The sequence below is a fragment of the Aegilops tauschii genome, chromosome 6 (assembly GCF_002575655.3).
Source record: "Aegilops tauschii subsp. strangulata cultivar AL8/78 chromosome 6, Aet v6.0, whole genome shotgun sequence".
NCBI classification, from domain to species: Eukaryota; Viridiplantae; Streptophyta; class Magnoliopsida; order Poales; family Poaceae; genus Aegilops; species Aegilops tauschii.
In genome coordinates this window covers 38501578-38573666 of record NC_053040.3, presented here as the reverse complement: position 1 = coordinate 38573666, position 72089 = coordinate 38501578, and the positions used below count along the sequence as shown (strand labels likewise).

The following is a 72089-nucleotide window of genomic DNA, read 5'->3' as shown; positions in this document are numbered from 1 at the left end:
GTCTACCTCCAACTAGCCTGACCTAAATGTACGCCATGTCGCATCACGATGGTCTGCCCTTAGTGTTCCAGTTTCCTGAGGAAGACACCCAGCCGGAGTCTCAAGAACATAAGGCGCTTTGGGACGAGCTTGAACTGGCCTTGCGGGAAGACGCCGCGCCTGTCCCCGCTCCCGTTCCGGCTCCCGTCGCCCCGACTGCGCCAGCGCCCATCCCCGTGGCATTGATTGGCTGGGAGCCGCACATTGTCGCCGAGCTTGATCCCACGGGGTTCCACGAGGTCCCCGCCAGCGCATGCGCCTGCGCGTGCACTGACGCGCACACCCGTGCTGGTGCCCGTGCACCTGCCAGCGCATGCGCCTGCGCGTGCACTGACGTGCGCGCCCGTGTCGGTGCCCGTGCACACGAATGTCTCCGCCGCGCCGTTGACAGCGCATGTCCCTGCGCGGGTGCCAGTGCCCCCCTCAGCGGCATGGATGGCCGCCGTCGACCGCTTCCTTGCAGCAACGCCAGTCGCCTCCTCCCGCCAATTGACTCGCTCCGAAGTCCAGAACATTTTGGCCTTCCTTGAAGCTAGGCCAACGTCCAGGAGTACGCCAACAACGGCGCAAGACGCCGCCGTCGCCGTCGGTCAGTGGCCCGACGACACACAGAGCACGGCAGAGGAGCCGCTTCCCACCGCGAGACGCCCCCGCCGCCGCCGCGTAATCTAAATTTGCCATGAATAACGTTCGGATTGCCATGCCTAAAATCCGAACGTTTATCATTTCCGTTTATTTTATATCGATCATCGTATAATTTAAAGTCGGAGTCAGACTGAACGAAATGTATGGTTTGATCGATTGAATGTTCTGCTAGAGCCGTATCAAATTAAATATAAAACGTCATCAAGCCACATGTATTCCTTGTCATCCAACGACCTAGACTGCTTCAATGTCGAGCGCTCAACATGTTTAGCGTGCAGTTAATTTCATGCCAAAAATAGTGCTAATCACATGACAACACACAAATGATATCCTAGTAGTTAATATCTGCATGCACTTAATATACTTCCAAATTAACATGCATTGCACGTACACACTGACTAGTGCTGCTAGTACGTGAAACTGGTGCCATGACTTGTGAACGCGTCCAGATATGGTCAACGGCAACATCGCCCGCGAGTTCTTTCTGTTTGCCCGTGCGTCTAAACGCAGAAGGGGAGGAGAGAGAGAGCACACATGGAACCCACCAGTAAGTGAAGGCGAATAGTACTAAAAATAATATTACATGTTATCCATTATTAGGCTGTGGTAATATAAAAACATTATGTGAACAAAGGGGGTACAACAAACATTGCTAATCTACGTATGTTGCCTATTGACGTGCGGCTTGAAGGCCCGGTCGCATGTTCGATCCTCGTCCTTTATTTTTTAATTTGTATATGGGTCCAAATTTGTTTCATGACATGTGGGCCCCTCGGTGTGTAGTTTGTAGCACTTTAATTTGTGGGTCGAAATTTGTTCCATTCCAAGTGGACTATCGGTGTGTAGTTTTGTAGCTTATTTATAATAATTAAAGAGAACAACATAGTTTTTTCAATAATACCATGGTGCGACGTTGAAGGCGAGAAAGGACGTGCGAGAGAGCGATGACCGAGCCAGAGGGAAATCAACTAGGGGAGTTGCGTGGGTTGCAACGGTGTTTGGAGTAGTTGTGGGCCGAATGCTACGAAAATATAATCTAAACCGACCGGAATAAATGCCTACACAAATTAATCCAAGGTTGGAGTGCCCCTCGCAATGTAAATAGCTCCGGCTTTGCAAGGGATTGAGAGGTAGTAGCTTCAACGTGTGGAAGATACGGTGTGAGAAAGCGAGGTCAATCGAGAGACATATAGATAGAGAGACAAAGTGAGTGTGGTCCGACATTCATTGAACAAATATATATGCTCTGGAGAGATATTGTCCGATTGAGCTTTTTGGCAAGGGTGAGGGTTGTAAGATAGAGCTTGAGAGATGATCCAGTCACAGACGTGTAGATATATTTTGTGCGTGGGAGGAAGCAAGGTCAACCGATCACATAGGGTCGCCGTGCGATCGAAAGAGTGAGACGGGTTGGAGAGAGTGACCTAGATAGACGATGTGCGTGAGAGAGTATACAATGTGAATAGGTCGAATTGGGCTCAAACATGGTGATATATCGTTTTTGTCCGAGAAAGAGCGAGGTCAATCGAGACATACGGAGAGAGAGAGAGAGATTGAGTGAGCGTGGCCCACCATGAGGTCGAAAGAGTGGCGGCGGCTTGGATGGACTGACCTAGATAGACAATCTGCGTGAGAGAGTATAGAGTGTGTCGATCGAGGCCCGAACAGGGAGATATATCATTTGTGTGTGAAAGAAAACGAGGTTAAACAAGACTTAGATAAAGAGAGAGAGATTGAGCGAGTGTGGCCCGCCGTGCGGAAGAAAGAGTGAGACAGTCTCGAGGGAGTGACCTAGATATACAACGTGCGTGCGTGCGCACGAGAGGTTGGGGGGCTAGATAGGCAATGCACCCCCATGGGGGCGGTGAAGGGAAAGCTCCCATTGGTAGAAAAAAACCCACAACCCCTTGGGGTTATCCTGCGCTTGGAAGAAGAACTAGGAAAAGGAAAAAATATAGCGATAGTTTTATTCTTCGTCCCCGTAAGTAAATACGTAACTAGGAATATGGAAAATTGCATTTTTGGAATTTGCTTTAGCGCGAGAGGGTGAGAGGGAGGGGGGAGAGAGAGAGCTCGGCATGGGGTGCAATGGCGGGTGTGTGAGGTAAATACATTTGGTAACAGAGTGGAAAAAGGGGTGTGTAGTTGAGAGACTTAGAGATCGAAACATGGAGAGAAAGAATGAACGTGTGTTGGAAACCGATAGCTTCCTAAGGTGGTTAGGAGAGGAAGATTGACCGATACAGGAAGTATGTAGCGTTTGTGCGGGGGGGGGGGGGGGGGGCTAAAAACAACATTTGAATGTACATAGTACGAGACTTAATATCGATGTTTCAATTCGGTGTACATTGTAAGATTTGAACCGAGGACCAGGCATACGGGTAATTATTTCGAATTCGTGCCATACTAAGTTTCGAAAAGTTGACATTGACTCAGTTTGTTGTGCTATTTTGTAGGTCATATGTTTGTATCCATCCAAAAAATTTCTCACTACCATGGTGTTCATCATATACATATGAATTTGTATTAAAAAAGTAGCGTGGATACAGTGAAATGCGAAATCCACGTTAGAATTGGAGATTGCTACGTGACACACACTCTAATTCAAATAACTAACTACGTGACACACACTCTAATTCAAATAACTAATTATGTGACACACACTCTAATCCACGTTAGCGTGGGTACCGTTTTGAATTTTTTTCAAATAACTCCTCATTAATTAATTTATAGTACTCCCTCCGTTCACTTTTATAAGACCTTGAAGACATTTCAGACAATGTGCAAAATAGTTCATTTTAAGTTGTCTGAAACGACTTAAAAAAGTGAACGGATGGAGTATCTCGTTTCGAATGACTAATTATTGCAAGGAAAACACGGGCATGGTAATACATACAGATTCGTTTGCAAATGAAAGAAGATTCGTTTGCATTCTCAAATGTAGGCGCACCAGGCAGACCAGGGTCGTGTCGGGGTGGACGCTGCTTCCATGCCTTAAAGGCAACTGCCTTTGGCTCACTGACATGTGGGCCAGCCACCTGTTGGTCCCACATGTCATGGACACAAAGGCAGGTGCCTTAAGGCACCGAAGCATAGTCCTGTCGGGGTGGTCGTGTGTGTCGGACGGACGCGTAGCACCCAGCCACCCACCCCCCTCCCCCCCAAAAAAAGGACGACGACAATATAAGTTCGTGCTTCCACGTTTCGGATTGAAATATCTGGCGGCCCCAATTCCAGCCCTGCAAAATCTCTCTTCTCCACCGTCCCCTTCCGCGCCCAGATTGCTCAAATCCCTAATTTGCCGCCAACCCTCGAATCGCCCCTCGTCTCGTCTCTTTCCCCACCGTTCCCCACCTCTGTGCCGGACGACGACGACGAAGACGACGGTCGCGCTTCACCACCGCACCGGAGCTACCTCATGTACGCCCTCGTCCACCGCACCGGGTGGTCCACCGACAACGTCGGCCGCCGCAACCGACGTGCCTCACAGACACTGAGTTCCACCGCATCAGGTGCGCTTCACCGACGCCGTCTCCCAGCTCACCGGGGCTACTTCACCGAGCACATCGTCGCACCTCCGCCCCCCGAGGCCGTTGGGGCTTCACCAACGGTCTCGTCCACCGCATCGTAGCGCTCCGCTGCCACTCAAGATCTGCATCCGTGCGCGGCCAGCCAACGCCAGCGCATCACCCTCAACGGCTCTGAAGTGACCCGCACTCTAGCTAGGCGAGCATGCCCAAACGCCGGCCCGAACTAGGTATCCACACATCACTCCCATGTGCACTATTCTGACGATGTTTGGATATCCTTTCACTGCTCTCTTAGCTTACACGCCTATGCAACTCTGACTTTACCTCTTATTTCTTCTGGAGATATCATCTGAAACAAGCAAATCCATTTTTTAGCGAAGCATGATGGCGCTACGGGATCTGGTACACATCCTGCACACCCATATAACCTTGTAAGTATCTGTCCTCCGGTACAACATCAAGGTCGATTCCTCTTATTTGATCAACCATTCGCCGTGTCAAAAATGCAGAGGGGGATGCAAGGAGCACAAGGCCTGCACATCCAAGCAAGTGGTAACATGGACTTGTACATGGAACATCCCAAGCGCAAGCAGAGCTGTAGTGAGCCTGTACAACGAGCTAGCGTAAGTCCCTGCATTTCATTTAATTTGTACTGGCATTCATGTATGATTTGTGTGCAGTGGCTGATCCACGAATTCAAGTTACCAGGGGCGAACATTTAACTTAAAAAATACAAAGGCACTTGCACTCCGAAAATCAACATAACTTGAGAAATGTGAAGCTACATGCACTTTGAAAACCAGCTAATGATCCAAAGTAGTTCAGATTATAAACACTAAATGATGCAAGCACCAAAAAATACAAAATGCAACATGGTGTACAAGGACTACAAACATGGTCTGTACCTGCTTGAATTATTCGTTGTCTGGCTGAAAATATCGAAGTGTAATTGCACGTATAACCAGTGCGCAAACTGCATATCAATATATCTATCCTGCACAAGTATGTCAATAGTTTCAAACAACATATTAGAAAAGTATTTATGCTATGTTGTCATGATACGGGGACTTTCTGGTAGATGGCCTCGACGTTTCCTCAAGCTATGAAAATGCACTATAATTTGCTTGTCATCAATGCCTGCAAATCTCTGTCTCTCTCAACATAGTAGATCATCATTAGACACTAAATCCTTCAATGAGCTTGCAAAATGCTTGCATTAGATCCCTCATTAGACACTATATGTTCATCACCAGGAGCATGTAAAATGTTTGCATCAAATCCTTCATTAGCAGTCTGTTCATTAGACACTTCAGGCTCAAGAACAACATGAGCTTGTATGTTTGCACCGGAAACTTGATTAGATACATCAGATTCAGTTAGTTCAGTATTGATTGGGGGAGTTATAAAATAAGTAGAAATTGGTTTCATTTTCTCATAGATTCCCTACATACAAGCAGTTTTACAACACCGTCAGGTTTAACTATTGGCCAGAAATTGAAGTGTTGAATTAGATATAATCAGGGATGTGATGTACCTGCTCGTTGCGCATGCTACTCTTGCAAGCTGCGACTGTCCGTTTGCACAAGCTCGATGCCATGCCCGTGCTGCCGCCGCTGCCTCCCACGCAGGCTACACCCAGGGTTGGATCTTCATCTTCTTGTCCTTCCGTTCGCTTGAAGTCCGGCGACCGCCCTCCAACGAGGGCGCGAGGAAGTGCTGTGTCGGTCTGTCCAACGGCGGCTAGGTTAGGAGCAAACCAGACTGGAGGCTGGAGCGAATGAATTGGGATTTTTCCTGCTGTCGATCGATATGGGAGGCGCTCATTTGGGTCGCGAGCCTGCTATAGGGCCTGCCTTGCACTTATGTTATTGGCCCATCCAAATTGAAACATTTTTCTTCATTTTTTACATTGCCTGCTCGTGCGTTGGGACGAACAAAACTAGCGTGGGCCAACCTGGATGACTCAAACTAGGTGCACACTTTCCAGCCACCTGAGGCGGCCGCCCATACCAGCCCCTATGGTGGCGTCGCCCCTTTTTGCGTGTATGATTGGATAGTGAAAAATATTCCAGTGGCGCTTTTGATTTACCCACAAAATGGTTGAATTGCTTATTTTCTATTAACTGAGTTCGCCAATAATGTGAAGGATGCCAGTCTTTTCATCCTATTGTAGATTGCTTAGATCTCGATATGCCAAAAGTAATCACATGAAATATACAGTAAAAGCCAGTGTGATGTGTTTGGCTACAACTAGTCTGACTACACGTCCTCATATAACATATCAAGGATGCACCATCTTACCAGATTAACCATTCGACTTACCCATGCAGTGTGGGAAGAAAGAAGTATTGGGACTGCGTATCCAAGCAATTGATGCCATGGACTCCTTCGTACAACCTTGTAAGCGAAAAAGAAGTTGCAGTGTGCCTGTACAAAGAACTAGCGTAAGTTCAGTTACCTGCTTCTCGGAATTTTAGTTAGACACTTATTGCAAAATTGTTCAATTACGTTGCTTGTCTTAATTTAGTTTGCTACTGGTTACATAATGGCACAGCCTGTTAATCATATTGTAGACTGCGCCTATCTATGTGTTTGATACTTACTGTTAAGAATTACATGTTTGCCTTAACTTAAATATCTACTTGTTTGTTTAACTGCTTTCCTGCTGCAACAGCGGGTTACAATGACGTTAATAACTACTTTTCAGCATCCAATTGAAACTCTTTAATTCCTTGTTTGTTTAACTGGTTTGCTGTTATAACTCCCAGTTGAGATGTTTTGCTAACTTCAACTTTTCTGAATCCAATCGGAACTTTAATGGCAAAACAGGTTAGCCCAAGATCAAAGAGCAAGGTCCCCATGGACGTTGCATCATCCCACAGCAGTGGCACCGGCCCAATCGTGCATTTTGAATTGCCAACTGTTGATGCTCTAGAGGCTAAACTAGTGGTAGAAAGAGATTCTGCTTCTACACTTAGAGATGAAGTTGACATGTTGAGGAAGCAAACAACACAATCACAAGCAGTACTCAAGACAACCATTAAATATTTGGTGGATTTCAAAACGAAGCAAGTTGAGACTGACCAGATTGTTAAGGTACTGAAGGAAAAAAGGAAATTAAATTCCTACTTGGTAAATCATAGGTGAAATGTTCTTTCCATAGTTGAATAACCTTTGTGTTGTCTATTCATGTAATCAATCAAACCATTTGTTTTAGAGATCATGTAATAATTGTTTTTTTTTGTTTTTTGGTTTGTAATTTTATTTGAGCACAAGTCTGTATCAATTGATAAGACTCGGAGACATTTCATTTGGATTGTTGTGCCAGACCTACAAATATGCCAATCGGGCTGAATGTGCATTCAGCAATAGTAGTAGTATAGATGGACCATAAGTGGCACGCATTGGAAAGGGCCAAGATGCTGGCTAAAAAAGGATGTTGTTGTAGCCAAAAAAAAGTACAGCAGCCTGGCTTATGTATGTTAGTTGATATTATTGATCCATATACTCTATAAGTGTTTATATGTCTGTTAGTTCTGTACATTCTTGGTTGATTGACTCGGTATTTGAATCTTGATACATCGCTTGTGTACATATCTAAATGGGAGTACACATTATGATGCGTGTGACATTTGAGTTGGACATGAAGTGTTCCAAATATTCGAATTCACCTTAAACTGGATTCTAGTTTCTGAATTTGAGTATCGGCATTTGTAAACCATATTCATATATGACAGTGGAATACATCTTTGTCGTCCTTTTCAAGATATATAAAAACACATAGAATGATCTATAAAGATTCATATAGGAATACAAAATGGATTCGAATTTAGTTGTCAGGGTAAACGTGGATGCTTGTTGTCCCAAAATTCGAAAGAAGCAGCAAAATGTCCACTCCCACGTCGGCTGCCCAAAGCCAAGTGTTTGGGAGATGGAAATTACTGTCTACCCATTACACGGACAATCCATCAGCCTGATTTCCACTACTCTAAATAGGGGTAGGTTAGTAACTTCAATTAGACGTGACACGACCGCCTCTGAGCCCATTCTGACACGGTGGGCGTCAAACATGGGCAGCAAAACTCATTTGATTCAAGCTCGTCCGAAAGACCTCTGTTTCTCCCTCCATTCCCCATTCATACACGGTGGGCGGCAAAACAAACGCGACTCGGCCGAAATCGATGTAGGCAAATATTTTCAATAGGGGCAGGTTTGTAACTTCACTCAGACGTGACACAACCGCCCTACCTGTCAGCCCCGTTCATACACCGTGGCCGCCAACCATGGGCGCCAACCACCCTCTCCTCGCCCGAAATCGCTCTGGGCAAATATTGGCGAGATGCGAGATTACCGTCCTATCCCCAACCGACAAGACGTCCAAATTTTAAACGGGGGCTAAGTTCGTAACTTTCCCATATTTCAAACAGGCGCGTCCCAAAAACATGGTTCCCCGTACCTATCCCTCCATTTTCCCATTCATACACCGTCCGCGCTAGAACACCCCATCCCCACACCAGCCTCCGTCCGCCACCCCATCCATCGCCGTCGTCCTCCACCACATCCATCGCCACCGTCCTCCACCATGCCGGAGCGCCTACCAAGACCGCGTCGTCCACTGCTAGAGATGGACGTTTCACATCCACGGCGACGGACCATTAGCCTTGCATCGCGTCCTCTCGCTTCATCGGCGCCGTCGTCCTCTTTGTCGGGGCCGCTCACACGACCTTCTCTTCCACCGCAACGGGACTTATCCCCCGATGCACCCGTCTACCGTCGCAGATCTGCTTCAACGCCACCGACAGCCATCGCACCCCCGATGCCTACACGGCGCCGCAAGAGAGGTGGTACTTCATATCTCCTCAACTTTTTGATCTCAACCAGAAAATAGATCTTAACTTGGTTACTCTACTTTCTTTTCAGCTCTTAGAATTTAGTTCTTAGTTCGAAGCAAACAATGGATGCTAAATATCATTTCTCCGGTTTGCAGCTTCAAATCTGCCATGGCACAGCCATAATACGGTTTAATTGATCATGCTTAGGGTTTAATTGACCATGTTGGTTCCGTGGTGGTTTCTTTAATAGAAATCGGAGGGAAACCCTCTTTTGCTAAAAAAATATGCTTAGAGTTTCCCCCTTTTATGATCACTATACGATCAGAATACGTGCTTCGTGTCATAATAACACTGCTCCACCCATCAAGCTAAACAAGCTTAGTTGTTCAAATACGAATCTGATATTATTAAAATAGAGTTGTTTAATTGGTCAGCTAAATGTTCCTAAATTAGTTTCGAAAATGCATGTTCGTCGCTCGGGTGTGTATCTCTACAGGGTGCCCACGGTGGGCCGGCCCACCCTGGGATTTTGGGTCGTCCCAGGCCCCGATTCCCCTCTGTTCTGCTGCGCGCTTCCGATCTCTACTTGCCCCCAGCCGCCTGCCTCGCCGGCGACTTGCCGTCCCCGGACGGCATGACTCTAGGAGGAGACGCCCGACTAACAGGAGGCCAGGAGCCGCTCGCCCAACAGCGTCACCGCTGCCCGGGCGCGCCGCCGTGCCTACCTTCCCAGTCCGTTCAGGGCTCAGGCGTGCAGCACCCACCAAGCCAACCCGATTTATCCTGAGATAAGTCCTCAACACTCAGCAGCCACTCCTCATCACCCATTTTCTAATTGATTCATTACTCATTAGGCAGGACTGTCATTAGGGTTTGTTGTGTGCTCAGTGCTACCTACACTTAATGGTTCAGATGTATTTCGGTAATCTTTAGTACCTCTAAAGTTCACAGGGTTTTCAAAATTCCGGCCCTCGGAACAGAAACTAGTCATTTTGGATTGTTGGTCATAGTGACATTGACCCAGATTACTACTGCAAGCCAGGTTTGTTGACAATTTTACTTGTCTTTCTTACTCATTCGATATAATATCCAATTATTCACGTCGATTAGTTGCAAACAATAAGTGCTAGACAAACTTCTTCATTCAGATTTTGGACGGTCTCTTACTGCAGTTACAATTCTGAATACTTGTCCTAGTAAGCTCACAAGTAAATGATTGATTCACTACATCTATGCTTGCCTTGTCATATTTGTTGTCAATATTCTTTTAGGGTGGACCACCCTGTTTCTAAATACTGGAACCGTAGACATGAGTGAATAGTATTTCTCTATGTGATCTCTTCCATCATGTGTGGGTAACGAACACTGCATTGTATAGAAAGAAAGTGTCATTTCCAGCTTTTACATAGGTTTCGATCTTTTACATGGAATACAATCTGCCTACTTGCTTTGTGTCGCACTACCAACACTCCACCCTTGAAGCTAAACATTACGCCACTCATAATTGCTTAGTTTATTTGTTCAAATACGAATTTCATATGATTCTAATGTTCCTACTTCAGTTTTGAAATGTGTGCCTGCCTGTTATAGAGACATAAGGGGTTTGTATTTCTGTGTGTGGTCTGGTCAGCACGGTTGGGGAGGTGAACTTTGCATATGCAGTGTTTATAGGGAGACACTCTCCGAGTTGAATCCGCAATGCATTCCATAGATAATCTGACTACTTTTTATGTTTTCATGAATCTCAGATTCTGAACAACATCATAATGATTATGAGCTTGCGCGCATGAAAAGAATAAAGCAGAACAATGCCATGGCTGTCAAGCAATGCAAACGCTCTCCACCTACAGATTCATGCTCAGAATATGATCCTAACAGTGATTCTGAGCTAGAGGGAGACCTAAGTCAATGTAGCTCCCTAGTGGAGGAGTCAGAGGAAGATGCCCTATCTTATTCACCCATCAACGTACTTGCTCTAACTTTCCAAGGTTACATTGCTCGCACATATCTTGCAACGGATGCTTTGCATTGCTTCTACTTTGTTGAACTGCCATTAGCTTAGTTTACACATTGTGTATGTGAATACGCCCTGCCTATCCATTTTCAGTACATATTCCATCTGTCATCATACCATATTTATCCATCCAAATGCTGTTCTTGTGTATCAGACGTCCAAAAGGAAGAGGGCGATTGCTGATCGTGGAGGAGCACAAGCAAAGTATTTGGAAAAGGTAGTGGCACCTGATAAATCAAATAGCCCATTAGGTGTAGTTGCAATATCACCTGACCCACAAAATACCCCAACTCTAGCAGACTCTAGCCCTACTACACTGGTCATTTCTGATGCCCCAACTCAGCAGACCCCAACTGCAGCAAACAGTATGATTATGCCAGTTGACATAGCACCATCTGTACGACGCAAAACCCCCATTCCAGCAAAGAGTACACCAAATCCAGTTGCCAAATCCCTTTTCGAACCAGAGAGAGCCCCAATTGCAGCAAATAGGACCCCTGTTCCATTTCTTCCCAGTTTAGAAGACGAAGCTTATGTTGTTGTCAGGAACTTTGTGCGCATCTTTCCTTCATGGAAAGATTATACCGCAAACACAGAACAATTTCCAGTCTTCCTCCGCAACTTACGCGTAAGTAATGTACTAATGTTATTCATGGTCATTACTGCATATGTTTCTGCTGACAGAAGACACAAGATTTCATTCTTTTAAATAGGCGAGGAGCAAACTGGATTGTGATGACGAGCAAGGGTTGGTTGCGCTTTTCAAGCACTCGTTGATGAAGTATCGTTCCTACCTGAGGCAAGCGCACTTCGATGGCAAGCCTCTGAACGAAATTTCTATAAAGTCTTCGGTGCTACATTTATCCGACGGTGACTGGAATAATCTTGTTACACATTGGTCTCGGCTGCAACGTAAGGTACGGTCTATGATATCACATCACAATTTGAACTACATTTCTGCATTTGCCTTAATGTCTCACTTGTACGAAAACTGTTAGCAGAAGAACATTCGTTCTCAAGGGACCACAGAATCTCGCAACTATACTGCACACTGCATTGCTCTTGTGAGTACCTCTTGCCCTGTATGACCATACTTACTTTCATAGCTGTTTGATTATGTAGCATCACTGCACATGTTAGCCTCGTAATCGTCCATTTGGTGGACATTATAAGATCCGTATGGACTCTTACATAAATTTAGAATCAACCCAATGCTTTTGAAGAGGTTTAGCTCTGCAGTCCTCTTGTAAGGACTGAACGTGGTCTATCACTGTACTTACATTAACAGCTACTCCCTCCGTCCCATAATATAAGAACGTTTTGTACAGTACACCAGTGTTCAAAACACTCTTGTATTATGGGAAGAGGGATTGGTTCATTTTGTAGCATTCTGCATCTTATCTCCCTCGCCCACCATTTACTAAAAAAGATCAGATCTATATTTAATCTTACCAACAAGTAGAATACACAGACAATGCCAGTGCAGAAGTGTAGCCCATTGCTCTTGTCAGTACATTTTGTCCTGTAACGCTTGTACTTCCAGGGATTGGTAGTTGATTATGTAGCATCAATCTGCATCTTATCTTCATTATCCTCTATCCCTTCCAGTATTATCATATCTATAATTACTCTCTACAAAATGTAGAGTACAGGCAATGCTTATGAAGAAGATTCTGTGCTGAAATTCTTGAGTTATCCTTCCCTTGACATGGAGAAGGGCATTATAAAGCCGGTGTTAACTGTTAATGTAAGTCAGTCCTTCTAAAGCCTTTATCCTCAACTGCTGTTTAATTTGCTCATACTCCCTATCGTTTACTGCTGTTTAGTTTGTTGTTTCTACCAAAATGCATGTTTGTAAGAACCGTAAGTTCTAAGTTTTACTTGTAAAACCAAATTCCTTATTCATACCATGCACATTACTTAATACTCCCTATATGTATGCTTGTTTTTGTGGATCTATAATCCAGTGTGTGGTGAAGCAGCCCACGTTTGCACCTTGTCATCTCCTGTTTTATCTTACTGATGTGGCTGATGATATGAACAACATGCCATGCACATTATCCAAAATAGATACAATGATTTTCTTTGCCCTTCATCTATGCTTGTTATGTTGACATGGTAATCCAGTAGTGTGGTGAAGCTCCCGGCATTATGAACAATGCCAAATTATGCTATTGATATTTTGAACTTACTCTTTATTTTCTAATGTGAAATTGGATAGAAATGACAGAACAGTTATCATCTTTGTTTATACACGTGCAAAACCTGTCATCTCTCTGCTTTGTTTCAGGGTGATATGCCTGATGGCATGCACAAGTCTGCTGAAGGCTGTGAGACAAATCCAACATATATTGTAGCAAAGAAGGCAAAACATCTTGAAGATAGCGAGACAACCCCAAAGTCTTGTCTTGATGCAGTGTTCAAGTTACTTGAGACTAACAGTCAGACAAGTTCACAGAATTCGTTGTCTGAATCAGTTCGACTTCTTCAATCCCAAGTTCTAGCAGAAAGGCATTCTGCAACTCAACTTTGACTTGAAGTCCTATCTCTAAGAAAGATTGCGGAGAACACCAATGAGAACCTCATCGCTAAACAGCTACACCTGGAAGCTATGACCGACATGCTAGGCCGGTCTCACAGCCTTGCTCAGCAGCTTGCGCAGCAGTTCCCCCACAAGGCTAACCTTTCTTGAACTGTCTTGGAAGTGGTCTCGGTTCAGTATTATTTTGTTACGCTGTAATGGTGCCCAGTTTTTGTAATCTGCTTCTTCGTTGCGCTTTATGATCACTGGTGGCGAACTTTGATGCCCAGTGGATGTAATATGTGTAATAGCCTTGATAGCCTAGCATAAGTTGCTTGCTTATTTATTTCCTTGTTGTCTTGTTTATTTGTTTCCTTGTAGTCAGTGCAATTCTTTTTCCGCGGTTTGCTAGTGGCTGCAATAACCTATTTTTTAAAACTAGGCCACAATAACCATGGGCTAATATTTACTGTAGTGACACTGGGCCTCCTACGGGCCGTAGAAACAGTGGGCCTTCTACGGGCCGTAGAAACAGTAGGCCTTCTATGGGCCGTAGAAACAATGGGCCTTCTACGGGCCGTAGAAACAATGGGCCTTCTACGGGCCATATCATCAATGGGCCTTATACGGGCCGTATGATCGATTGGCCAAACATGGGCCAATAACAGGCCGCATTATGGCCGTAAACGGGCTAGAGTTGAAATCGCCCGTTCATGGGCCGACCATAATGGGCCATCATTAATAGGCCATATTTGATGACGTTATGAAAATGGCCCAACGTATTAACGGACCACAAACGGGCCGACTGTAACCACGGGCTGAATTTGGCCCACAAGCAGAAAATGACAGTAACAGGCCGTAAGTAAACGAATGCTGGAAATGAGCCCAAGAATAAATGGGCTCTGAGAAGGCCGAAAGATAACATGGGCTGGAAACGGCCCAGCGGAATAACGGGCCGTTAATGGGTATAAAGTGATACACTGTTCATTATGGGCCAGTTTCACCACGGGCCGTTAATGGGTGTAAAGTGATACACTGTTCATTACGGGCCAGTTTCACCACGGGCCATTAATAGGCCAAGAGTTACATAGGGCCTCATATGGCCCGAAAGACGTCATGGGCCATACATGGGCCAGAAGTGAAAATGGGCTGGAATCATATTGGATGGCCCAGATGACGCTACTGGGCCTAATTTGGATAGGGCGTAACGGGCCTTGGGTTAGCGGGCTGTAAATGGGCTATATGCGAACGGGCCGTTAACAGGCTTTCCATGGGTCGGCCCGCCACCTTTTGATCAAGTCAAACGGGCCGGCGTTTTCACAAGAATGGGCCTCTTTTGGGCCGTGCCACGTGTCGACGTATCATAGGCGCCTTCTGTCCAATAAGTGGATGACATCTGTCCCAACGATGAGCCGACACGTGTTTCCTCCAGCCAATGATGATTTTACACATGGAAAATCCCCATTGGTCGGGGCTGTTAACGGGTTATCGGATCCAAAACCCGACCCGATAGCTTAACGGCATTCCGTTACGGTGGATGCCACGTGTCGGTCACCCTTGACGAAAGCACTTCTGTGACGCGCGATTTATCGTCATGGAAGTGGACACTTCCGTGATGATAATTTTGGTAATGTCATGGAACACTTCTACGACAGCACAGGTATGACTATCTTGATTCTGTCATAAATTTGTCATGGATGTACATGCATGACAAAAAATGCGACCTACTGTGACAAACACGTATCATCACGGAAGTGTATTTTTTGTAGTGTATATACCCCTCCACCCACTCTTCATTCGAAAAGAGAGCCATCAGAACATGCCTACACTTCCAGCATACATTTTCTGAGAGAGAACCACCTACTCATGTGTTGAGGTCAAGATATTCCATTCCAACCACATAAATTTTGATCTCTAGCCTTCTCCAAGTTGCTTTCCACTCAAATCATCTTTCCACCAGATCCAAATCCGTGAGAGAGAGTTGAGTGTTGGGGAGACAATCATTTGAAGCACAAGAGCAAGGAATTCATCATCAACACACCATCTATTACCTTTTGGAGAGTGGTGTCTCCTAGATTGGTTAGGTGTCACTTGGGAGCCTCCGTCAAGATTGTGGAGTTGAACCAAGGAGTTTGTACGGGCAAGGAGATCACCTACTTCGTGAAGATCTACCCTAGTGAGGCAAGTCCTTCGTGGGCGGTGGCCATAGTGGGATAGACAAGGTTGCTTCTTCGTGGACCCTTCATGGGTGGAGCCCTCCGTGGACTCGCGCAACCGTTACCCTTCGTGGGTTGAAGTCTCCATCAACGTGGATGTACGATAGCACCACCTATCGGAACCACGGAAAAAATCTCCGTGTCTCCAATTGCGTTTGCACACTCCAATCCCATACCTTTACATTCTCGCAAATTGCATGCTTTACTTTCCGCTGCTCATACACTAGTGCAGAACCGGGCTTTAGCACTGGTTCGTAAGGGCCTTTAGTGTCGGTTCTGGGCACTAAAGAGTAGAGACTAAAGCCCCCCCCCTTAGTACCGGTTCATCACGAACCGGCGCTAAAGTGCCACCACGTGGCACGAGCCAGGCCCGGGTGCGTGCAGGACATTAGTACCGGTTGGTAACACCAACCGGTACTAAATGTTTGGGGGTGTTTTGGTATTATTTTTTATTTTTCCTTTAATTTTGTGTTTTCAATTTAATTTAGTGATTATTTTAGTTGTTAAATCATTAGGTGAAAGTACCGCAGATTAGTTTTGACTAGATGCATAGGTGATCAAGTATAATATGGATATGACATATACTTGATCACTTAGCTAGGATCCATCCAGCTGAAACTAATCTGCGGTTTCTTTTATAAATGATATAATAACTCATCATCATCATCATCATATTAATATAAAAACTCTTGCATCATATCATCAACAACAGTAAATTAGCTAGCTAAAAATCATCATAGTCGTCATTACCACTGTTTAATCATCATAGTCATTACCGCTATCTAATCAACACCAACACTAGCTTAAAGAAAAAACATTCACTTGTACCAGAAGCAAAGATATCATCGAGTTCAACATGGTCATCATATTATAACCGTTCATAACACCACAAAAGCAAATCACCCTTTGAGATTAAGTTCAGGACGAAGAACACGGACATGAGAGGACAAAAATACTAAGAGCATGAACTAGCTAAATCACTCCTGCTGCTCTCTCTCACGTAAAATAGCATAGAACATGTATAACTCTCCGGATTTATCATACTGGAGCATGCAGATGAACCTGTCTCCTAATCGTGGGTTGCGCTTCTCATTGCTGCCCCCTAGTACTTCTCTGCTGGGATCGTTAACAATTTTGCTCCAATCTTTCACTATTAAGCATTCATCGCTGTTAGAAGTCCTGAATGCACTCATGTGCAATGTAGGATATCTTGGCCGTAAGCTAACCATTGACATGTGACCTTTAGTCTCGATCCACTGAGGCACAACTGTCATCGGGAGTCCCTGTTGAAGAACATCGTATAGTAATTAATATACTTAGCAATGAAAGTTTAGCAAAAAAATAATGTATGCAAAAGATGCACTGAGGACAAATAGTAAAAATCTTACCATCTTTCGTAAATAGATGTGACCGTAGTTCAATACGATCACTATTGGTCGCACGTTTTGAGTACTAACATTTCTAAGTGCGGGAAGAAAATTTGTCTTAACAGTATGAAGATCCTCAAGCCATGAAACATAATGACTTATCTCCTCGCAGTTTAGTTCAGCTCCGGGACAGTAGTAGGTCCTGTCTACCAAGCGCCGGACATGTTTGCTTGAATGGAAATAAGCTGTCAATAGAAATTAGTTGTCAACTATTTTTGAATAAACAATATCAAAGACATAAATATGGTTGAGAAACTCACATAATGGTAGAACTGGAGGCGTATGCACATCGACCCAGATGTCTCTATTACCTTCAATATCATCTTCCGGACGAATATCAAAGGTGATAACCATATCAGGCTCAAATGCATAAGCCTTGCATAGTGCTTGCCAAGTTTTGCATTCAAAATAGGTGTACGTGTCTGCATTGTATAATTTGACGTTGAAAGTATAACCATGCTCGGTCTTCAGGTAAACTCTCTTTATCTCCATAGTTTCCATACCACTGAAACATATCTTATCGAAGACAAAAATTCTTGCATGGCAGGGGATGCGCTAGTAGAATAGTGAAAATTTAAAATTATAAGTTGAAGCAAATGAAGCATATATAAGTCATGCTTAATTACGAAAAAAGACTTGTCGTTGTGACTTACTGTATCACTTCGAAGGTCTCATCCAGCTTGATGCTGAAGCGCCTATCATCAACAAGGAAATTTCTGTCGCACAGGCCGCGCTGGTCTTCACAGTATTCACACTTAATGAAATCTTTTTCGTCGTCAGACGACATTTCCTATGTTCATATAGGTGAAACATTAAACACTTACTAGTTCTATTAATTCAACTACTTCTATTAGTTCAACTAGTTCTATTAATTCAACTAATTCAAATAAAGTAGCTAGTTCTATATAGTAATATTTTAATTAGATCATTAAATCTCAGATATCTAAATTTTCTTACTAAAAATAAACTAGTTCTATTAATTCAACTAATTCAACTAAGAATTTACTAAAAATAAACTAGTTCTATTAATTCAACTAAGAATTTACTAAAAATAAACTAGTTCTATTAATTCAACTAATTCAACTAAGAATTTACTAAAAATAAACTAGTTCTATTAATTCAACTAAGAATTTACTAAAAATAAACTAGTTCTATTAATTCAACTAATTCAACTAAGAATTTACTAAAAATAAACTAGTTCTATTAATTCAACTAAGAATTTACTAAAAATAAACTAGTTCTATTAATTTTCTTACTAAAATATATAAAGTAGCTATATATATAGTAATATTTTAATTAGATCATCAAATCTCATATACCTAAATTTTTCTTACTAAAAATAAACTAGTTCTACTAATTCAACTAGTTCAACTAAGCATTTACTAAAAATAAACTAGTTATATTAATTCAACTAGTTCAAATCTCATATATATACCTAATTAATATCTAGCTAATTCATCTAAAATTGACATTAATATTTAACATATTTTCCATATAATTCATCTAACATTAACATTCTAACATTCTTATCTACGTAATTTATCTAACATTAATCTAAACAGACAGAAAATAAGTAAAAACAATATGTGTGTATGTGTCTCTGTGTGTGTGTATGTGTGTGTGTGTACGAGCGGGGGGCGGCGGCGTACGGGCGGCGGCGCTCAACGGCGATGCGACGGGGACGGCGCGACGATGAGCGGCGGGCCGGGGGCGACGGCGCGATCGAGACGGCGACGGGCGGCGGGGGCGACGACGGTGACGGCGACGACGGGCGGCGGGGGCGACGGCGGTGACGGCGACGACAAGCGGCGGGGGCGGCGAGGGCGGAGGGGCCTGCGAGGGCGGCGCGCGATGGGCGACGGCGCCGCGGCGGCGGCGATGTCACGCGAAGTAGTTGGAGAAGAAGTGGTGGTCGATAAAACTGATTTTTTCGTAAATGTCATATATATATGAGGGGCCTTTAGTACCGGTTGGAGCCACGACCCGGTACTAAAGGGGTGCGCTGACGCAGGAGCGGTGCAGGCAAGTTTAGTCCCACCTCGCTAGCCGAGGGGCGCCCGCACCAGTTTAAACGCCCCGGCGCGGCTGCTGTCTCAAACTCCTCTCTATAGCAGGCTTCTGGGCCTAACTTCGGCGCGCTGCCCTCTGAGCCTGCTCGCCCTTCTGGGCCAGTATTTGCAAACCCTAGGTCTGGCAGGCCCACTGGGTAGCGTCCCAACAATTTTTTATATAATTTTCTTCTATTTATTTCTGAGTAGTTTTTTTGCTGTATTTAGTTTCTTTGTGAATATAAAAAAAATTATATAGTTTTTCTCTTTTCTGCATTATTTATTTTTTGCTATTTATTTTTGAGTAATTTTTTATATAATTTTTGTCTTTTCTGTTTTATTATGATGCATACTGAACGCAAAAATAGGCTGGAGTTCAAATAAGTTTAAAAAACATTGAAGTGCCCGTGTAACAGATGAGTTCTCGTCCGAAACCATGATACTCCGAAAGAGATTGTCCAGTTTGTACACGAGGTGCGTCCAGTTTTCGCCGTGACCCTCTCTACTCTTTTGCACATTCTATGCGGGTGAAATGATGATACCATGCCAAGTTCCAACATTTTCAGAGTTCATTTTGTAGTGATTTTCAATTTCACCGTCATTTAGCACTCTAAACAAATCGGTAAATGACTAAAAACAGCATATGATGTCAGAACGTGTTGGAAATTGATGACGTCGCTTTGAATGGTGCGTACTGAACGCAAAAATAGTCTGGAGTTCAATTAAGTTTAAAAAACATGAAGTACCGGTGTAACAGATGAGTTCTCGTCCGAAGTCCTGATACTCCGAAAGAGATTGTCCAGTTTGTACACGAAGTGCGTCCAGTTTTTGCCGTAACCCTCTCTACTCTCTTGCACATACTATGTGGGTGAAATGATGATACCATGCCAAGTTTCAACATTTTCAGAGTTTATTTTGTAGCGATTTTCAATTTCACGGTCATTTAGCTCTGAAAACAAATCGGTAAATGACTGAAAAACAGCAAATGATGTTAGAAAGTGTTGAAAATTGATGACGTCACTTTGAATGGTGCTTACTGAACGCAAAAAAGTCTGGAGTTGTAATAAGTTTAAAAAATGAAGTGCCGGTTTAACAGATGAGTTTTCGTCCGAAACCGGCCCTGATATTTCGAAAGAGATTGTACAGTTTGTACACGAAGTACATCCAGTTTTTGCCGTATTGTACAGTTTGTACACGAAGTGCATCCAGTTTTTGCCGTAACACAAGAAGTCCGGAGTTGTAATAAGTTATTAAAAATAAAAAAGAGGCGCAATGCTTGTTAATTAGCTTCAAGCCTTTCGGAATAGTGTAGACTGCACTGCACATAGCTCCATGCAGTCTACCCTATTCCTCAAGGCTTGAAGCTAAGCAACGTGAAGGTGAGCATTGCGCCTCTTCTTCATCGTCTCTGCACTCAGGGCTTATAAACCGCTCCTAGTGCCTCTCTCTTCGCGAGGTGGGACTAAAAAACAGTTTAGTAAGAAACTCTAGTACCGGTTCGTGCCACGAACCGGTACTAAAGGTGCTCGTGGGGCCACAGCCTCATTAGTACCAGTTCGTGGCACGAACCGGTGCTAAAGGTTCGCCACAAACCGGTACTAAAGAGGTCCTCCCGCCTAGCCGTTGGAACCGGCACTAATGGACACATCAGTGCCGGCTCAAAATCAAACCGGCACTAATGTGCTTCACATTTGAGCCTTTTTCTACTAGTGATATACTCTTGTCATGCTTGCTTGATATGTATTGTGAATGTTTAAACTTGTGTTAAAACTCCACCTCAACTTGAAGAAAATAAAAACTGCAACCTTGGTTTGCTAGGAGTCTATTCACCCCCCTCTAGACACCTCTTCTCGATCCTTTCACAACATCCACGAACCTTTAGTGGTACTATAATTATCCATCACATGTTCTAGAACAATAAGTGAGACCCTCCACCAGGCTCGGGGGCTACGCCCACTGGGTGCGCTGAACGTGCATTTACTATCAAACGGGTCCACATGACATGACACGACCCACATAGGCACATCTACTAGGCGGGTCGTGCCGTGCCAACCCATGTGCTCCTCGGCCTAGGCACGACACATTTAGCAAAACGGGTCGTCCCGCAACACGTTTAACACGTTTGGGCCACATGCTTTTCGCCATGTTGGGCTATTTTAGGCCATTTTGCTATTGGGCTGTTTTTTGGGTCATATATATGAAAAAATCAAACATAAACAGTCCATGTGCCCAGCCTCACGGCCCAAACACGACCCTGGCGGTTTAGCCCGTGCCGTGCTAGCGTGCGACCGGGCCGGCATGGATGGCACGAGCCAGATAGCCAGGTCTGCCCGCTTCCCCATTTCAAGGGAGATAGAGCGCTGGGATGGAGGAGAGCCGAGGGAGAGAGAGAGCCCGGGGAAGCTCGATGAAGAGAGGGAGACGAGGTCAATTCAATGGACGAACATCCAAATAGAAACGAAATTGCTGCATAGACATGCTTTCCGCACGATCTGAGAACGGTACTTCATTCGCGTCCAAATCTCGTGAGTGCACGCTCGCTGTGACGCTGCGATGTAGTATCGTTTAGGCATTGGCTGTAAGTTTATCACGTGTATAGCAGCGCTCAAATAGAAAATGCATTGACACCCACTTCATTCCAACCAGCAATTCTGTCTACAACGAAGCAACAAAATCAGAATTCAAGTCATTTAGTACCAACAACAATAATTCAAGCCACTTTTTAAAACATACTAGGCCGAATGTGGTTTTGAACTCATTTTGAATTCGTATCCTGGACGATGCAAAACTCTGCTCTCTGATTGGTCCATCTGGGCCTCCCACGGATCACTCCCCCTGCCCGGCAATCTCCCCTCAGATCCAACGGCGGGCGCACCGCGTCACGCGGATCGCTCCCCCCTCCAGCGAAGCTCCCGTCTCCAATAAAAGCCGCGCCCCTCGCCGCTGTTCCAACCCACCAAACCCAGAGCATTCCTCCAATCCAGCACCACCGCCGCCAGCTCCACACCTCGAGAGGGACACCTCGTCGCCGGAGAAGCAAGAAGAAGATGGCCGGAAGGAAGGGCGGCGAGAGGAAGAAGGCGGTGACCCGCTCCGTGAAGGCCGGGCTCCAGTTCCCCGTCGGCCGCATCGGGCGCTACCTCAAGAAGGGCCGCTACGCGCAGCGCGTCGGCTCCGGCGCCCCCGTCTACCTCGCCGCCGTCCTCGAGTACCTCGCCGCCGAGGTAGCCGCAGATCTTCGCTCGCTGCCCTCGAGCCTCTGTTCTGCTGCTCTGTTCCTCTTGTGTTGGACAGATCACCGATTTCGTTTGGTTGAAATGAATCGCAGGTCCTGGAGCTCGCCGGCAACGCGGCCAAGGACAACAAGAAGACGCGCATCATCCCGCGCCACCTGCTGCTGGCCGTCCGCAACGACCAGGAGCTGGGCAGGCTGCTCGCCGGCGTCACCATCGCCCACGGCGGCGTCATCCCCAACATCAACTCCGTGCTGCTCCCCAAGAAGGCCGCCGGCGCCGCCGAGAAGGAGTCCACCAAGTCGCCCAAGAAGAAGGCCGCCACCAAGTCCCCCAAGAAGAAGACCGCAGCCACCAAGGAGTAGCCGTCCCCATCCCCATAGCCTAGCCATTACTCATGGACAAGATGAGTACTAGTCGTTTGGTTGGCAGATCTGTATGTAGTGCCTGGTAGTCTCTAGTGACCCTGAAGATGGTGTGGGAAATACTAGTACTACTGAAGATGCACTCCTTTGAGTCTTGGTAATTCTCTTGTTCTATATATCTATGGTTGTCTGCAATTTGGTCTTGTGAATGCTTGACACCTGCTTTTGTTTCTGAACATTTGGTACTAAATAAGTTTCATTTGTATGAAATTCTCTTTGTATCATCTGAAAATTCCCCTTGCTCTTTGCTTACTAAAACAAACAGGGTACTCAATTTCAGGCACTAATCTTATGTTATGTTGATCACCCAATCATATTTCAATCAATCTGCAGGAAACTGATTCTTTGAAGAAATCACTCCTGACGATTTCTATATATAATCCTCCACCTCCATGCGAAGCCAAGAAATGATGTGGTGCTAGATTGGACAAGGAATGGTTGAAACCACAAACCACAAATTGCAGAAAATTTATCCTCTGAAACCACAAAGCTGAGAAACATTTGGCTGCTACGTAGATGCAAACTAAACTAACTAGCCAGAAACACATGTTATTTGGATGCTAGGAAGGGCCAGATTAAACAGAGATGATTAAATGCGCAATAACAGGCATCACTGCACGCATTCGGTTTTCTTTCTTCCTCTTTTTTGTTGTTGCAAAAGGCATTTGGTTTAGTTTCTCTGCATCAACACATGCAGCAGCCTCACATTTGGGGGATTATCTAGAGCTGGAGAGGATACAATTAGAACCTTCTGAATATAATTCCAGCAAAAGAACTCATGTAGAAACCGAACACAAACTTTATGCATCCTGAGCAACAGAGATTAAATTCTACACAGCTCACATCCTGGGCATTCTGGTAACAACACAAGGGGTGCAAATTCTCCAAGAGTAATGAGATCCTGACAACTCTGTGTGTTGATCATGTGGTACAAATTCAACTCATAATAGCATCTCTGCAGCATTGCTATCTTCTTGACGTACAAAATTATAGTATCTAATAGTACGAACCCATGTGCATCCACGCGCGCGCACACACACACACACGCAAAAAAGAAGACGACGAGCTTAAGCAGAGATTAGAAGTTGCAATCTCGACCAGACGCAACACGGGACAGAAGACTTTAGCTTGCCTCAAACGCTTGCAAGCGAGATAACTGACAGCGCCAACAAAAACAAGCCATCGTGTCTTCATGCCAGTTGACTAATGACTAATGCCAGCGCCAACACAGCATATAAAATGGAAGAACCTACAGCAAAAAAATCCATTTCTGCATCTGCCACCAGAGTGTAATTCCAGACACCTGCAGAGCAATCAATTTCATCAGTCAAACCAATCTGTACAAGTAATTCATGCAAAATCTATTAAAGTTATATCGCCCAATATTTGTACGACTCAAACAGTAACCGTTGCTACACTAGTGTTGTGGACTTCTACCAAAATCTCCAAATATGGATCCTCTCAGCATTGACACAATGCCAGCAATACAAACATAGAGAAGCAACAGGTGAATTGCAGAATAGTCGCACACCTAGAAATTCCATCGCCAACATCAAGTTTTTGGCTACATTTGATGTTAGTAGAGGCTAAAAGATTAGTGGCTTTAGAGCATGGTTAATAGTATAGCCAACTGCTGGCTATATGATCTTGCCACATCATCTATAGCCAAGCTTACAGCCGACAAATACAATAGTAGCATATAAATATATACTACTTTTTTCATACATGGCCCACCTCACTCTCTCACAATTTGTCTAGGAGTCCGTGCAGCAGCCGGCTGTTAAGAGCAAGTACAATAGGGTGACGTAGGCGGGCTATAAGAGATGCCAACATCATATTTATGTCTAGGTGGAGGAGAGAGGAGAGGAGAGAGAAGAGAAGCGGGCTACAAGCTTACAGTCGGCTGTAGCACGAGCTCCAACACCCTTTGTGAGAGAAAGAAGTGAGGCATGCATTAATTGTATAGTATACTAGTATGTCTAACTATATTGTTTGAGTGGGCTATTAGATTGGCTACAAGTGACATTGCAACTTCATATAGTCGGTTGTTAGCTATACTATTAACCATGCTCTAATTAGTAGCCCTCTTCCCTTCTCTCTCATCCTCTCTCTCATCCAACTCATCAAAAATATAATATTTAAAGGCTTACAGCCCGCCTAGTCATCCTTATTGTACTTGCTCTTAAGAACTCCATAGGGCCAATTTCGAAGATCCTAGCTCATCAAATCATTTAAAATAGTTTTTGTTATGATGGGGATATGAGGGGCTCATGGAATAGGAAAGGAGAAACATCTGGTTTACCTAGCTAGTTGCTAACAAATCAAATTTAGTTAGATTCATTCAGTCAAAGCATCAATTAAGGGATCATGCATCGTCTTATTAATAAATACACTTCCTTCAATCTACAATATATATGACATTCTATTTTAATCCGTACAGCATCAGAGCAATACTTCGGCCACCACTTATAATGATAAATGTTAAGTAAAAATGCAATTCAAGATTAAAGCAGTATTTATGGTGAATCCAGCCATTTTGATCATATATATGGCAGTAAAAAGGAAAGCCATACATTTTGTTTAGAAGAGTTCAAGTGCCCCAACCTGCTTGCAGAAGGTAAGCTTACCTGCGTAACCAGTAAATCACAATAGCATATCTAATTGGACAAGAATCTCAGGTGTTGTGCAAAAGAACAGCTTCAGGACCACCAATTCCTCTTTCTGCAAGCATACAAAGTCAAACAACCAAGGACATTCCAACAAAAAGCCAAACAGACATGAGGAGGCATCAAGATACTTAGATAAACTCACAGCTGTAGTTTGAAAAAAAAAATTCAATTTGGAGACAACACCAGGGAAAGATAAATGAAACTGGATCTGTATCGTAAAAATGAAAGAGGCACACTAGGACTATTAGCTCCTCAGTAGAGGTGCAGATGGGTATCCTTTAGGGTATTCTCTGACCCCCTTAGATCAACTAAATGAAACAAAATTTCACAAATCACATCACTTTTGAAAATCTAGTTCATCAAGCCGCAAAAAAAAAAAAAATCCTGATATAGCACTACTAAATTGATAGCTTAACACGAATGTGTGTGCACAGTACTACGTCAAACAATTATCAACAATTAACTTGGTTTTATTATACCCATGATGTAAAACATGATATTACCTGTAGTATAGACACTTTCGAATGAGTGATAGTGAGACATGATTTTGGTTCCCAAGACTTTCTCAGACTGTAGTGACTCAAGCTGTAACATGACAGGGCCATCAATTGTCCAGAAAAGAACCACGTTATTGTCCTCAGCAAAACCTAGTATTAATTGGCTCCCATTCGACTCTGGTTCGCAGTGAAGTAGCTTGTCAATTTCAATGGTTCTTCCCAACACCCATGAAGCAACACCATCGCAATTGGTCCTTCTCTTCCAGAATTGGGCACTGGAGCCTGATAAAACAAGGAGACCAAATCCACCGCCATCTGCCCGTATCATCGAGAATTGGAAAAACCTTAGATCATTTACTGGCATAGGTATCACAGCTAGTCTTTGCCGATCCATATCAAATTCAAGGATCCCACCCGAGCTCCCATCAAGCAACCAGTAAAGAGAACCCCCGACCAGCACAGCAGGCTTGATCGTAGAAACCGCGATGCGAAAATGGGCAGCACCCTCAGATTGAAGCGGTGCTGTGATAAGATTGCCCCATACACCGGTTTCCGACGAGTAAACACGGGCGACTGCTTGCGTAATTTGTCTCTCACTGCTCCCTACCAAAGCCAGATGGAAGTGTTGGACGTCTCCGGCAGAGCGAAACACCGCGCCGCTGATTGGGGATGTCTCCGTGTCGAACCCCGGGGGGACGGCAATGTGGTGCTGGTCGCCGGTGACGGGGTCCCACACAAGGAGCTGGAGACGCTTGCGAAGGTAGATGAGCGCCAGGCCATGGCGGCATCCGAGGGAGAAGAAGCGGTCGACCAAATCTGCGTGTTGCAAGGAGAAGCGCTCGGGCGAGACACGATCCGGGGCCTTGAGGGAAGGCGCGAAGGAGAGCCCTTCGTCTAGCTCTTGGAAGAACCCGAGGAGGGGAGGGTTGCGGTGGTGGTGGCGGCGGAAGCGGCGGCAGAAGCCTGGATCGGAGACGAGGCCGCGCCAGCGCTTGCAGACGAGGGAGGCGCGGGGGAGGGAGGACGGCTGTGGGGGGAGGCGGAGGAGGATCTCGGAGAGGAGGTCTTCGTCCTCCAGCGGCGGCACCGCCGCCGGCGAGGGGCGGCGGCGGCGGAGGCTGCTCATCTCGCCCTACGATGTGAGATGCTTTTTTTTCAGAAGAATGCGGTGTGGGGCGTGGGTTAGGCTCGATGTATAGATGCAGTAGACGCGATCGACCGGCCCAGTGTGCGGCGTGCAGGCCGTGAGTGACAACGAAGAGCCCAAAACTGGGCTGGACATTGGAAAGCCCACGATGGAGAGGTGGTCTGTTTTTAGGGGAAATTCAAAATGAATGCTTTCTCAAAAAAAATAAAAAATGAATGCATATTTAACACACGCGCACACACACCTATATTCTTTTTTAACATATATGCATCTTTTAGGCGAGTTATATTATTAATTTTATGAAAGAATACCTTCATTTTTGCGCTACAAAAAAAGGATCCACATAGCAAATTGTAGGTCCAATTATCCACATATTTGTTTTCTGTGCAGCCCACAAATAAAAATATGCATTAAAAATGTTTATATGGTTCACACATATATATGTTTGACGTACAAAATTCCCGATATTGTTTTAGTTTTCAAAATGTTCTTTACATTTTTTTCGGTAACTCGAGCTTCGTCGAGTCGGGTAGCTATTTTGCATTTCTGACACAAACGTCGTGTGGGTGGTGGACTCACACCATTGAAAGGAGGGCAGATGCCACCGTAAGTTTCTGGCTGGGTGTAGGGGGGAGTTTTTTTTAATCCTTTTTAGCATTGGTGAGATTGATTGAGTGGATAAATTTGGTTGGGTGTAGGGCACAACATATAGATGTTTTTTTTACTTTCTTTCTGGAAGGCTGTAATTTTGACTCTGGCTATCATTTTGCTTTTTTTTTAGGTCTTCTTTTACTGTACGGATGGTCAACAAAATCATGATGGTGACATTTTAACTCTTGGCATGTGATTATTATTGCACCGCCTTAGTTTGCAGCACCGATTGTGCGCGTGCTTTTAATTTTCCTTTTATGTATAGAAGGAATTTGCGCATATTTGGGGAGTTTTGGAGTTCGCAAAAGTGAACTCAAGATAGTTTTCTTTACAGTATATAATATTGAGATTTGCGAAAAGCAAAAAAAAAATCAAAAAGAAAATCAAGATTGGAGAAGTGGGGTATCGATCCCCATACCTCTCGCATGCTAAGCGAGCGCTCTACCATCTGAGCTACATCCCCATGTTGACGAAATTAATTAGCAAAGCTTCTTATTTATTCAAGTATCGAGCACACAACCCTGCCATTACACAAGTCGTAATTTCCATGGACAGAGGACAGTGTACGTTGCGAATTCGCCGGCATTTGGCACAAGTCAGGGGAGCTTGCCATTTGGCCGCCCGCTCCCGGCAAACAAAACAAGGGATTGCAGTTTGGCTAAGCCTCCATTCTCGAAAGGCCGGCCAGTAGAAAAATGGCCCAATTCCCTTCTTTTTTCAGGGAAAAAAAAGAGTTGACGGGTGCAAAACACGACCACATTTTGTTGAAGATGAGTTCATGAGCAGAGCTGCCGCATACCGCGCTCCGCTCCAGTGGGCACGAACTGGATCGTCGTATCTTCCTCCATATCCCAGCTACATACACAGACCTGACACTCCTTCCTCAGATCGCACAGGCATCACTGCACGCATTCGGGTTTTCTTTCTCCCTCTTCCTCTTTTTTGTTGCCGCAAAAGGCATTCGATTTTCTTTCTCTGCATCAACACATGCAGCATGGCAAATCTTTTGCCTTGTTCCAAGAAAACAAAACAAAACACATGCAGCAGCTTCACAGTTGAGGGATTATTTAGAGCTGGAGAGGGTACAACAGTACTACTTCCAGACAGCTTAGAACCTTCTGAGTGTAATTCCAGCGAAATGAAACAGAAGACAAACTTTATGCATCCCGAGCCACACACAGACAGCAAACTCTACACAGCTCACACCCTGGGCATTCTGCTAACAACACAATGGGGTGCAATCTTATATTCGCCAAGAGTAACGAGATCCTGACAACTGCGTGTGTTGATCATGTGGCACAGATTCAACTCTTATAGCATCACCGCAGCATTGCTATCTTTTCGACATACATATTTATATCTAATGTGGTACAAGCCCAAGTGCACGCATGCAGACATGAAAAAAAGAAGACGACAAAAGCTTAATCAAGATTAGAAGTTACAGTCTCGACCAGACACAACACAGGACAGAAGAGTTTAGCTTGCCTCAAACGCTTGCAAGCGAGATAACTGACAGCGCCAACACAAAAAAGCCATCGTGTCTTCATGCCAGTTGATTAATGACTAATGCCAGCGCCAACACATCATATAAAATGGAAGAACCTACAGCAAAGAAAAAGCTATTTCTGCATCTACCACCGGAGTGTAATTCCAGACACCTGCAGATCAATCAATTTCATCAGCCAAACCAATTTGCTTTCATGCAAAAGCTATTAATGTTATATCGCCCAATTTTTTTACGACTCAAACAGTAAACGTTGCTTCACTAGTATTGTGGACTTCTACCAAAACCTCCAAATTTGGATCCTCTCAGCATTAATACAATGCTAGCAATACAAACATAGAGAAGCAGTAGGTGATTTGTAGAATAGTGGCTCGCCTAGAAATTCCATTACCACCATCAAGTTTTTGGCTACATTTGAACTTAGTAGAGGCTAAAGATTAGTGATTTTAGGAACTCCATTAGGGGCCAATTCTGAAGATCCTAGCTTATCAAATCATTTAAAATATTTTTTGTTATGATGGGCATATGAGGGGTTCATGGAGTAGGAAAGGAGAAACGCCTGGTTTACCCAGCTAGTTGCTAACAAAACAAGTTTAGTTAAATTCATTCAGTAGAAGCATCAAGTAAGGGATCGTTCATCATCTTATTAGTAGATACACTTCCTTCAATCTACAATATATATGTCATTCTATTTTAATCTGTACAGCATCAAAACAATACTTTGGCCACCACTTATAATGATAAATAAATGTTAAGTAAAAATGTAATTCAAGATTAAAGCAGTATTTATGGTGAATCCAGCCATTTTGATCATGCATTTAATATGCCGTATTGAACATCTAACATGACCAAATATCGAGAAAATAGGCTGCCCACAAAACATAGCTACGTTTGGTTGGATAGGTGGCAGTTACATATTCCAATTAGACAAACATTGCGAGATATGCTGAGAAAATATTTAAGCAAACCGGCTAACACTAGAACAATCGTCCATAAAACTGCAATAACTGCAAGAAAAACGATATATAGCAGTAACAAGGAGGAGATAACTGAAAGCAAGGCAGCTGGATGGACAAGGAAGGAAAGTGAAAGAGCATATCCAATAGAGAGGGGGCAGAATGTCAGCAAATAAAAGAGAAGGTAGGTTGGCGAGGGCATGAGGAAGAGAATGGAGAGCTGCTAATAAATGGATGAGGAAGCAGGGTGTCGAGGAAAAATCAAATATGCAGTGTGCATGAAAGCGTGACAGGTAGCCAGCCACTGGACCATCTCCAAGACTGTCCGACCCTGGCGTTAAGCTTCACTTGCCCCACCGATCCACTCAAAATAAGTTCTAGCACATCCTTGCAAAGATGACTGTCCGGTCCAAGGTTTTTGAGTCGCCTAGCCAAGTCGAGTCGCCATGCCTCCGACTAGTGGCTCGCTGCGATTAGTCTGCGACTCGTCGTGATTAATCGCCACAAGTCGCCCCAGGTGTTAAGAGGAGGAGGAGGAGGAGGAGGAGGGGGAAGAGGTGATGTTGCAGGCGGAGGAGGGGGAAGGCAGCTGCTTGGAGGATACTTCAGCTCGGAGAAGGCAGCAGCAGCTCGTAGGAGCAATGGAGGCGGCGATTCTGATGTGGGATGGGAGCACGCGTCTTCTCCTCCTCTATTTCATGCTAGAGAGCTGGCCCAATAGGCCCATTATGTAACCCTAGCTTCCAAATAAAATCCAAACCGTCCATATGCTCTAATCTGGACCGTGCATCTGCTCTCTCATGTGCCTTTCTCCTTCGTCTCTTCCGCGCTTCTCCTTGTATAGTCGGCGCACTCTCCAGCTTCGTCTCCTCCTCCCCCGCCTCGAACTCTGGCCTCCTCACCTTCCCAGTCTTCCCTCCCTTGGCCTTGCTGAAGCTAAGCCGCCCTGCTTTGAGGTCCTAGTCGCCCGACTAGTCGTCGACTAGCCTACCAGCCGCGCGACTCGCTCCTCAAGCCAAGTCGCCTGCGCAAGCCAACCTCGCTCCAACGACTTGGCGATTAGTCGGCGACTATAAAACCTTGGTCCGGTCTACAACGTGGGCATGCCTGGGATTAGCAAGAAAAGGCATATGGGATCTACTTCGTTCATATTCCTAACAAGTGAGAATCAGTTTGGCTCAGCCACAACTATTGTCATGCGTGATGTATCCCTTCCTCGTTAACTCAACTAATACACTTCCATAACTGCAAACAATATATTTTGCTACAATTAGGAGACTAGACTATACAAATCAATCTTTTAGCAATTTGCAATTTAAAAATTCATCATGTTTTAATCTGTCCAAATTATTTGAGATATTTAATGAGCAAGGGTCTTCGCATTTGACTCGACGAGTGCGAAGGATAAGGAAGCTAGCCGAGCCTAGGAGGATTCGCTTAGGTAGCTGGAACGTAGGGTCTCTGACAGGAAAAGTTCGGGAGCTAGTTGATGCAGCGGTGAGGAGAGGTGTTGATATCCTTTGCGTCCAAGAAACCAAATGGAGGGGACAGAAGGCGAAGGAGGTGAAGGATACCGGCTTCAAGCTGTGGTACACGGGGACGGCTGCAAACAGAAATGGCGTAGGCATCTCGATCAACAAGAGCCTCAAGTATGAAGTGGTAGACGTCAAGAGACGTGATGACCGGATTATCCTGGTCAAACTAGTAGTTGGGGACTTAGTTCTTAATGTTATCAGCGCGTATGCCCCGCAAGTAGGCCACAATGAGAACACCAAGAGGGAGTTCTGGGAAGGCCTGGAAGACATGGTTAGGAGTGTACCGATTGGCGAGAAGCTCTTCATAGCAGGAGATCTCAATGGCCACGTGGGCACATCTAACGTAGGTTTTGAAGGGGTGCATGGGGTGTTTTGGCTATGGCATCAGGAATCAAGAAGGAGAAGATGTCTTAAGTTTTGCTCTAGCCTACGACATGATTGTAGCTAATACCGTCTTTAGAAAGAGAGAATCACATCTGGTGACTTTTAGTAGTGGCCAACACTCTAGCCAGATTGATTTCATCCTCTCAAGAAAAGAAGATAGGTTTGCGTGCCTAGATTGTAAGGTGATACCTGGAGAGAGTGTTGTACCTCAACATAAGCTGGTGGTTGCTGACTTCCGCTTTTGGATTCGTGTCCAGCGGGATAAGCGTGCCAAAGTCGCTAGAACGAAGTGGTGGAAACTCAAGGGGGAGGTAGCTCAGGCGTTCAAGGAGAGGGTCATTAAGGAGGGCCCTTGGGAGGAAGGAGGGGATGCGGACAATGTGTGGATGAAGATGGCGACTTACATTCGTAAGGTGGCCTCGGAGGAGTTTGGAGTGTCCAGGGGAAGGAGAAGCTAAGATAAGGATACCTGGTGGTGGAATGATGATGTCCAGAAGGCAATTAAAGCGAAGAAAGATTGTTTCAGACGCCTGTACCTGGATAGGAGTGCAGACAACATAGAGAAGTACAAAATGGCGAAGAAGGCCGCAAAACGAGCTGTCAATGAAGCAAGGGGTCGGACGTATGAGGACCTCTACCAACGGCTAGGCATAAAGGAAGGCGAAAGGGACATCTATAAGATGACCAAGATCCGAGAGAGGAAGACGAGGGATATTAGCCACTCAAATGCATCAAGGACGGAGCAGACCAACTCCTGGTGAAGGACAAGGAGATTAAGCATAGATGGCGGGAGTACTTCGACAAGCTGTTCAATGGGGAGAATGAGAGTTCTACCATTGAACTGAACGACTCCTTTGATGAGACCAGCATGCGTTTTGTGCGGCGAATTCAGGAGTATGAGGTCAAGGAGGTCTTTAAAAGGATGAAAGGAGGCAAGGCGATGGGCCCTGATTGTATCCCCATTGAGGTGTGGAAAGGCCTCGGGAACATAGCGATAGTATGGCCAACCAAGCTTTTCAACCTCATTTTTTGAGCAAACAAGATGCCAGAAGAATGAAGACGGAGTATATTAGTACCAATCTTCAAGAACAGGGGGGGTGTTCATAGTTGTACTAATTACCGTGGAATTAAGCTGATGAGCATACAATGAAGCTATGGAAGAGAGTCATTGAGCACCGCTTAAGAAGAATGACAAGCGTGACCAAAAATCAGTTTGGTTTCATGCCTGGGAGGTCGATCATGGAAGCCATTTTCTTGGTGTCAAGCTTTATCGAGTCGGGTAGCTATTTTGCATGACACACACGCATGCGCGCGCACACACACTATTGAAAGGAAGGTAGATGCCACCGTAGGTTTTTGATTGGGTGTAGGGGAACGTTTTTATTTTAATCTTGTTTGCATTGGTGAGATTGATCGACCGGATAAATTTGGTTGGATGCAGGGTAGAACATATGGATTAGTTTTCGTTTCTTTCTTTTTGGAATGCTGGAACTGTGACTCGGGGTATCATTTTGCTCTTTCCTTTTTCTACAGTATGGATGGTTAACAAAATCATGATGGTGACATTTTACTCTTGGCATGTGATTTATTATTGCACCGCCTTAGTTTGCAGCACAGATTGTGTGCATGCTTTTGAATTCCCTTTTATGTATAGAAGGAATTTGCACATGTTTGGGGAGATTTGGAGTTTGCAAGTGAACTAAGATAGTTCTTTTTTACAGTAATACAGAGGTCCGTAAAAAATATAAATTGGAGAAGTGGGGTATCGATCCCCATACCTCTCGCATGCTAAGCGAGCGCTCTACCATCTGAGCTACATCCCCACATTGACTAATTTATTTAGCAACCCTTTTAACAAGAATACCTTCTCACCATACCTTCTCAGTATACCTGACCATGAAGCTTCGCTTTTGGGCCAACCAATGATTTGAGAGATAGTTGCAACAGCGTCCTGTTGTGTGCGAAAATGTATGCAATTTTTCTTACATTGTTCTTCTCTAGATATTCATAAGCAGGGGCAGGGCTGCGAATATTATATCATTGAATCAAGATGTATGACCAGCAAGGGACTCTTTCCTAAATGGAAAACCTTTATATGTCTTTTCATGTTTGTTCATCAATTAAATAGTCCCATCTTATTTTTTACTCTGAAGCCACCAACTTATATATCTCTCTGACTTAGCAGATTGTTAAAATTCGGACTTCTCCACGGCTCGAAGAGGATGTCCTTGCTTGGGAACCGGAGCGTAATGGTATCTTCACGGTTCGGAGTGCATACCGGCTAGCGCTTGATGAACGTCTTGGTCCATCTTCAGTCGTGGCGAGCAGGGCACCGGACGGACGACGAGCCGTCTGGGCTTTTTTATGGAGGTGCCATGCTCCTCCTAAGGTGTGTGTGTTTGCTTGGCGGGTGGCGACGAACTACCTGGCCACATGGACTAATAAACATGCTCGTAGCCTTGAAGTACCTAACTTGTGTCCTGTGTGTGCTACTGAACCGAAGGACACTTTTTCATGCTCTTTGCAGATGTCCTCAAGCGGTTGCCTTGTGGCAAGCTATGGCGCGGCAATGGAATATTCTGGACATCCATTGAGTCATGTACAGGGCCAGAGTGGCTTTTTGATGTACTCGCGGACTTGTCACCTGAGGAGCGGATGGAACGTGGATTTGTAAAGCATGGGTTTCTGGACACCTCTTATCTGTTGGAATTTTGCTAGTAGGCCTTTGGCCCAAAGCCCAACTAAAATTCTAAAATTCTCTTGGCCCATTTATGCACACATGTGAGTGGAGTGAGTGAGGCTAAAATTTAGTCCCACCTCATAAGTTGAGAGAGAGTTGCACCTCTTTATAAGATGAGCTCTTCTACCACTTATATGAGCATGAGAAGAGGAGACCTACACGCGCGATCCTCCTGCTCCTCGCTCGCCTCGCCACGCCACGCCACGCCACGCCTCGTCACGCTGCGGGTTGCGGGATTGAGGCGAGCCGAGGACAGAGCTATGCATGTTGTCTATATTTTTGCTGCTCGGGAAAAATTAATGAGTCATTAATTAATAACTAACGGACGCGTTAATTACTGAACCGTTTCCGATTCTTTTGGATCGTGACGACTCGGACGTGGGGTTTACTCCCACGACCTGCTCGGCCCGCACTATATAGTCAGGCAGACGTCTACCCTAGCCGCCGCCGTTTCGTATGGTTGCTCACCACCGTTCCACATCATTGCGCCGCCAAGCAAGTCTTCTCCATCCCTCCTTTCGGCGTGCATCAGGAGAAGGGACAGCAGGCCTCCGGAACCCCGCCTCTCGTAATCCTGTACGGGAGAGGGGCGATCAGGTTTTTGGGGAGCGCACTCGCGCGACTGCTGGCAGCGACGACTTCGCGAACGACGACTTCTTCCCCGACCTCGGCAACCTCATCCTCGACGACATGGGCGACAACGTCAACGTCGGCAGCGCTGCTCCCGCTGCACCGTATGTCATTCTATCCTTCCTGTTCAAGATCGTGGTAGAATTCATGTTTCTAGTATGTGCCCTAGATGTGATCTGTTCATCTGCTATGCTAGTTCACATGATTAGTTTAATCTCTGCTACTGTAGTCATGATTTATCTTCTATTTATTTGTATTAAATCTCGTAGTAATTTGCTCATATTTCCAACAATCCAAAACCTGATTATAGGCAATTTACTCCGAGTGGTTTTGCTGCGCATCTGAAGCCGCCCGCCTTTAAGGGGGCGCAATATAAGAGGTGGCACATGAGAGCAGTCTACTGGTTTCAGACCATGGGCTGCTATGACGCCACCAAGGGCAAGCCTGAGGGCGATCTTAATCCAGCACAACTGGAAGCTTTTGAGAAGATCGATACTCTCTTTAAAGGCGCTCTTCTGAGTGTTCTGGATGATTCCATTGTGGATTCGTATATGTCGTTTGAAAACGGCAAGGACATGTGTGCTGCGCTCGAGGCCAAGTTTGGTGCCTCGGACGCCGGCAGCGAGTTGTACGTCATGGAGCAATTCTATGACTACAAGATGACTGATGAGCGCTCTGTTGTACAGCAGGCTCGTGAGATACAGTCGCTCGCAAAAAAACTTGAGTACTTCAAGTGTGTGTTGCCGGACAAATTTGTTGCCTGAGGCATCATTGCCAAACTTCCACCTTCGTGGAACAACAATTTTGCTACTTCCTTGAAACACAAGAGACATGAGTTTTCCGTTGCGGATCTAATTGGTACTCTTGATGTTGAAGAGAAGGCGAGAGCAAAGGACACACGTGCTCGAGTTGCTGAGGGAGCTTCTAGTGCCCACATGGTACAGAAGAAGAACTCCCAGCCCAACAAGTTCAAAAATAACAAGAACAAAACTCAGGGCAAAGGCAAGTTTGATACAAAGAACAAGCCATCACATTCTACCAACTTCAAGAAGAATTCTCATAAGAAGGGGGAAGGGACTTTGCCATGTCTGCGGTGATCCTAATCACTGGGCTCCGAAGTGTCCTAACCGCTTTGAGGAGCGCGAACATGAGAAGAGCGGCAAGTCCGCTAATGTTGTCATCGATGATATTGATATGAAGGAATCAGGGTACGGTATTTTTCCTACCATCCTTTCAGTATTTCAATCCCCTAATTGGTTAATTGACACCGGTGCCAATGTACATGTTTGTGCTGCCGCCTCCATGTTTACTTCTTACCAGGCAACAGTGACTTCACCCATGCTGATGGGGAACGGGTCACATGCCATCGTTCGAGGTGTTGGTACGGTCGATCTGAAGTTTACTTCGGGGAAGACTGTGCGTCTGAAGAACGTTCATCATGTGCCGTCCATAAATAAAAATCTCGTTAGCGGTTCCCGTTTATGTCGAGATAGTTTTAAGTTGGTTTTCGAATCCAATAAAGTTGTAATTTCTAAGTATGGACAATTTGTTGGAAAAGGCTATGAGAGCGGAGGTTTGTTCCGCCTGTCTTTGTCAGATATTTGCACTAAAGTTATTAATAATGTTTGCCACAACAATGAGTCTGATATTTGGCATTCACGACTTTGTCACATTAACTTTGGTTGCATGACGCGGCTAGCCAATATGAATTTAATTCCAAAAATCTCCACTGTAAAGGCTCTAAGTGCCAAGTATGTGTGCAAGCTAAGCAACCTCGCAAGTCCCATAAGACTGCAGAGGCAAGAGACTTGGCGCCACTAGAGCTTATACATTCTGATCTTTGTGAGATGAATGGCGTGTTGACAAAAGGTGGAAAGAGATACTTCATGACATTGATTGATGACTCCACTAGATATTGTTATGTGTATCTTCTGAAATCAAAAGATGAGGCTTTAACTTTCTTCAAAAACTATAAAGCCGAGGCAGAGAACCAACTTGATCGAAAAATTAAACGGCTTAGGTCCGATAGTGGTGGAGAGTATTTTTCCAATGAATTTGATCTGTTTTGTGCGGAACATGGTATAATCCATGAGAGGACGCCTCCCTACTCACCTCAGTCAAATGGGGTAGCCGAAAGAAAGAACCGAACTCTAACTGATATGGTTAACACCATGTTAGACACATCGGGTCTCTCCAAGGAATGGTGGGGGGAGGCGCTAATGACCGCATGTCATGTCCTAAACCGAGTTCCCACAAAGCATAAGACCATGACTCCGTTTGAGGAATGGGAAAGGAAAAGATCGCAACTCTCTTACCTACGTAGTTGGGGTTGTTTGGCGAAAGTCAATATACCAATTCCCAAGAAGCGCAAGCTTGGACTAAAAACCGTGGATTGTGTTCTTCTGGGCTATGCTTTTCATAGCATTGGCTATAGATTTTTGATAATAAAATCGGAGGTATCCGACATGCATGTTGGTACGGTTATGGAGTCGAATGATGCAACTTTCTTTGAGGACATATTTCCTATGAAGGATATGTCGAGTTCATCAAATCAGGAGATACCTACTCCATCTAGTGAGGAATTCGCTGTAATTCCTGAACCCACCATTGCGATGGAACACGTTGAGAATCCTGTTGAGGGTGACAATGGAACTCCTGTGAGGAGAAAGAGACAGAGGACTGCAAAGTCTTTTGGTGATGATTTCATTGTGTACCTTGTGGATGACACACCCAGGACTATTTCAAAAGCCTATGCATCTCCTGATGCTGACTACTGGAAGGAAACTGTTCGTAGCGAGATGGATTCCATCTTAGCTAACGGTACCTGGGAGATCACTGACCGTCCTTATGGGTGCAAACCTGTAGGATGTAAGTGGGTGTTCAAGAAGAAGCTTAGACCTGATGGTACGATTGAAAAGTACAAGGCATGGCTTGTGGCCAAGGGTTATACCCAGAAAGAAGGTGAAGACTTCTTTGATACTTACTCACCCGTGGCTAGACTGACTATAATTCGGGTGCTACTATCATTGGCTGCCTCACATGGTCTTCTCATTCATCAAATGGACGTTAAGACCGCTTTCCTCAATGGAGAGTTAAAGGAGGAAATTTACATGGATCAGCCAGATGGTTTTGTAGTACCTAGCCAGGAAGGAAAGGTGTGCAAGTTATTAAAGTCTTTATATGGCCTTAAACGAGCTCCTAAGGAGTGGCATGAGAAGTTTGAAAGAACATTAACTGCTGCCGGCTTTGTAGTAAACGATGGTGACAAGTGCGTGTACTATCGCCATGGTGGGGGCGAAGGAGTTATTCTTTGTCTGTATGTCGATCACATACTGATCTTTGGAACCAAACTTGATTTAATCAAGGAGGTTAAGGATTTCTTATCTCGTTGTTTTGAGATGAAGGATCTAGGAGTAGCTGATGTTATCTTAAATATCAAGCTGTTGAGAGATGAGAATGGTGGGATCACACTGCTTCAGTCTCACTATGTGGAAAAGGTCTTGAGTCGTTTTGGGTATAGCGACTGCACGCCTTCTCCAACTCCATATGATGTTAGTGTGTTGCTTCGAAAGAACCGACGGATTGCTAGAGATCAACTGAGGTATTCTCAGATTATTGGCTCGCTTATGTATTTGGCGAGTGCCACGAGGCCTGACATCTCTTTTGCTGTGAGCAAGCTGAGTCGGTTTGTGTCAAAACCGGGAGATGATCATTGGCAAGCGCTTGAGAGAGTTATCCGCTATTTGAAAGGCACCGCGAGCTATGAGATTCACTACACCGGGTATCCAAGGGTACTGGAGGGTTATAGTGACTCAAACTGGATATCTGATGCTGATGAGATTAAGGCCACAAGTGGTTATGTTTTTACACTTGGTGGTGGCGCTGTTTCCTGGAAGTCTTGCAAGCAGATCATCTTAACGAGGTCAACTATGGAAGCAGAACTCACATCATTAGACACTGCCATTGTTGAAGCAGAGTGGCTTCGTGAACTCTTGATGGACTTACCTATGGTTGAAAAACCAATACCCCCTATCCGGATGAACTGTGATAATCAAACTGTGATCGTCAAGATAAACAGTTCGAAGGACAATATGAAGTCCTCAAGACATGTGAAGAGGAGACTAAAATCTATCAGAAAATTAAGGAACTCCGGAGTTATTACGTTGGACTATATCCAAACGTCGAAAAACTTGGCAGATCCCTTCACAAAGGGTCTATCACGTAATGTGATAGATAATGCATCGATGGAGATGGGTTTGAGACCCACCGCATGAGTTGTCCATAGTGGTAACCCACTCTATGTGATCGGAGATCCCGTGAAGTAGAAGTGGGAGACAAGTTGTTGGTCAGCTGGGAGGAGAGTATCCCTATATTAACTATCCCACTCCGTGAAGATGCAATACTCTCCTGATCTGCATGGCAGGTTGATACTTATCTTAATGTGTTTCAAGTGGCTTATTCGGGTAAGCAGAGATGTTGTCCTGCAGAACATCTTCTGAGGAACACACCTATATGAATTTGACTGTTAACGTCGCAGTCCGTGAGAATTGGGTGTTCTATAATAAATTCATGAAAATGCCTTGGAGTACGACGTATACGCTCCACCCGCGGGGAAGCCTTGCGGCAGCCCAGTATCGGTCAAGAATTTGTGTGAAACTAGTCTCGCAGAAAACTTGTAGTTCAAGGCATAGTCCACTATTCAAGTTGTGATCTAGTGTAGCATAAATCTCTAAGTGGAAGTTCAACTTCACAGTCTCCACTAAGCCCCGGTATATAAACAATGTTTTGGAACTAAATGATGAGATGTGCCAATGAGACTTTGTGGGGGATTGTTGGAATTTTGCTAGTAGGCCTTTGGCCCAAAGCCCAACTAAAATTCTGAAATTCTCTTGTCCCATTCATGCACACATGTGAGTGGAGTGAGTGAGGCTAAAGTTTAGTCCCACCTCATAAGTTGAGAGAGAGTTGCACCTCTTTATAAGGTGAGCTCTTCTACCAGTTGTATGAGCATGAGAAAAGGAGACCTACACGCGCGCTCCTCCTCCTCGCTCGCCACGCCTCGGCACGACGCGCCGCGCCGCGCCGCGGGTTGCGGGATTGAGCCGAGCCGAGGACAAAGCTATGCACGTTGTCTATATTTTTGCTGCTCGGGAAAAATTAATGAGTCATTAATTAATAACTAACGGACGCGTTAATTACTGAACCGTTTCCGATTCTTTTGGATCGTGACGACTCGGACGTGGGGTTTACTCCCACGACCTGCCCGGCCCGCACTATATAGTCAAGCAGACGTCTACCCTAGCCGCCGCCGTTTCGTATGGTTGCTCACCACCGTTCCAGATCATTGCGCCGCCAAGCAAGTCTTCTCCATCCCTCCTTTCGGCGTGCACCGGGAGAAGGGACAGCAGGCCTCCGGAACCCCGCCTCTCGTAATCCTGTACGGGAGAGGGGCGATCAGGTTTTTGGGGAGCGCACTCGCGCGACTGCTGGCAGCGACGACTTTGCGAATGACGACTTCTTCCCCGACCTCGGCAACCTCATCCTCGACGACATGGGCGACAACGTCAACGCCGGCGGCGCTGCTCCCGCTGCACCGTATGTGATTCTATCCTTCCTGTTCGAGATCGTGGTAGAATTCATGTTTCTAGTATGTGACCTAGATGTGATCTGTTCATCTGCTATGCTAGTTCGCATGATTAGTTTAATCTCTGCTACTGTAGTCATGATTTATCTTCTATTTATTCGGATTAAATCTCGTAGTAATTTGCTCATATTTCCAACATTGTCCTTACCCTTCAATACTGCTTTGAGATCCTTGCCACACAACTAACTTACAACACAAACTTTTCTCTTTTTTGTTCCTTCAAAACAAAACAACATATGAACTTCAAACTTTGCAGGACAACAAAAAATTCTTACTACAATGTGGGAAAAAACTTTCAGATTTTTTTGTCTGACTTAGAATGTTTTGTTATCCTACAAAGTTTCAAGTTCATATGTTATTCTATTTAGTAGAACAAAAAAGACAAAAGTTGCTAGCACGAACCGTGATGCAAAAATGAATGGCTAGATAAGAGGATGTAGGAAAGCCTATGCTTTCTCAAATGTTAACCGAAGCGGATGTATACGCTCATGACGATATGGCGTTGCTGGCATGTGAGGAATGAGATCATCCACGACAAACGACCACCGCCTGTCGAAGCCTCGACCAGATTCCTAACCAGCTATATCAACTCATTGTTGGCCATCCAGGCGTACCATCATGGAAATCATACCAAAGGAAAAATGGTTGCTGCACCTTTGTCCAGCAGGAATTTGCTATCACATGTAGAGCATGAGAAGCCATCAGCACTTGGATGGGAGGCACCGCCGGCCGGCTGGGCTGCACTCAACATCGACGGGTCCTTCTCTGCCAAGGACGGAGCTGCAGGAGCTAGCATGGTCCTCCAGGATGAACATGGAGATATTATTTTTTTCGTCTTGCAGTGAGCTAAGGCAGTGTGCATCACCACTAGAGTCTGAACTTGCTGCATGTTCAGAAGGCATCTCTTTGGCTATTCAGTGGTCTGAGTTGCCTTTTGTAATTCAAACGGACTGCGCGAAAGTGGTAAAACTAATCAAAGGAGGTATTGGCGACTGATCGGAGCATATGATGTTGATCCGCGAGATTACTTCGCGTCTTCGGGAACATGGTAAATTCTTAGTTAAGTTTGTGAGGCGTGAACAAAACATTGTTAGTCATTTTTTTAGCAAACTTTGGTCGAATAAAGAAGTGCACTACGGTGTGGCTTCGTTCTGGCCTGACGAGGTTCCGGACCTATGTAATGCAGACATGGCTGCCACTTAATTAATGAATTCCCTTTTCCCCGCAGAAAAAGCCGTCTTAGAATTGATAAACAATGGATGAATCTGATTTATCCCTTGAGGAAAATCCCGATTAGAAGTTGCGCAATGAGCCAACATCGTTTGAAGAAATTATCCATGAATTAAATTGTGCTCGATTAAAGGATGCACAATAGCCAACACCGTTGGAAGAAATTATCCACATATTAAAATTGTGGGATTAATTATGGGACCTAAAATGAAATTTTGAGCATGAGGATCTGAAGTGTCCTGGTCGATTAAACGTTGCGTAATGAGCCAAAACCATTGGAAGAAATTACCCATGGATAAAATTGAGACATTAATTGCGGGTCTTAGACCGAAATTTCGAGCATGAAGATCCGACGCAATGAGCCAACACTGTTGGAATAAATTATCCATGAATTAAACTGGGGCATTAATCGCAGGACTTCAACTGAAATTCAGAACATGAGGATCCGAAGTGTCGTGCCCGATTAAAGACTGCGCAATGAACCAACACTGTTGGAATAAATTTAAATATACTTTCTAAAAAAATTATTACATTGCAACGCACGGACATGTGTCCTAGTAAATTATTAAACTAAAATTCTAATCAGAACACGACCCATGTATCACATGGGGAAAATATCAGGTGCTACGGGAGCACCTGAGTTTAGGTGCTCCAAGAGCTTCTCGGCCATTGGATCTGAAATCCAACGGTCATCTACAGATGCGCTGGACCCGATTTGCAATACCAAATTTTTGGGGGTGTTCTTTGAATAAAAGCGCGAGCTCTCTCCTCGGTCTTCGAATCTCAGATCTAACGGTTGAAAAGCTCCTGGAGCACCTGATCTTAGGTGCTCCCGTAGCACCAGATATCCTCCCGTATCACATAACCCACAGGATGTCACCGCTCGCCTCTCTCCTCCGTAGCCTGAACATTTTCTTATTCTCGCTCTCTCTCTTCTCTCCCTCGATTGCTTCAATGAGAGAGAACCCCTAAGCCGGCAACCGATTGTGCAGCCCCAAGTTGCACTCCTGCTCTGACTCCGGTGAGCCCCAACCGATTGTGCAAGCATGGTTGTATCTTATGTTTTTTTTAGAATGGTTGTACTATCTCATTTATGGGCCCTCAAGCCGGACTCATGGGCCCATAATCGATCCGAGCCCAGAGCATCTCTCCCTCACTCCCCAGCCAACTTTATAAACCCGTGAATACATCCGGGCAGAGGCAGGCCGCACTCTCTCACTCTCCGACCCCTCGCCAGCGACAGCGAGCAGTGAGCAGCGGGGCGCGTGCGGCGGTCGGTGCGGAGAGCGACGCGACCGACTCCGGCAGGCGCCTCCCGATCACCACCGCCTTCTCCGCGGGCAGCCGCAATGGCGAACAGGGGAGGGAAGGGGTCGTACCCCCCGTCCAAGTCAGGTGATCCCCTTTCGTTTTATCCCCCCTTTCCCCGTACTTTTTTTGCGTCGACGTCTCAACCCTCGACCAACGCGACCTTCACCGGATATAACCCGGGGGGTGCCGGGCTCTTCGGCGTCTGTCGGGTAGGATCCGATGCGGATGGCTACGGATTAGGGTTTGCAGAACGCCGAGGGTTTTGTTGTGACGAATGATACTGGTGCCCCGGCGGGTGGGCATCTAAAGGATATGGATTTTGGCTATTGGAGAAGGTTTAGATCCAATCTGATCGGTGCGAGGGCTTGTGATTCGGTTGTTTATGTGGTTCTGTCGGATTTTGTTATGGGTGTGTGATGTATCCACGGCGAAACATAACTGTTTGTTCAGGGCTTCTTTCGACTGTAGGACTTTTGGAGGGTTCCAGTCCTTCAGAATTTTCTAACTAGCACAAGCCCTTTGGATTGTGGAATTGGATTGGATTATCTGTTTACGCGTGCTTATAGAAATACATCTGGCTACTATTTGTTACCAAATTGATCTCAACAACTTTGCTACTGGTTGTGTCACACTCATATGTGGGTGGGTTCTTATAATTTGGTCTCTCAAGGAAAACCGGAAAAGTAGATAATTGAGTTGATCGTGACACGGCTTGCTCAAAATGACAATGCATCAAACGTTGCTGGGCATTGTGGAATCACTAGCAGCCTATTAGGTTTTGGGTCTGTTTGCCTGTGAATAAGGTAACACTAAATGGAACATTTGTGTTTATGGACAAGTGCAATGGCTAAATTTAGCGATTCCTATGGGTTTTAGTCTAAAGAATGGTCCTTCCCTTCAACAAGAGAGTATATTTGGTTGGTGACTGATTTTGCCACACTACTTCTGCCACACTTGCCTTAGCTCTGGTGCTCAAATTCTTAGCCTCACTTTCAATTGCCCGAGGGAATTTCACACACTTTTTGTGTGTATGACATGTGGACTTATTTTGAACAAAACAATCTTGCCTTAGGTGTGGCTAGAACCAAACACCCACCTAACTTGGTCAAAGTTGCCTAACTTGATACTTGGCAAAGTGTGGCAAGGTGTGGCTGGGAACAAAGCAGCCCCGTAGTTAAACCAACCTTCACTATTTTGGTAAAGGAAAATCCTTGGATCAAATGTAGAACTAAACTAGAAACTGAGATATATACCTATTCTGAAATATCACGTGTGTGATATGCTCGTGGTTCTGTGATAGTTAGCGTTTTTTCTACCCGTGTCAGAACGTCTTACGACATGCCGTAAATTCTCTCTCAAGAATATACTACTTTGGAGAGCATGATGATTTATCCCTTGCATATTTGAAGTGGTCCGAGCACTACTCACTTGGCCAACGTATGATTGGCTTTAACTTCTTTTACGGGGTAAGGGCTGATGAGTCTTTGTGCCACACTAATATGCTTGGATGTTTACTAGCAATAGGTTATCTATTTCGCAGCATCTTAGAAACACGCACTACAACCTTGTTGTCTTGTTGAAATGCGTGGAATGGAGTGATACATGCATCAAGGCATATTGTACCGGGTATTTTTGGAATTAATTTAAAATAGCAATATTTAGCAGCACTATCACCAAAGAACTAGCCATGGGCATGGGTGCGTGGAAGTTAGCTATTCACGTGGCAGAGCCATGACTTGGTTTCGAGATCTTGTGGGTTTCAAGTCTAGTGTACCGCAACTTGTTTGGAACTGAGAGGCTTTAAGTCAAAATAAAGTGAAATTGCGGGGCACAACAGCAACAGGACAACCACCGCCTATATCTTGAGTTATTGACCTCCATTTCCGCTTCATCCCACCTCCAACTTTCCTCCTCTTCTCCTCTTCTCCAGATCTACTCCACCGCCGCCTCCCATGGCGTCTCCAGCCAGAAACCTTAACCCTAATCCGAACACTAACAACCCCGATCGTCCCTTCGACATGGGTATTCTCTTCGGGTCGCCTCCTAACCCGGCGCCTACCGCCGCGCCCATGTTCCCTGCCGCTGCCGTTCGGCTACTCCCACCCCTCGGTCACCTCTCCCTTTCACGGCGTCCCCTACCTCCACCACATGCTGGATCTTCACCCCCCTATGCCCCGCCCAGCCATCTCCTTTCCCGTTCCAAACTTAAATGGAAACCCTAGCGCCGCCTTGGGTGGCGGCTACCTTCTCTACCCGCAGCATCTCCGATACCTCATACCCTGCTCAGTCAACTCCTACATGCGTAACCTGAACCTGAGTGTTAACCTCAGAGCCGCCTTGAGCCGCCTGCAGGATCGCCAATCTCCCATGGCCAGCTCAGGCAACTACATCCACACACTGAACCCAAACACAAACCTGAACCTGAGCGCCAACCCCAGCGCCGCCTCGCACGGCCACTACCTTCAGAACATGCAGGATATTCGACAGCCCATGTCCCGCCCAGTAATATCCTCTGCCATGCCAAACCAGAGCGACAACCCCCGCACCGCCTCAGGTGCCAAACCCGAACATAATAAAGGTATTTATGTCTGACATGGAAGTTTTTTAATCTAAGATTTTTATGGTACGTTTTGTTGTTGTTCAGTTTTGTGATCCTGCTATATGATGATTGATGATTTTACAGCTTTATCAAAATGAATGCTGTGTCAGTTGAGCTTTCGAAGGCAAGTTTAGAGTTTGACAGATTTCTTAACTGATTTATTCTGACAGGAGCACCGAACGGAAGGCAGATGGTTCTGATTTCTGATGATTCTGATTCTGATTCTGATTCTGATGGTAATAATATTGCCCAATCTCGTCATTAAACATTTTCCAGGCAACAGTTTATTTAAATCTAGTTTTACTGCACTTATCACAGCTCTGCTCCATGAGAAAATCCTTTGGTATTTGCTTTTGTTATAAGAATATCACTTGTGTCTGCTAGCACGTTACGAGCTATCTGTCTGACATGATCAGCATCCATTGTGTTTTATTTGTCACTGTCAGAAAATTTCATTTGTACGGTTGTACCCTGCTACCCTAGGGCTTAGGCCATCTTTAGCAGGAAGGGGGTAAACTTTTATGTTTGAAAACATGAAATGATACTTTTTTGTTCCAGTAAAGAATCATTTGACTAGAAGAGTCTCACAACCTTCTACGCTCGCCAAATACTTATCTTGGCAGCCTTCATAGGATTGATCAAATACTACAGAAAAAATGTCGGAAGAGAATTATATACCTTGTTTGTGGTTCCCCTTTGGTTTTATTTGCAGATGATTTGTTGACAATTTGTTCATAGTTGATGTTATTTACCATTACACTGAGTGTGAAAGGACACTTCATATCGTTTGTAGTTGAAGACAAGACACTGTTGTTTTGTTTCACCAATTTATGGCTGTGCATAACAAAATGGTAATCATTGAGCTGCTTACATTGTAACTGTTGCAGTATTTGATAGGGCAGGATATCTGATCACAGTACATAAATAAGCACTAAAATTTACTGTATTGTTGAATGAAACTTCAATGTGAATAATATATTGATATATAGTTGAAAATATACAATAACCTCATATATCACTGCCTGTATTTAGATTTTTTCGAAGAAGAGGCTCCCCCCACACACTCCAAGTCAAATGGGAAAGCTTCATCTGATAGCCTAAAAACTGGTGGAAAGGCTTCATCCTTTTCTAATGGTATGTATGCATCATTTTGTACTTTTGCTATACATTGCTGATAAAACTAAAAGTTCTAGTTATACAATCGACTGCCTTTCTGTGTCTTGCATATCTTTCTTTCATGTATTATGTTCTCATAGGAGAAGGTAGCAAAGGAGGGAAGGCATTTAGTGCTGGGAAGGGTGGGAAGGGCTCCGCATCAAATGCAAAGCCTGCAATGTCTGATGCAGAACTAAAGCTTCAGCTTGGTCAGTTCCTTCCATTGAAATATCCTCTATTTTTCTAGAAGCTTATTTTTTTTATCATAGTAACCTTAATAGTAGTTGAAGTTCGGTAGTTTATGGAATTTCAGTAGGCTCTTTACTTGAGAAGTTCTGTATAATGAGATTGTTAGTTTTACATCATTTGAAACGGGCAAACATCTTATATTATGATTTTCAAACGTCCCTTCTGTCTAAATGAAAAATAGGCAAGCTGATTCCCGCATAACAATTGGTTGCAGATATGTCTCCAAATTCTATATTGTTAACGAACTGTGAAGCAGCAGAAATGTTGCAGAAAATTCAGGGACATATGGCTATCTTATCAGAGGATCCGAAGATAAAAATTCCCGAGTAAGGAACATCTGTTGTTTTAATTCTGTTATGTTCCGCTAATAATTGTTTATGTGGTGTTCTAGTCTGTTAGCTTGTGTGCCTTCATGTTTACTCTTTTCTTCTTGCACCGGCAGGTCGTTTGACAAGGCCTTTCAATATGCAAAAGAAGGAAATCACTTCACCTCCGCGAAGTTGGTGAAAGAAATCCTGGAGTATCCTTTGTTTTGATTAAGAACTAGTATTGGAGATTGCATGTGGTTGCGCAGTTAAATTGTTTCGCCAAGCAACCACTTTGTAGTTAATTTCCTTGACTCGTAGCTGCAGACCCCTTAAAGACTATGGTGTTAATGATGGCGAGGTTCGTAACCCTTCTTTTCCTCTCAGCTTCTTGTATCTCATTTCCCTCATCTCAACATGAAATGGCTTGTTATACGTGTAACAGATATGCATGATTGCGAACATTGGGCCTGAGACCATTGAAGAGGTTTATGCACTCATACCGTCTCTCAAGGTCAGTGTCTTTTGCTGACATTTGGGATATATGCCATTTTACATATTACCAGGAACAGGAACTCAGTCCTGCAAAATCCAAATTTCTTTGCACAGGCCACTAGGTCGATCAATGAAGGCAAGATCGCAGAGGCCCTTACCGCCCTCGCTAACATAAAAGCCTCCAAGTGAACCTGAGCTACACAGGTAATCCGGGGGCAAATCTTTGAACCACACCTCTTCCTGATCTCTCGCCTTTCTTAATGATCTAAATTTCTAAATGGGTCTTAATCTTAAACATATATGCAGCTGATCAGGCAATGAAGAATCCGCAACGGGTGTCTCTCTGGTGTATGGATGTTAACCGAAATTCTTTTGAGGGCCGAAATCAAGTTGTGTGTATGTGGAAACCGTACTATGCACCCGTGTGCCAGCTCTAGGTCTGGATGGTTGAACTTTGACTTTTGGAAACTAGACGCAGGTTTAGCTAGAGTGGTTGAAGTGATGTACTCTGGATTGCCAATTGATACCCGATTGTCTGGCTCGCCTGAGCGATGAAAACTGTTGTTGTGGCCTGTGTGTTTATGCATCTCTGCTTGTCTGTTTACTTTTCTGTGAGTCGTATTCTTCTGGGTGCAGATTTTTACTTCTATAGTAATTTGGGAAGTAATATATTTCGTAGAGCTGTTCGAAAAGGATTTTGTTTTCTGTAGACGGCAGCTCTGGTAGGGCAGGTTGAATTTGTAAGTTCAGCCGTTTTAGCTAGAACGATTAGCAATCCAACATAAAATCTACTTTATTTGAATGTGTGGTTTCAGCAGTTTTGGGGCTGCTTCCATTCAAAAGAATCTAACAGGAAATATTGAGGATTTATAGATCCTTGGATCATCTCTAGCAGATCCGGTAAAGCCGTGTCCTGCAAATTCGTTTACGGTAGACTTTTTTTTTCTGCGGTACTGTGAGGCCCTGCAAGCTCCCAGGGTATTCCTTTTGCGATAGATGCAGCCACAACTTGCCCAAGCAGTGCTACATGAAATTCATTTTGCAAATCAACTAGGTTGTCAGAAACTGGTCATCCGAGGTTATTCATTTTGCGATAGATGCAGACAGTATGACTGTGCAGGAGTTGTTTGTTTACATATTGTCCAAAGGAAGCAAATCGGGTGGCGCATACATTTGCCCATGAATGTAATTTAGATAGTTGTGTTTGGGTGCATGACCTCCCTAGTTTTTTTGTCGTTGTTGGTGGACAATGTAAGTGCGGCTTAAATTAATAAAGTAAGCCATGATGTAAATAAAAGGTGACTGAATCCTAAGGCCAACTCCAACCCGATGGCCTATTCGTTCATCCGCATCCGTTTGAGTCCAAGTGGGCAGAAAACACGACTCAACGCAGCGATGCAAACGAGGACGGATGTCAAGTAGCGGACGCCCACATTGTCCTCCCCATGTCCTCCCTTGGCCTGCCCATCTGTGGCACAACGGTAATTCTTCCCCCTCCCCATCCCCATCCACACACCACCCCGGCCTCGTCGCCCTCGCCACCACCCCAATTCCAACCGCTTCGCCACTACCCCAGGCCCCACCGCCCATCCACCAACGGCCTTACCGCCATATTTGCCGGCGTTTTGCAGCCACTCCTCGCCACCGTTGGGAACACTACAAGGCACACCTACCCAAGGTGTCCGCACTACCTGCCTCCACGGTCATTGCCGGAGGGCGCGTGCTTCGACATGCCTATTGTTAGTATGGGCAGAGGGCGTTGCCTTAAACCGGGCGCGATTTGATCACAACCGCCTTTGTCGTCGTCCACAATTGTTCGGGCGTTTGCCCGCAAGGTACCATGGTGGGCAGCTCGGATGATATTGTTTTTACAACAGCTTCATATGTTCATCAAACGATTCATCGTCCAACGATGAGGATTTTGTGGTTGCTACTTTGGTCGTCAATGAGCACATTGCTAGTCAGCGACCTAGGTTTAGGGGATCGATCTCGAGCCATTCTCCGGGGTTGGATCGTAACAGAGAGAGCGTCCATTGCGTACTCTACAACGATTATTTCAATTTCATTGACACACTATTCCCTCCCAAGCTTCCGAATGGCGAGACGTATGTTCAATCGTATTCGGGAGGGAGTGGTGGCATATGATGATTACTTCAAATGCAAGCATGATGCCCTTGAAAAGGTTGGCTTCTCCTCTTATCAGAAATGTACTGCAACTATTCAGATGCTTGCATACAAAATTCTCAATGATCTTGTGGCTGAGTATGTCCACATGAGTGAGATCACATGCCTAGCGTGTTGTATAAGTTCTGAAAAGTTGTGGTTGCAGTGTTTGGCCCGGAATACTTGAGAGAACCAAATGTTGTGGATACAACCCGGTAGTTGGCGATCAATGAATCTAGAGGCTTTCTGAGAATGCTTAGAGCATAGATTGTATGCACTATGCATGGAAGAACTGCCCATTTGTTTGAAAAAGGAAATATAAGGGACATGTTAAAGCTTGCACGGTCATACTTGAAGTTGTGGCATCACAACTTCACAAGATCTCTGGATTTGGCACTCTTTTTCGGCATGACAGGTTCTCATAATGATATCAACATGCTTCAGTGCTCATCGGTGTTCGTAAGGCTTTGAGAAGGCGACTCCCGATAAGCCAATTTTGAGGTCAATCACAAATACAACAACATATACTACCTAGCTAATGGTATCTATCCTCAGTGGTCAACTATTGTGAAGACAATCTCCAAGCCCATGGGAGAGTAGGTTTTTCCAAGAACAAACGAGTACTAGGAAGGATGTGGAGCGTGCTTTCAATGTTCTCGAATCTCGATGGGCTATTGTTAGGCACCCTGATAGAACATGGAGCCCTCAGAGGATGTGGGAGGTGATGACCGTGTTGGGGAACACAGTAATTTCAAGACATTTCCTACGATCACGCAAGATCTATCTAGGAGAAGCATAGCAACGAGCGGGGAGAGTGTGTCCACGTACCCTCGTAGACCGAAAGCGGAAGCGTTTTATCAACGCGGTTGATGTAGTCGTACGTCTTTACGATCTGACCGATCCTAGCACCGAACGTACGGCACCTCCGTGTTCAGCACACATTCAGCTCGATGACGTCCCTCGTACTCTTGATCCAGTTGAGGCCGAGGGAGAGTTCCGTCAGCACGACGGCGTGGCGATGGTGATGATGATGTTACCGGCGCAGGGCTTCGCCTAAGCACTACGACGATATGACCGAGGTGTTAACTGTGGAGGGGGGCGCCACACACGGCTAGGAACAATTGATGTGTGTTCTAGGGGTGCCCTCCCCATGTATATAAAGGAGGGAGAGGGAGGGAGGCAACCTAGGGCGCGCCCAAGTAGGAGGAATCCTACTTGGGCCCCTAGTCCAATTCGCCCCCCCTATCATATTTGGCCAAGGGGGAAAGGAAGGAGGGGGGAGGGGAAGGAAGAAGGAGTCCTACTTCATACTTTCCTTTTCCTCCTCTCCCTTTCCCTTTCTCCCCACGTGGCTAGCCCTATAGGGGGCGCACCAGCCCCTTGTGGGCTGGTGTGTTCCCTTACTTGGCCCATTAAGCCCATATCTTTACCGGGGGTTGCCCGGAACCCCTTCCGGTGACCCGGTATCACCCGGAACACTTCCGGTGTCCAAATACCATCGTCCTATATATGAATCTTACCTCTCGACCATTTCGAGACTCCTCGTCATGTCCGTGGTCTCATCTGTAGGGTAACGCAGCAGAAAACAAAAAATTTCCGACCTACGCACCAGCCCAGGACCACTATGGAGACTGCATACATGGTTTGATCTTTTTCGTTACCGACTCGTAGCGCAGCGGGAAGTAGAGTCGATGACGATCGGCGGTGCAGATCCCCGCAGCTAGGATTTACAACCTCCCAACCGCGAGGATGTATACCCTCATCTGCTCCTCAGACAGCCCTCCGGGAGGCGGTCGAACAGCCCCCGGACGGTGTCGCGGACAGCCCTTCGGGAGGACCTTCGAAACTCGAACGGTCACTCGGACAGCCCTTCGGGAGGACCTTCGAAACTCGAACGGTCACATGGACAGCCCTTCGGGAGGCACTCACGAACTAAGACCGAAACTACGATCTCTCTACAGAGTTGCACACATACGGTGTCATCTATCCGGCAGGGCTTCGCCGTCCAGAACTAGTTCCTGCCGGAACCCAGACAACCTTTCGGCTCTACGAAACTATTTCGCGGGGAGGGAGAGAGAAGCCAGATCATTGCATGGCACTTGTATGTGAGAAGGGATGATCCTTTAGGCAGCCCCCTCCACCCAAATTTATAGGCCAAGCCCAAGGGTGGCTTCTCCAAGAAGCCAAGGGGGGAAATACCAAAAAGGCCCTCAAGGTGGCTTCTCCAAGAAGCCAAGCAAAAAAGCACTTTCACTATTCATGACGACATTTTTCAGCGTCCGTTCGAACTGAAAATATTTATGTGGGCTCAGAACATTTCCAGTACCCACTAAAATAATTTTCAACGCGTTCCGAAACAATTTCGGTTTAGTGATTTTCATCTGCGAAAAGCAAACAAGAATGCGTTTTCACTATTCATGAAGACAATTTTTCGCGTCCACTAAATCAGAAAATATTTCTGTGGGTCTTAGAATAATTCTAGTACCCACTAAAATGATTTTGGATTCGTTCTGAAACAATTTCAGATTAGTGAATTTCATTTGCGAAAAACAGCCAAAGCGGTACCGGCAGCTCCGAAACATTTTCGGTTTTTATTTCTGAAAATTCCAAAAAGTTTCCAGAATGATTTTGGCACCCTCCAAGAATTATCAGGCATGTGCCGAAACCATTTTGACTTAATGGCATACCCCGAAACAACTTTTTCGGTTTCACCGAAACTCATCCGGTGACCTCTCTCTGCGGTACGATTCCGCTGTCCGAAACTTTTTCGGTGATTTTCTCTCAGACTCCTTGTCTAGTATTCAGCAGATAGATGACCCTTAAGCGTGTGACCCTATAGGTTCGGTGAAGTATAGACATGACCTGGAACCCCTTCCGATCAATGATCAACATCGGAGCCGTGGGCACCCATATTGACCCCTATACCCACACGAATGAATATTCGAGTGAACCTCCAGTTGCCGTGTGCTATTCCTGTTGCTTCGCGATATGTTACAAATACCCGAGGTGAGACATGTTGGCATTCTCGTGGATCAACAACTTGTCCACTATGCTAGTTACCTCGTTACCGATTTTGTTCTCTTTTCTCATTTCCGTGTTCCGGCATCCCAGTGATCAAATCACACTGTGTCTGGCCAGACGATGATGGATACCGTAATACCGAGAGGGCCCGAGAATATCTCTCCATCGTCGGAGGAGCAAATCCCAATCTTGAGCTATCAAGTTACTTGACACACTTTTCCATGAACCCGTAAGCCGCCGTAATAGCCACCCATTTACGGATGACGTTTAACAAACCCCAAAGTTCATGAAGCAAGCATGAAGAAACTCGATACTCTCATGGTCTAAGGAATCATGCAAACGTTAACCATCTCTGTGTTATGCACCATTAACTTGTGACGAATGAATCTCTTAGCATAACATCAATCCGGGTTGATTCAACACAAATGTTCTCTTAACATTGTGCCCTCAAAATTGCTGGCATAGACATGCCCATGATCAGGAAAACAGAACCATCATGCAACACTTGAGCTAGTCTTAGAGGCCAGACTAGGAATACTTCTTACCGTTTATTATTCTACACGTGCATATGAGTCTTCCTCCGAGCCTCGTGGATATTGCAGACTCGAGAATCATTGCAGTTATAGCATGGAACATAAACATAATTATGAACTCGGAGATAAATAATATCATTTATTATTGCCTCTAGGGCATATCTCCTACAGACTCCCACTTGCACTAGAGTCAATAATCTAGCTTATGTAATGCACTTCACACCTGTGGCACACCGGTGTAAATATGCTTCGCTTGTGGTATAGCCTGATGTCCAACGGATCTGACGACTTCAGTTCCGTGTGTATCTTTGCATGTCCTCGCGTTTTCACGTTTTCACAAAATTCATATTTTTGTGTGGACTTGGCTTTGTATGTATGTGAATCACAGGTCGAACCTGGATTCCTCAGACTGAGTTATGGAGCAACTACCCGCAGTAGTGTCCCATTGTCAAAAGCCATCTTGGAACTATACTAAGTTCATGAATGAACTATATGATCCAACATCTTCTTTGTCACTTCTAAAGCGTCAACATACTTAGCCCTTGTTATAGAATTCGCCACAGTAACTAGTTTGAACAAATTCCAACTAACTGTGCCACCACATTGTGTGTTACACAAAACCCTTAATTTAAATCGAAAATCGCATGGAGAAAAGATGAAGACTGTATCGATGTAACATTTTACAACGAACTCTTCATGATCTCTGCTTGCGAGAAAACCATGTCATCAGTACTTACTCTAGTACTCTGTGACATCTTTCACTGTTGTCCCATGATCAGTAATTTGATCACTTTGGTATCCATACTCGCAACACCTTGGGAGTATCGGACATATCTGGTTGTTTTACATACCATGAAATACATGATTAATCCAAACACAAAAGTGTGTGGAATCTGCATCATGTATTTTACTCATCAGTGTTTTGGGACACTGAGTCTTGCAAAAACTCTTTCCATGTGACTTTGGCAAGAATCACTCCTTGGCGTTTTAAATGCTAAAAGGTTTTAGCATCTTGTCAATATGTATTCATTGCTTAGCCCCATTAGGTAAATCTATCTCCATAGATCATCATGCCTAATATTGAGGCTATTTAGCCTAAGCACTTCATCGAAAAACTATTTTCAAATGAAGTCCTAATTTGTGTCAAGAAATTTATTTCCAATTACCAATGTGCCAAGCACATAAGGTTTTTAGAAATATTATTACGCTCCCACTTACTTTCTTGAATTACAAGCATCTTCGTTACCCATTGATGAAGTCAAAACCCCTTTGACCATTTCATCAAAACACGAAGATTCCAACTCCATTTTGCTCGCTTCTGTCCATTGCTGGAACTCTGAAGTTTGCATACCTACTAGCATCCTCTGGATCGGCAAATTACTTTGGACTGTATCATATACAAGTCCTAGCTTTCATTTTCATCATATGGAAATCCTTTTATCATCCATGTTTCATATCTCATGATTGAAATATGTATTAATTGCTAGTTCAACCCGAACCGACTTTAAGCATCGCTACGATGAAAACAACCTCATCGTAGTCAACTCTTGAACTTGTTATTTCAACAAGTCGAGCTTTATGGATAAAACATTTTATCTGAATCAGTTTTAAGTTCCATAAATATTCGTTAGACTCTAAGTCTTCCGAAAGGTGTATCAAGGTTTTAATCTTGAATCACTTATATGGAAACTAACTCGGGTTGTATTGGCATTTAGCCAATTCCGGAGTCAGGGTCCATCAACGCTTCCTTGTGTATCGTAGGTATAATGTTGTCTAACAACAATATCTCGTTTGCGCACCTGAGAGGTTTGCACGAGCCTTGCCTACGTGGTTCAGCTGCAAGTTCGACCGAAGTTCATACATTTTATTGTAGAGACTTCCGTATCAGACGCAGTAGGAAACTCTGGAATTACTTCCAAGGTCTCTTTCCTTTGATCTGATGACGTAGATACTGTTTATCTCGTCGAGTTGCACTATTCTCCCACTCACCTTTTTGAAAGAACCATGCTCTTTAAAAGCACACCGTTTCGCGGCAAAACTATTTGCCTCGGTATAGTGAGGGAGGAATACCCAACATTTTGGTATAACCTACAAAGTAGCACTTGTCTAATTTGGAATAGGTTTGTAACCTTTTACACAAGCCCCATATTCCAAATGTTCAGAAAAGATATAACATGGTTGGGCGTACCATACCATGGCTTCATTTCAACAGACCCGATGTAGCTCTTTTCAGTGTAAAAGCTGCAGTCTCTAAAGCATCACTTTAAAAGGGATAATGGCAAATTTATTTATGTCATCTTTGACCTTACCATGTCATAAATGGTTTGATTACATCTCCACGGACTTTCCACTTGCAGTGGTGTTCCGGGAGGTGCAAGTTTATGAAACCCCTTTCACAACTCATCAGACATTCGCTAAACATGTAACTCAAATATTCCTTTGTGCAATCAAATTGCAGAAACATAATTTTCTTGTTACAATAACTTCTACTTCATTTTTGAGAACCTTTCGAATGATTTCAAAAGATCCAGACTTACGTCTCATCAAGTAAATATCCATATATCTACTTGAGTCATTTCTAAAGATAAATAAATCCACCACTAACAACACTTATCGGACTACACACATCAAATGTATGATCACTAATAAGTTTGTTGTTCGTTCCTTATGGCCTGTGAACGGTATTTTAGTCACTTCACTTTTCGGAGGAAAGTTGCAAGTGTCAGATGATTCAAAATCAAAAAGACTTCAAAATCCATCATAATGGAATTTTCCATGCGGGTTTCTCCAATGTGACCAAATGTAGTGCCACACTTGTGTGGTATTCTTTTAGTCTTGCAACATTTAGCGTCAGTGTTATGGATGTATCATATTACCCTCAATATTCATAACATACGTCCCATCGATGATGGAAGTATGGCCCTTATGTTATTCATAATACTTAACAACAATTGTTGTTTTTATGAACAACTCTTTTGCAACAAACATTGTGCAATGGGCTAGAGTGTATGAAACTCTAAAATGAATTATGAAAGTAAACCCAGAGGTATTGTATTGTTATCAATATTCATAACATACATCTCATTCATAATGAAAGTATGGCCCTTGTGTTATTCATAACATCGAACATAAAAAAGTTCTCTTATGAACAACCTTCTTGCAAGATACCTTATGCAATGGGATAGAGTTTGTAAAACTCTAAATGAATTATGAAAATAAATACAGACGGCAATACACCGATGGAAGGTATAGTAACATTTACTATGTTCCCTGTGTATACCTTAACCTCATTTCTAGCTAGTCTTTCAGGCCATAGTAGTTCTTACATCGAGTTGCAACAGAATGCAATCGAGCGGGCATTTTTGTGATGAACTCACAATACCCAAGAATTAGTGATTAACATGTTTAACCATAATTCGCAAGAACTATATCTTTGACCAACCTTCTATACATCAAAAACTTGTATGACATTCATACATGAGCTGGATATTCCAGTCTTCTTTCCTTTTGCCTTTATACTTCTAGCAGTTTAACTTTTAGTATTTCTCCTACTCTCAGAAGAAGCACCCAACTTAAGAGTGGCATTAGCCCCGGACTTCCTAGGCGTGTAAGTCATACTAACACCCTTTGGACACTTCCTTTCTCTTTAAGTTGTTGTTTTATTCACCTTTCATTATATGACATGCGTTCTTCTGGATCCCTTTCCCAACAGTCAAATGCATAGTAAACACTTTTACTAATACTTGCAAACAAACATTGCTTTGTTTGTATCTGAAAATAATTTTCAGTTCCATGAATATCATATAACTATCCCAACTTTCGAAGTTTGGGTTTCATGGAAGCAAACATATTCCACTTGACCGTAACAGAATTCTAGCTTTTGGATCGAAGGACGAGTCACATGATCCATAGCATTAGCGGGAGGATACGGAAAGCATGCGATAGGACAAAGTCCTTCTCGGCACTTTTGAGGACAATCCTCATATTACGTTACCAATCGTAAAGTTTTAACCAGATATTTAACAGCTATTCAATTTTAATAGGGAAGGTGGAAATGCGAGCCATTATTCTACAACTATTATGCAAGAAACACTTAGACAGTGTTCATAATTAATTGCACTGAGAATTAAACATGTTAATTCAACAGTGCGCTCCCACTCAAATCAATATCTCTCATAATTGATTTAGAGTGATTCAAGATCCATATTTCTATTCGATGCCATTGACGGGTTCATCACTGATGACACGAATTTCAATCGGTAGGCCAACTTGCCGATCACATCTCTATGTGATTCTTGTTCATCTTTTGATGGGCGTGTTCCGAGCTCAGGACTCTCCTGCCTGAACGTCAAAGACAACCAAGTGATCTTGCTGCGAGGTCTGACCTCACCCGCCTCATTCCCCTCGATTCGTTCGTGCTCATGTGTACATGGCGCACCCCGAAAAGATACGAATTTCAGACGGTGCTACACTTGGGTGAACACTAACTACTTTGATATTTTAAGTGAGAGATCACCCTAATAAAAAGCGACTACCTCACAATCAAGAAGGGTGCATCATAAGGGATAAACATCTCAGGCAATTCATAATAGCATGATATGGTATAGCCCTTTCTGACGGAGAAGTATTTCATTTCTTCGTCTTCGGCATTCGCGTCGGTGTTCACCTTCGCGAAGATTGCCACCACCTTGTCGATGCACCAGATAATATTGCTATCTCTATAGCTAACAAAATAATGCATTACAACAAGGTTGATACGCAGGTCATTAAAGTGCAATCATATGGCTCCAGCCATCATGCCGAATCATGACACGCAGGTCATGTTAATCCAATTACATCATATAGTCATCTCATACATAATCGAATTAGTATGAGCACTGCTATACCACATCACATGCACATCCTGCAAAACCAAGTTAGACGCCTCTAATCGGTTTATGCAATATTTATTTTACATGGCTTCTAAGGTTTTGACTTAAACCGCAGCTACCAACATTATATCATCAAGTATGATTATTCAGGTTGCTAGATTAACATCTCGGGGTGTATGAAACACGGGATAATTAAATCTCGAGCCCCATACTAAACTTCGTCATACGCATGACCCCCGTGCAGATCATATCTGCAATGCCCTTTCATCTGCGAATTTCATCTTTCTTTTGACTACGGCAGAACCCAAAGAACTGATAGCACTTCCATGATCAATTAGGATCACGGATTGCCAGAACTTTGTCAAATTCCACCATGCTGTCTCGAGATTGAGCAAACGCAAATTCTAGGGAAGCAACAAGAACCTCGGGTAACAGATTTCATCTGTCACCCGCATAAATAATTTTTAGCAATAGATCTCATCTACTACCTAATTATATTATGCAATACCCATACATCTCTATGTATTCTAGATTCGCAACCTGCATCTACGCATAGCACGGCTCATGATGCCACTGTAGGGTAATGCAGCAGAAAACAAAAAATTTCCGACCTACGCACCAGCCCAGGACCACTATGGAGACTGCATACATGGTTTGATCTTTTTCGTTACCGACTCGTAGCGCAGCGGGAAGTAGAGTCGATGACGATCGGCGGTGCAGATCCCCGCAGCTAGGATTTACAACCTCCCAACCGCGAGGATGTATACCCTCATCTGCTCCTCAGACAGCCCTCCGGGAGGCGGTCGAACAGCCCCCGGACGGTGTTGCGGACAGCCCTTTGGGAGGACCTTCGAAACTCAAACGGTCACTCGGACAGCCCTTCGGGAGGACCTTCGAAACTCGGACGGTCACATGGACAGCCCTTCGGGAGGCACTCACGAACTAAGACCGAAACTACGATCTCTCTACAGAGTTGCACACATACGGTGTCATCTATCCGGCAGGGCTTCGCCGTCCAGAACTAGTTCCTGCCGGAACCCAGACAACCTTTCGGCTCTACGAAACTATTTCGCGGGGAGGGAGAGAGAAGCCAGATCATTGCATGGCACTTGTATGTGAGAAGGGATGATCCTTTAGGCAGCCCCCTCCACCCAAATTTATAGGCCAAGCCCAAGGGTGGCTTCTCCAAGAAGCCAAGGGGGGAAATACCAAAAAGGCCCTCAAGGTGGCTTCTCCAAGAAGCCAAGCAAAAAAGCACTTTCACTATTCATGACGACATTTTTCAGCGTCCGTTCGAACTGAAAATATTTATGTGGGCTCAGAACATTTCCAGTACCCACTAAAATAATTTTCAACGCATTCCGAAACAATTTCGGTTTAGTGATTTTCATCTGCGAAAAGCAAACAAGAATGCGTTTTCACTATTCATGAAGACAATTTTTCGCGTCCACTAAATCAGAAAATATTTCTGTGGGTCTTAGAATAATTCTAGTACCCACTAAAATGATTTTGGATTCGTTCTGAAACAATTTCAGATTAGTGAATTTCATCTGCGAAAAACAGCCAAAGCGGTACCGGCAGCTCCGAAACATTCTCGGTTTTTATTTCTGAAAATTCCAAAAAGTTTCCAGAATGATTCTGGCACCCTCCAAGAATTATCAGGCATGTGCCGAAACCATTTTGACTTAATGGCATACCCCGAAACAACTTTTTCGGTTTCACCGAAACTCATCCGGTGACCTCTCTCTGCGGTACGATTCCGCTGTCCGAAACTTTTTTGGTGATTTTCTCTCAGACTCCCTGTCTAGTATTCAGCAGATAGATGACCCTTAAGCGTGTGACCCTATAGGTTCGGTGAAGTATAGACATGACCTGGAACCCCTTCCGATCAATGATCAACATCGGAGCCGTGGACACCCATATTGACCCCTATACCCACACGAATGAATATTCGAGTGAACCTCCAGTTGCCGTGTGCTATTCCTGTTGCTTCGCGATATGTTACAAATACCCGAGGTGAGACATGTTGGCATTCTCGTGGATCAATAACTTGTCCACTATGCTAGTTACCTCGTTACCGGTTTTGTTCTCTTTTCTCGTTTCCGTGTTCCGGCATCCCAGTGATCAAATCACATTGTGTCTGGCCAGACGATGATGGATACCGTAATACCGAGAGGGCCCGAGAATATCTCTCCATCGTCGGAGGAGCAAATCCCAATCTTGAGCTATCAAGTTACTTGACACACTTTTCCATGAACCCGTAAGCCGCCGTAATAGCCACCCATTTACGGATGACGTTTAACAAACCCCAAAGTTCATGAAGCAAGCATGAAGAAACTCGATACTCTCATGGTCTAAGGAATCATGCAAACGTTAACCATCTCTGTGTTATGCACCATTAACTTGTGACGAATGAATCTCTTAGCATAACATCAATCCGGGTCGATTCAACACAAATGTTCTCTTAACATTGTGCCCTCAAAATTGCTGGCATAGACATGCCCATGATCAGGAAAACAGAACCATCATGCAACACTTGAGCTAGTCTTAGAGGCCAGACTAGGAATACTTCTTACCGTTTATTATTCCACACGTGCATATGAGTCTTCCTCCGAGCCTCGTGGATATTGCAGACTCGAGAATCATTGCAGTTATAGCATGGAACATAAACATAATTATGAACTCGGAGATAAATAATATCATTTATTATTGCCTCTAGGGCATATCTCCTACATCATCCGGGACTCTGAACAAACTTCGGTCATCAAATCACATAACTCATAATACAAATCGTCATCGAACGTTAAGCATGCGGACCCTACGGGTTCGAGAACTATGTAGACATGACTGAGACACATCTCCGATTAATAACCAATAGCGGAACCTAGATGCTCATATTGGCTCCTACATATTCTACGAAGATCTTTATCGGTCAAACCGCATAACAACATACGTTGTTCCCTTTGTCATCGGTATGTTACTTGCCCGAGATTCGATCGTCGGTATCATCATACCTAGTTCAATCTCGTTACTGGCAAGTCTCTTTACTCGTTCCGTAATGCATCATCCCATGACTAACTCATTAGCCACATTGCTTTTAAGGCTTATAGTGATGTGCATTACCGAGAGGGCCCAGAGATACCTCTCTGATGCACACGGAGTGACAAATCCTAATCTCGATCTATGCCAACCCAACAAACACCTTTGGAGACATCTGTAGAGCATCTTTATAATCACCCAGTTACGTTGTGACGTTTGATAGCACACAACGTGTTCCTCCGGTATTCGGGAGTTGCATAATCTCATAGTCAGAGGAACATGTATAAGTCATGATGAAAGCAATAGCAATAAAACTAAACGATCATAGTGCTAAGCTAACGAATGGGTCTTGTCCATCACATCATTCTCTAATGATGTGATCCCGTTCATCAAATGACAACACATGTCTATGGTTAGGAAACATAACCATCTTTGATAAACGAGCTAGTCAAGTAGAGGCATACTAGGGACACTTATGTTTTGTCTATGTATTCACACATGTACTAAGTTTCCTGTTAATACAATTCTAGCATGAATAATAAATATTTATCATGAAATAAGGAAATAAATAATAACTTTATTATTGCCTCTAGGGCATATTTCCTTCAGTCTCCCATTTGCACTAGAGTCAATAATCTAGATCACATCACCATGTGATTAACACTAATAGTTCACATCACCATGTGATTAACACCCATAGTTCACATCGCCATGTGACCAACACCCAAAGGGTTTACTAGAGTCAATAATCTAGTTCACATCGCTATGTGATTAACACCCAAAGAGTACTTAGGTGTAATCATGTTTTGCTTGTGAGAGAAGTATAGTCAATGGGTCTGCCATATTTAGATCCGTATGTATTTTGCAAATTTCTATGTCCACAATGCTCTGCATAGAGCTACTCTAGCTAATTGCTCCCACTTTCAATATGTATCCAGATTGAGACTTAGAGTCAGCTGGATCAGTGTCAAAGGTTGCATTGACGTAACCCTTTACGATGAACCTTTTTGTCACTTCCATAACCGAGAAACATATCCTTATTCCACTAAGGATAATTTTTGACCGCTGTCCAGTGATCCACTCCTGGATCACTATTGTACCCTCTTGCCAAACTCATGGTGAGGTACACAATAGGTCTGGTACACAGCATAGCATACTTTATAGAACCTATGACTGATGCATAGGGAATGACTTTTCATTCTCTTTCTATTTTCTGCCGTGGTCGAGTTTTGAGTCTTACTCAATCTTCATACCTTGCAATACAGGCAAGAACTCCTTCTTTGACTGTTCCATTTTGAACTACTTCAAAATCTTGTCAAGGTATGTACTCATTGAAAAAACTTATCAAGCGTTGTGATCTATCTCTATAGATCTTGATGCTTAATATGTAAGCAGCTTTACCGAGGTATTTCTTTGAAAAACTCCTTTCAAACACTCATTTATGCTTTCCAGAAAATTCTACATCATTTCCGATCAACAATATGTCTTTCACATATACTTATCAGAAAAATTGTAGTGCTCCCACTCACTTTCTTGTAAATACAGGCTTCTCCAAAAATCTGTATAAAACCATATGCTTTGATCACACTATCAAAGCGTATATTCCACCTCTAAGAGGCTTGCACCAGTCCATAAATGGATCGTTGGAGCTTGCACACTTTGTTAGCACCTTTAGGATCGACAAAACCTTCTGGTTGCATAATATACAACTCTTCTTAAGAAATCCATTAAAGAATGCAGTTTTGACACCCATTTGCCAAATTTCATAATCATAAAATGCGGCAATTGCTAACATGATTCAGACAGACTTAAGCATCACTACGAGTGAGAAAATCTCATTGCAGTCAACACCTTGAACTTGTCGAAAACCTTTTGCGACAAGTCGAGCTTTGTAGATAGTAACACTACCATCAGCGTCCATCTTCCTCCTGAAAATCCATTTATTCTCTATGGCTCGCCGATCATTGGGCAAGTCAACCAAAGTCCACACTTTTTTCTCATACATGGATCCCATCTCAGATTTCATGGCCTCAAGCCATTCGCGGAATCATCATCGCTTCCTCATAGTTCGTAGGTTCGTCATGGTCTAGTAACTTGACTTCCAGAACAGGATTACCGTACCACTCTGGTGCGGAACGTACTCTGGTTGACCTACGAGGTTCGGTAGTAACTTGATCTGAAGCTTCATGATCATCATCATTAACTTCCTCACTAATTGGTGTAGGCATCACTGGAACTGATTTCTGTGATGAACCACTTTCCAATTCTGGAGAAGGTACAACTATCTCATCAAGTTATACTTTCCTCCCACTCACTTCTTCCGAGAGAAACTCCTTCTCTAGAAAGGATCCATTCTTAGCAACGAATATCTTGCCTTCGGATCTGTGATAGAAGGTGTACCCAACAGTCTCCTTTGGGTATCCTATGAAGACACATTCCTCCGATTTGGGTTCGAGCTTATCAGGTTGAAGCTTTTTCACATAAGCATCGCAGCCCCAAACTTTAAGAAACGACAGCTTAGGTTTCTTGCCAAACCACAGTTCATATGGTGTCGTCTCAACGGATTTAGATGGTGCCCTATTTAATGTGAATGCAGCTGTCTCTAATGCATAACCCCAAAACGATAGTGGTAAATCGGTAAGAGACATCATAGATCGCACCATATCTAATAAAGTATGGTTACGACGTTCGGACACACCATTACACTGTGGTGTTCCAGGTGGCATGAGATGTGAAACTATTCCACATTGTTTTAAATGAAGGCCAAACTCGTAACTCAAATATTCGCATCCGTGATCAGATCGTAGAAACTTTATTTTCTTGTTACGATGATTCTCCATTGCACTGAAATTCTTTGAACTTTTCAAATGTTTCAGACTTGTATTTCATTAAGTAGATATACCCATATCTGCTCAAATCATCTGTGAAGGTTAGAAAATAACGATACCCGTCGTGAGCCTCAACACTCATTGGACCGCATACATCGGTATGTATTATTTTCAATAAATCAGTAGCTCACTCCATTGTTCTGGAGAATAGAGTTTTAGTCATCTTGCCCATGAAGCATGGTTCGCAAGCATCAAATGATTCATAATCAAGTGATTCCAAAAGTCCATCTGCATGGAGTTTCTTCATGCGCTTTACACCAATATGACCTAAACGGCAGTGCCACAAGTATGTTGCACTATCATTATCAACTTTGCATCTTTTGGTATCAATATTATGTATATGTGTATCACTACGATCGAGATTCAATAAACCATTTATATTAAGTGTATGACCATAGAAGGTTTTATTCATGTAAACAGAACAACAATTATTCTCTGACTTAAATGAATAACCGTATTGCAATAAACATGATCCAATCATATTCATGCTCAACGCAATCACCAAATAATATTTATTTAGGTCCAACACTAATCCCGAAGGTAGAGGGAGTGTGCGATGATGATCTTATCAACCTTGAAATCATTTCCAACACACATCGTCACCTTGCCCTTAACTAGTTTCTGTTCATTTTGCAACTCCTGTTTCGAGTTACTAATCTTAGCAACTGAACCCGCATCAAATACCCTGGGGTTACTATGAACACTAGTAAAGTACACATCAATAACATGTATATCAAATATACCTTTGTTCACTTTGCCATCCTTCTTATCCGCCAATTATTTGGGGTAGTTCTGCTTCCAGTGACCATTCCCTTTGCAGTAGAAGCACCCAGTTTCAGGCTTAGGTCTAGCTTTGGGCTTCTTCATGGGAGTGGTAACTTGCTTGCCATTCTTCTTGAAGTTCCCTATCTTTCCCTTGCCCTTTTACTTGAAACTAGTGGTCTTGTCAGCTATCAACAATTGATGCTTTTTCTTGATTTCTACCATCGTCGATTTTAGCATCGCAAAGAGCTCGGGAATCGTTTTTCGTCATCCCTCGCATATTATAGTTCATCACGAAGTTCTAGTAACTTGGTGATAGTGACAAGAGAACTCTGTCAATCACTATCTTATCTGGAAGATTAACTCCCACTTGATTCAAGCGATTGTAGTACTCGGACATTCTGAGCACATGCTCACTAGCTGAGCTATTCTCCTCCATCTTGTAGGCAAAGTACTTTGTCGGAGGTCACATACCTCTTAACACGGGCATGAGTCTGAAATACCAATTTCAGCTCTTGGAACATCTCATATGCTCCGTGGCGTTCAAAACATTTTTGAAGTCCCGGTTCTAAGCCGTAAAGCATGGTGCACTAAACTATCAAGTAGTCATCATACCGAGCATTGTCAAACGTTCATAACATCTGCATCTGCTCCTGCAATAGGTCTGTCACCTAGCGGTGCATCAAGGACATAATTCTTCTATGCAGCAATGAGGATAATCCTCAGATTACGGATCCAGTCCGCATCGTTGCTACTATCATCTTTCAACTTAGTTTTCTCTAGGAACATATCAAAAATAAAACGGGGGAGCTAAACGTGAGCTATTGATCTACAACATAGATATGCAAATACTATCAGGACTAAGTTCATGGTAAATTAAAGTTCAATTAATCATATTACTTAAGAACTCCCACTTAGATAGACATCCCTCTAGACATCTAAATGATCACGTGATCGATATCAACTAAACCATGTCCGATCACCACGTGAGATGGAGTAGTTTTCAATGGTGAACATCTCTATGTTGATCATATCTACTATATGATTCACGTTCGACCTTTCGGTCTCAGTGTTCCGAGGCCATATCTGCATATGCTAGGCTTGTCAAGTTTAACCTGAGTATTCCGCGTGTGAAAAACTGGCTTGCACCCGTTGTATGTGGACGTAGAGCTTATCACACCCGATCATCACGTGGTGTCTCGGCACGACGAACTGTCGCAACGGTGCATAATTAGGGAGAACACTTATACCTTGAAATTTAGTGAGAGGTCATCTTATAATGCTACCGCCGTACTAAGCAAAATAAGATGCATAAAAGATAAACATCACATGCAATCAAAATATGTGACATGATATGGCCATCATCATCTTGTGCTCATGATCTCCATCACCGAAGCATCGTCATGATCTCCATCGTCACCGACGCGACACCTTGATCTCCATCGTAGCATCGTTGTCGTCTCGCCAACTATTGCTTCTACGACTATCGATATCGCTTAGGGATAAAGTAAATCAATTATATGACGATTGCATTGCATACAATAAAGCAACAACCATATGGCTCCTGCCAGTTGCCGATAACTTTGTTACAAAACATGATCATCTCATACAACAAATTATATCACATCATGTCTTGACCATATCACATCACAGCAAGCCCTGCAAAAACAAGTTAGACGTCCTCTACTTTGTTGTTGCAAGTTTTACGTGGCTGCTACGGGCTTCTAGCAAGAACCATTCTTACCTACGCATCAAAACCACAATGATTTTTCGTCAAGTGTGCTGTTTTAACCTTCAACAAGGACCGGGCGTAGTCAAACTCGATTCAACTAAAGTTGGAGAAACAGACACCCACTAGCCACCTGTCTGCGAAGCACGTCGGTAGAACCAGTCTCATGAACGCGGTCATGTAATGTCGGTCTGGGCCGCTTCATCCAACAATACCGCCAAATCAAAGTAAGACGTTGCTGGTAAGCAGTATGACTATTATCGCCCACAACTCTTTGTATTCTACTCGTGCATATAACATCTATGCATAGACCTGGCTCGGATGCCACTGTTGGTGAACGCAGTTATTTCAAAAAAATTCCTACGATCACGCAAGATCTATCTAGGAGAAGCATAGCAACGAGCGGGGAGAGTGTGTCCACGTACCCTCGTAGACCGAAAGCGGAAGCGTTTTATCAACACGGTTGATGTAGTCGTACGTCTTCACGATCCGACCGATCCTAGCACCAAACGTACGGCACCTCCGTGTTCAGCACACGTTCAGCTCGATAACGTCCCTCATACTCTTGATCCAGTTGAGGCCGAGGGAGAGTTCCGTCAGCACGACGGCGTGGCGACGGTGATGATGATGTTACCGGCGCAGGGCTTCGCCTAAGCACTACGACGATATGACCGAGGTGTTAACTTTGGAGGGGGGCGCTGCACACGGCTAGGAACAATTGATGTGTGTTCTAGGGGTGCCCTCCCCACCTATATAAAGGAGGGAGAGGGAGGGAGGCAACCTAGGGCGCGCCCAAGTAGGAGGAATCCAACTTGGGCCCCTAGTCCTATTCGGCCCCCCCTTACCATATTTGGACAAGGGGGAAAGGAAGGAGAGGGGAGGGGAAGGAAGTAGGAGTCCTACTTTATACTTTCCTTTTCCTCCTCTCCTTTCCCTTTCTCCTCGCGTGGCTGGCCCTATAGGGGGCGCACCAGCCCCTTGTGTGCTGGTGTGTTCCCTTACTTGGCCCATTAAGCCCATATTTTGCCGGGGGTTGCCCGGAACCCCTTCCGGTGACCCGGTATCACCCGGAACACTTCCGGTGTCCAAATACCATCGTCCTATATATGAATCTTTACCTCTCGATCATTTCGAGACTCCTCGTCATGTCCGTGGTCTCATCCGGGACTCCGAACAAACTTTGGTCATCAAATCACATAACTCATAATACAAATCGTCATCGAACGTCAAGCATGCGGACCCTACGGGTTCGAGAACTATGTAGACATGACCGAGACACATCTCCGATCAATAACCAATAGCGGAACCTGGATGCTCATATTGGCTCCTACATATTCTACGAAGATCTTTATCGGTCAAACCGCATAACAACATACGTTGTTCCCTTTGTCATCGGTATGTTACTTGCCCGAGATTCGATCGTCGGTATCATCATACCTAGTTCAAACTCGTTACCGGCAAGTCTCTTTACTCGTTCGGTAATGCATCATCCCGTGACTAACTCATTAGTCACATTGCTTGCAAGGCTTATAGTGATGTGCATTACCGAGAGGGCCCAGAGATACCTCTCCGATGCACGCGGAGTGACAAATCCTAATCTCGATCTATGCCAACCCAACAAACACCTTCGGAGACATCTGTAGAGCATCTTTATAACCACCCAGTTACGTTGTGACGTTTGATAGCACACAAGGTGTTCCTTCGGTATTCGGGAGTTGCATAATCTCATAATCAGAGGAACATGTATAAGTCATGATGAAAGCAATAGCAATAAAACTAAACGATCATAGTGCTAAGCTAACGAATGGGTCTTGTCCATCACATCATTCTCTAATGATGTGATCCCGTTCATCAAATGACAACACATGTGTATGATTTGGAAACATAACCATCTTTGATAAACGAGCTAGTCAAGTAGAGGCATACTAGGGACACTTATGTTTTGTCTATGTATTCACACATGTACTAAGTTTCCTGTTAATACAATTCAAGCATGAATAATAAACATTTATTATGAAATAAGGAAATAAATAATAACTTTATTGTTGCTTCTAGGGCATATTTCCTTCAGGCCGCTTGTGTGATCATGCACAGCATGATCGTAGAGGACGAGCATCTTTGATAAAGGGTGTGATTTCCAGGGTAAGAACGCTAAGCCTGAGTATGAGGCGACAACATTTACATAGTTTATCCAATTTCATCAAGAAATGTGTGATCCAACAACTCACATTCAACTTCAAAATGATTTGGTTGAGCACATGTGGACTCACGTAGTAAACCAATGGGTGTATCGGCTCTTTTTCTTTCAACGTATTTGGTATAATTTTAAATTCATTTGGTTGTAATAAACTATGAGTTTTTTATTTATTGCGATGGAAAAACTATGTGACTTATTTGGTTGTAAACTATGTGCAATGTTTTGTTTTATTTGACTGTATATGTATAAGGGCATCAACAACGCCAACCCTCAAGCCGCCCGCATACGTTCAGACCGCATGTCCGGACATGTTGTGCCACCCAACGCGGGCCTGTATCAATCCGTCGAGCGGTCTAAACGCACTTTTTCCCGCAAAGTGAAAGCAAAGTGTTTGTGTGTGTGGGGGGGGGGGGGGGGGGGACTTTGCAGGAGTCCGGGCATAGGACTCCGACTACCCACTAAATCCCCCCTTCCGGTCCCATTTTCTTCCATTCCATCCCATCTTCCCCCTGCTTTGCATCTGTCCCCCTCCCTCCTCGGACGCCACCGTTGTACCTTTCCGACCGGCGCACAGGCATTGCCGGACCTCCGCAACCAGCACCGACCCGTCCGCTCACCTTTCACGACGTTGGTGTTCACCCAGGACCCGCCCATAAGCAAGTACACTCCCCCCCCCCCCCGATCGACGACGCCCATGGCGGACACCACGCCCGGTAGGTGTTCGGTCAAATGTCACTGAACTTATTTTCAAACACCATGTCGTCTTTAGAGTACGAAGGATGGCGGGGTACTCGACCATGGAGAATGAGTTGTTGTGCGATGCGTGGTTGGTCGTATCCGTAGATTTCATAGGCAGGGGCAGGGGGACCTTCTGGCAGCAAGTACATGAATCATTTCACTCGCGAAAGCACATAGCGCCGTATGACACGCACATCATCCATGATTGCAATGTGAGGTCATTAGTGTATCGATGATATGCCATCCAAACCAGCGTCACCAAGTTTTGGGCACGGTTAATATGCTAGAGGCAAGGTAACCATTGCGCGCGACAGCCGAGGATATCTTAAGTTTTGCTTCTTCTTGTTCAGCTTGTCAATTGAATCATTCATTCACTCAATGTTGCTCTACACATTGTGTAGCCCGCACGCGCTGCTGTACCATAGGGCAGAGGGGCAGCCATTTATGCACATGCACCGTTGGATGAAGCTGAAGGGGTAGTATGTGTGAAACGACAGGATACGTTCATGAAAAACTTATTGAACATCCGGTTAATCTCGTTGAATTTGAACTATTGTTGTACTAGACTTATTATTTGCATACTATATATGGATGATTTGTGCTATTCTCTATCCGAACTTGAATGAAATCAATCGTGTTGTATGAATTTCGTCCGCTTAGTTCAAACAATGGTTGAAATGTATGCAAACAACGTTAGATGACCGGCTCCTGCATTCGTGGACTAGTCCACCCCTTTCTGTCCGCGGACGGACTTTCTGTCCGTGGACGGATGCCTGAGCAAAGAGATGCCCTAATTAGGCTAACCACAACTTCCAAGACTCTTAAGTACTTAGCTCGGAATCAGATACAAATTCAACAAAATCTGGCCAAAATCTCGACACCTGATACAACACGCACGATAAATCAAATAACAGACACATGCGCACACACCAAAATGCAAGCAAGATAAATTTAGAGGCGAGCCCGTCACAAGATGCTTGCTTGAAAAGCATAGATAGAGCAGATTAAATGAAACGCAGGGTAACTACTCATCAACCGAAGCAAGTAAATGTGCCATCAACCATCATGCCAGCTCACTGATGCACACAGAAACTAGATAATCGACACAGGTTGTCAAATTAAGCATTTAATTCCTACAGGTGCACTTCACAGCAGAGTACAGACCAGTGCATGCTACATAGAGAGTGAATCTGAAGGTCCAACATACAAAATACAAGAGCCCTAGCACGCTCGCGTGGGGAATGGCAGTGGACTCGGACTAGCAGGGGATGTGAACTTTTTTTTTTCCTTGAGGGATCCGTGGGATGTGAAGTGGAGTGAGAGGCCGTGACTATTTCACTTTGTCTTCACTGTTCGAGAGCCCATGGCCCATGGCTACACAAACATTGAAGCCCACGATCCTTCCATATTTTTTATTTTTTGTGAGTAACATTTTTTTTTGTAAAGTTTGAGTAAAATTCTTTTCATTCCTCCCTCGTTATACAACAGTTTATCCAATGTGAGAAAAGCCCGACCCA

At 44.3% G+C, this 72089-nt stretch overlaps 3 protein-coding genes and 2 non-coding genes across 8 annotated transcripts; 2 read left to right on the top strand and 3 right to left on the bottom strand.

Annotated features, from left to right (window-relative positions):
• Positions 1–22208: 22208 nt before the first annotated feature.
• Positions 22209–23065, top strand: LOC109783687 (protein H2A.6). The gene is made up of 2 exons (XM_020342286.4): positions 22209–22496; positions 22601–23065. The coding sequence occupies exons 1-2, from the start codon at positions 22320–22322 to the stop codon at positions 22868–22870; spliced, it is 447 nt and encodes a 148-aa protein (XP_020197875.1). The 5' UTR covers positions 22209–22319; the 3' UTR covers positions 22871–23065.
• A 688-nt stretch (positions 23066–23753) lies between these two features.
• On the bottom strand, positions 23754–27268 carry LOC109783688 (F-box protein At5g07610). The gene is made up of 3 exons (XM_020342288.4): positions 26103–27268; positions 25558–25651; positions 23754–24233 (listed from the first exon to the last, which is right to left on the bottom strand). The coding sequence occupies exons 1-2, from the start codon at positions 27220–27222 to the stop codon at positions 25605–25607; spliced, it is 1167 nt and encodes a 388-aa protein (XP_020197877.1). The 5' UTR covers positions 27223–27268; the 3' UTR covers positions 23754–24233; positions 25558–25604.
• A 1016-nt stretch (positions 27269–28284) lies between these two features.
• On the bottom strand, positions 28285–28357 carry TRNAA-AGC (transfer RNA alanine (anticodon AGC)). The gene has a single exon. It is a non-coding gene; the product is annotated as a tRNA-Ala (tRNA).
• A 5666-nt stretch (positions 28358–34023) lies between these two features.
• TRNAA-AGC (transfer RNA alanine (anticodon AGC)) lies at positions 34024–34096 on the bottom strand. The gene has a single exon. It is a non-coding gene; the product is annotated as a tRNA-Ala (tRNA).
• Positions 34097–43704: 9608 nt separating this feature from the next.
• LOC109783686 (DNA-directed RNA polymerases IV and V subunit 4-like) lies at positions 43705–49217 on the top strand. Of its 4 annotated transcripts, none has more exons than XM_045229642.1 (10): positions 43705–43912; positions 46598–46656; positions 47459–47561; positions 47690–47791; positions 48046–48157; positions 48274–48351; positions 48464–48497; positions 48582–48650; positions 48746–48835; positions 48938–49217. In XM_045229642.1, the coding sequence occupies exons 1-9, from the start codon at positions 43867–43869 to the stop codon at positions 48818–48820; spliced, it is 678 nt and encodes a 225-aa protein (XP_045085577.1). In that variant the 5' UTR covers positions 43705–43866; the 3' UTR covers positions 48821–48835; positions 48938–49217. The 4 variants fall into 4 exon arrangements, with proteins under 4 accessions (XP_045085577.1, XP_040247751.1, XP_045085576.1 ...); XM_040391817.3 differs by having other exon boundaries at positions 47684–47791; XM_045229641.1 differs by having other exon boundaries at positions 46598–46663; positions 47460–47561.
• Positions 49218–72089: the final 22872 nt, after the last annotated feature.

Coding starts and splice junctions, on each gene's coding strand:
- LOC109783687 (XM_020342286.4), top strand. CDS start 22,320: ATGGCCGGAAGGAAGGGCGGCGAGAGGAAGAAGGCGGTGACCCGCTCC. Junction 22,497..22,600: donor TCGAGTACCTCGCCGCCGAG/GTAGCCGCAGAT, acceptor AATGAATCGCAG/GTCCTGGAGCTCGCCGGCAA.
- LOC109783688 (XM_020342288.4), bottom strand. CDS start 27,222: ATGAGCAGCCTCCGCCGCCGCCGCCCCTCGCCGGCGGCGGTGCCGCCG. Junction 25,652..26,102: donor CGAAAGTGTCTATACTACAG/GTAATATCATGT, acceptor GTATGCTTGCAG/AAAGAGGAATTGGTGGTCCT.
- LOC109783686 (XM_020342285.3), top strand. CDS start 43,867: ATGGCGAACAGGGGAGGGAAGGGGTCGTACCCCCCGTCCAAGTCAG. Junction 43,913..46,597: donor GTACCCCCCGTCCAAGTCAG/GTGATCCCCTTT, acceptor TTATTCTGACAG/GAGCACCGAACGGAAGGCAG. Junction 47,792..48,045: donor AGAACTAAAGCTTCAGCTTG/GTCAGTTCCTTC, acceptor AATTGGTTGCAG/ATATGTCTCCAAATTCTATA.